At 32.3% G+C, this 58,415-nt stretch overlaps 7 protein-coding genes across 15 annotated transcripts; 6 read left to right on the top strand and 1 right to left on the bottom strand.

Annotated features, from left to right (window-relative positions):
- Window positions 1-721: 721 nt before the first annotated feature.
- Window positions 722-4,703, bottom strand: BIP4 (ER-binding immunoglobulin protein BiP4). Its single transcript, NM_001251807.2, is given in 8 exon segments — window positions 722-1,405; window positions 1,500-1,582; window positions 1,708-1,862; window positions 1,981-2,460; window positions 2,586-2,828; window positions 2,939-3,153; window positions 3,230-3,497; window positions 4,515-4,703. Coding segments are annotated over 8 exon segments (2,007 nt in total). The 5' UTR covers window positions 4,570-4,703; the 3' UTR covers window positions 722-897.
- A 4,993-nt stretch (window positions 4,704-9,696) lies between these two features.
- Window positions 9,697-14,062, top strand: LOC100805445 (importin subunit beta-1). The gene is made up of 3 exons (XM_003525282.5): window positions 9,697-9,845; window positions 10,826-13,245; window positions 13,349-14,062. Exons 2-3 carry the CDS (start codon window positions 10,832-10,834, stop codon window positions 13,545-13,547), a joined length of 2,613 nt encoding a protein of 870 aa, XP_003525330.1. The 5' UTR covers window positions 9,697-9,845; window positions 10,826-10,831; the 3' UTR covers window positions 13,548-14,062.
- Window positions 14,063-17,196: 3,134 nt separating this feature from the next.
- On the top strand, window positions 17,197-20,398 carry LOC100805981 (beta-amylase 3, chloroplastic). Its single transcript, XM_003525283.5, has 4 exons — window positions 17,197-17,878; window positions 18,722-18,932; window positions 19,043-19,156; window positions 19,324-20,398. The coding sequence occupies exons 1-4, from the start codon at window positions 17,334-17,336 to the stop codon at window positions 20,125-20,127; spliced, it is 1,674 nt and encodes a 557-aa protein (XP_003525331.1). The 5' UTR covers window positions 17,197-17,333; the 3' UTR covers window positions 20,128-20,398.
- Window positions 20,399-31,661: 11,263 nt separating this feature from the next.
- Window positions 31,662-35,234, top strand: LOC100807384 (protein KINESIN LIGHT CHAIN-RELATED 1). Its single transcript, XM_003525286.5, has 3 exons — window positions 31,662-32,513; window positions 32,984-33,892; window positions 34,749-35,234. The coding sequence occupies exons 1-3, from the start codon at window positions 31,966-31,968 to the stop codon at window positions 34,981-34,983; spliced, it is 1,692 nt and encodes a 563-aa protein (XP_003525334.1). The 5' UTR covers window positions 31,662-31,965; the 3' UTR covers window positions 34,984-35,234.
- A 3,310-nt stretch (window positions 35,235-38,544) lies between these two features.
- LOC102665532 (uncharacterized) lies at window positions 38,545-47,638 on the top strand. Of its 9 annotated transcripts, XM_026128518.2 has the most exons (16): window positions 38,561-38,815; window positions 38,961-39,159; window positions 39,296-39,382; window positions 39,710-39,784; window positions 40,045-40,142; window positions 40,478-40,721; window positions 41,426-41,523; window positions 41,904-42,144; window positions 42,673-42,789; window positions 43,284-43,346; window positions 43,420-43,509; window positions 43,627-43,682; window positions 44,713-44,862; window positions 45,068-45,165; window positions 45,866-46,212; window positions 47,406-47,638. In XM_026128518.2, the coding sequence occupies exons 1-13, from the start codon at window positions 38,711-38,713 to the stop codon at window positions 44,857-44,859; spliced, it is 1,620 nt and encodes a 539-aa protein (XP_025984303.1). In that variant the 5' UTR covers window positions 38,561-38,710; the 3' UTR covers window positions 44,860-44,862; window positions 45,068-45,165; window positions 45,866-46,212; window positions 47,406-47,638. The 9 variants fall into 9 exon arrangements, with proteins under 9 accessions (XP_006580512.1, XP_025984303.1, XP_006580506.1 ...); XM_006580449.4 differs by lacking the exon at window positions 47,406-47,638 and having other exon boundaries at window positions 38,545-38,815; window positions 39,308-39,382; window positions 45,866-46,317; XM_006580443.4 differs by lacking the exon at window positions 45,866-46,212.
- An 806-nt stretch (window positions 47,639-48,444) lies between these two features.
- LOC100500072 (uncharacterized) lies at window positions 48,445-50,185 on the top strand. The gene is made up of 2 exons (NM_001249491.2): window positions 48,445-48,874; window positions 49,798-50,185. The coding sequence occupies exons 1-2, from the start codon at window positions 48,470-48,472 to the stop codon at window positions 50,035-50,037; spliced, it is 645 nt and encodes a 214-aa protein (NP_001236420.1). The 5' UTR covers window positions 48,445-48,469; the 3' UTR covers window positions 50,038-50,185.
- A 5,220-nt stretch (window positions 50,186-55,405) lies between these two features.
- On the top strand, window positions 55,406-57,454 carry LOC100806499 (probable E3 ubiquitin-protein ligase RHA4A). Its single transcript, XM_003524383.5, has 3 exons — window positions 55,406-55,862; window positions 56,059-56,144; window positions 57,015-57,454. The coding sequence occupies exons 1-3, from the start codon at window positions 55,632-55,634 to the stop codon at window positions 57,316-57,318; spliced, it is 621 nt and encodes a 206-aa protein (XP_003524431.1). The 5' UTR covers window positions 55,406-55,631; the 3' UTR covers window positions 57,319-57,454.
- Window positions 57,455-58,415: the final 961 nt, after the last annotated feature.

Genomic DNA, 58,415 nt, shown 5'->3' with positions numbered 1-58,415 from the left:
TAAAACCTCAAACATATAAAAATAGATATAGAAGAAATAGATTTTGACGTATAGATGAACCAAGAATGTCAAAATGTCAGATTCTAACAAAATCCACGATTTTTCTAAACAAACAAAAAAAAAATAACGAATTTCGTTACCATAAATCCTTAACGTCTAGTCATTCGAATCGCATTCTCGACATTGAACAAACAGGGACTAACATAATATGACCAAAGCCATCCATTACCATGTTCTGCATGTGATCAAGGTATTATATATAACAGCTTCTCCATTTCATTTTCTAATCCCATCAAATTTGATAACAGTATCCCTTGTCAGTAACCATTGTTACAGAATAGAAAGGCAAGTGGTGCGGTCACTATGTAAAAGAAGCATGACATGTATAAAAAAGGTTAAAACAATAGAAAACATCATTTCATAAACAAAAATTCTAACTTCCGGACGCTGCATTTGACGAATCCATCTTTAAACTTCATTCACTCGCTATACGTCTACGGTTCTAGTTATGACTGACTCTATTGTAGCCATGTCACAAACTCCAGGTAAAATATCAAAAACAAATAGCAACCGATAGAAATTTGATATCCGTACGTGAGTTTTTATAAAATGGCTCAATAATATTTTACGGAGGTTTCCTGTTTTAAATTACAAAGACTTGATTTAAAAACTTATGGTCGGCAAAACAGGCACGAAGCACGCGAAAAACAGGAGCGTAAGAGAATAGAAGTGAAACAAGGCTCATTCATACAGCTGAAGAAGTTTCGTCGTAAAACTAAGCAAAAAAGTAAAGTACAAGTAATTTCACAAAGTATCTTATCATCGCCACCAAAAAAGCAAGCGCAGGGGACTTCTTAATTCCCAGCTATCATAAAAATTTAACAGACTCCGACTAATCTAGAGCTCATCGTGAGAATCGTCCTCGTCTTCTTCGCCTGATGCACCACCACCGCCTGGGGCTCCTCCAGATCTCTGATACACAGCACTAATGATTGGGTTGCAAACGGCTTCAACCTCCTTCAGCTTCTCTTCATAATCTTCTTTCTCCATACTCTGGTTGTCATCCAGCCATTCCAGTGCTTCTTTCACAGCAGTCTCAATTTTCTCCTTTTCATCAGACTCCAACTTGTCAGCGAGCTTGTCCTTGTCACTGATCTGGTTCTTCATGTTGTATACATAGGTTTCAAGACTGTTGCGAGCATCGATCCTCTCCTTCACCTTCTTGTCTTCCTCTGCAAACTCCTCTGCTTCGCGAACCATTCTCTCAATTTCTTCCTGGCTAAGACGTCCCTTTTCGTTTGTAATGGTGATCTTTTCTGATTTACCAGTGCCCTTGTCTTCTGCCTTCACATTTAGAATGCCGTTGGCATCAACTTCGAAGGTCACTTCAATTTGAGGCGTACCCCTGTTCAATTACCAAATAAAATACCAATGAATTACAAACATTAAATTGAGCAATATTGAGAGAGGACACTGCATCATCAAAGCAGGTAACAAACCTTGGGGCTGGAGGAATTCCAGACAGATCAAATTTCCCAAGAAGGCGGCAATCCTTTGTGAGACTCCTCTCGCCTTCGAAAACCTGTATTAAGAAAAAGCAGTGAATTCGAGTCAACCCCGTCATAGTTCACTACAGTCATGCATTTTAGATTTAGAAGAAAAACACGCATCATGCCCTTTAATGCAAATTGAATAATGGCACCATACCTGAATGGAGACTGTAGTCTGCTGGTCCTGATAGGTGGTGAACACCTGAGATTTCTTGGTTGGGATAACAGTGTTTCTGGGAATCAACTTTGTCATGACTCCACCAACAGTTTCAATTCCGAGAGTGAGGGGAGCCACATCCAGGAGAAGGATGTCTGGATAGATATTGCCACACAACGATTAGAAAGTGTTATGCTTAGCAATCTAATTGCGTAAATAATATTTATGACTTCGGGACAAGTAATTTAAAAGCTACATTACAGACTACGGTACCTTTGGTTTCTTCACCACCCTCTCCACTCAAAATGCTTCCTTGCACTGCAGCACCATAGGCAACTGCTTCATCAGGGTTGACACCCTTGTTTGGCTCCTTTCCATCAAAGTAGTCCTTCAAAAGCTGTTGTACCTTTGGAATCCTTGTGCTTCCACCAACAAGAACAATCTCATCAATCTGACTCTTCTGTAATCCTGCATCTTCCATAGCCTTCTTCACTGGCCCCATGGTCTTCCGGAACAAATCATTGTTCAACTCCTCAAAACGAGCTCGGGTGAGTGGCTCAGAAAAATCAACACCATCAAAAAGTGATTCAATTTCCACGCGGACCTGGTGCTGGCTGCTGAGAGCCCTCTTTGCACGCTCAGCCTCTCTCCTCAGCTTGCCAAGTGCTCTGTTGTCCTTGCTAATATCCTTTCCATGCTTTTTCTTGATCAATTTAATGAAGTACTCCATTATTCTCTGATCAAAGTCCTCACCTGGAAAGGGGAAACAGAATAGCAGACATTAGCAACAAAAGGAAAAATTTAAGGAAAGATTATATAATTTCATTTCCATAGAATAACAGACATTAGCTTGTGTGTATGTGTATAAAAGTACTCACCTCCAAGATGAGTATCTCCATTTGTGGCAAGAACTTCAAAAACACCATTATCAATTGTCAAGATACTGACATCAAAGGTCCCACCACCAAGATCAAAGACTAGAATGTTCTTCTCGCCACCTTTCTTGTCCAATCCATAGGCAATGGCAGCAGCAGTGGGTTCATTGATAATTCTAGCAACATTGAGACCAGCAATGACACCAGCATCCTTGGTGGCCTGCCTCTGAGCATCATTGAAGTAAGCTGTGCATTTTAAAGGAAAATGTGAGATATTGAAATAAAGGCAAAAGCAGGAGGAAAACAATCAAATTGCAGTTGAAATAAGTCGTGAATTGTTCCAGACTTCCAGTTACCTGGGACAGTGACCACGGCATCATTAATTTTCTTTCCAAGGAATGCTTCCGCAGTTTCCTTCATCTTAGTCAGAATCATGGCACTGATTTCCTCAGGGCTGAACACCTTGGTCTCACCATCCTTAATTTTCACTTGTATGTAAGGTTTTCCATCCTTGTTGACAATCTTATAAGGAACAAGCTTCATATCTCTTTGAACTTCCTTATCTTCGAACCTGCAAAAAGATAAATGTCAGTCACCATTGATCCCATCAAATCAAATTGTCAAAAATCAACTTGAGTAAGTCTTACTTTCTTCCAATAAGTCTCTTGACATCAAAGATGGTCCTTTCTGGGTTGACAGCTGCCAGATTCTTGGCAGCCTCTCCAATTAGTCTCTCACTGTCGGTGAAAGCAACCCACGATGGGGTGATACGGTTACCTTGATCATTGGCTATGATTTCAACATGGCCGTTCTTGTAAACACCAACACATGAATAGGTCGTTCCAAGATCAATCCCGATGACCGTCCCCAATTTTGTGGCTTCCTCCTTAGCAATGGAAATTGCAAATAAACATCCTATGGAAAAATATCTCAATGTTAGTTACATAATTGCAGTTTTACAACACTGAAACTCATCAAAATGGAATTAATTTCTGCATTTGCACATAATAGTGCTTGACAAATGACAAGCCCGATAAACTAAAATTTATTTAGCATAATAAACGATAAAATACAATAATGATATGAATCCGTTAACAAATTACCATAAAGACATTTCTACTTTATACTTTTTACTAATGTATTCAATTATCAGCCGGAGGAAACTTCACGATGTCATATTCAAATCGCAAATACGCAAACGTCAATCCTTTGAAAAACCATGCAATGAAAGCAATAATCTTAAGCAACAAACGGAACAAAACTTCTTTCCATGGCTAATACTAATCACTCCGCTTAATAGTGAAAATCTTTATCGACAACTTAAAAAACAAAAAACAAACGAGCATTGCTAGTTAGTTAGAAACATATTTGCACGAAACATTAACGTCGACCAATGATAATTTTGAAAACAAATGTTGATTAAAAAAACTTTAAAATATATAAAATCTGATTTAAAAGAAATCAAAGGTACGTGTGTTAGTTACGAAATATAAAATCTGATTGAACAGAAATCAGAGATAAATGTGTTGGTTACCAAAAGTATTTTGCAACAATTAGCATTTTCAAAAACAAAACGCTCCCTCGGAAATCGGAATAACAACTCCAACTGATCACTGTTGACGAAATTCTCAGATGCAGAGAAACGCATATTACTCAAACTCAAACGTGAAAGATCCTGGAACTAACGAGTTCGCAAAGAACGTCACCAAAAAGCAGAACATGGCACGATTTACGAAATCCTCCTAAGCAACTACGTCTAAGATCTCAGTCACTGATCTACCGCTACGTAACACAACGAATCAAACAAAACAGATCCAAAAAAAAGTTCAAAGAAAGAGAGATCTGGTTACATTTTTCCACTTGCGCATTTAAACAAAAACAGCAAAGAGCTAAAAGAAAACATGATCAGATCTATTATGTGGTGAAAGTTACCGAAGGAAATGATAGCCAGAACAATCAGAGAACGGCGTGCCCACGAGCCAGCCATTGCTCTCTCTCTCACACACACACTTTTTCTCTTTCTTTATCTTCTTCTAGCAAGTTGTTAAGATTATGAGTAGAAAAGGTTAAGTTGAAGGTGCGAGGGCAAAGAGTGTAATTTGTAATTGGTTTCTGGGTTTTGAAATGGCACGAGGGAGCGAGGCTTTTATGTAGTGTGGTGAGGGACTCTACCGAAACCTGGTCATTTCGTGAACTTGAAGCTTGACGCTCGAACATGTCATTGATGATGACGTGGACCAATAGAAATTTGGCTTTTTGTTTTTTCAACCAATCCCATTCCTTCTAGTGTTGGGAACACCTGTGCCGTCCATCTTTATGACCTCAACTTACAAGACTCAATCATCTAGGTTCTTCTTCTTCTTATTGCTAATATTATTGTTATTATTATTAAATTTTAGTTAAAGGTAAATATTTTTATATATAATAGTCATTTAATCATATCATATAAACTAAAATTTTTTATTGTATTATTTTAGTAAATCAAATAATATGAAAAATAACATTTAAATATAACAATATAAAACAATAATATTTTACATATAATAGGATTTTTCAATTTTTGAAATAAAATATGATTTAATATTAATTTCAAAATAATAGCATACTAATGATAGATTTAGAAGTGTTCACGCGTGGTTTAGTTTGATTTTTTTTTACAAAAATCATACAAATCAAGCATATAAATAATATATGGTTTGATGTTGTCTGACTTGAATGTAATATTAAATTTTAATTAAATCAAATTAAATTTTTTTATTATTCAATTTGGATTGTTTTGACAAGTTTTCATATTTTTAAATTTATTTTTCTATGATTTCAATTTTAAAAATAGATTAAAAAAATCTTATCATACATCGTTATCTCTCCTTTAATGATTTTTTTTCCATCCATAATATTTAAATTTAATGTCTTATTTAAGAGATTTAAGTTTAATTTTATTCTGACCAACGTAATGTTGGAGATTTTATTTGGTAACTAATAAAAAAAATCAACACTATAAAATATAATAACTAATTGAGTCATTATCTACCCAAAAAAGCAATATTTACATAACTAAAAATACTAAAGCAACTAATAAAACACAAAGGAAATGAAAAGGCTTACTTTCTCTACGTTGACTGTGTCTGAGGAGCAACCTTAGAAGCCAATTAAGTGGAAAGAATAACATGCCTTACTCTTCTTCATCAGTGTTTTTTTTTTTTTTTTGGAGACAAGGTCTTTGATAATAAGCAACAATTACGAGATAGAGAAAATTTATATCTTTTGCTTAAAATTTATCTTTAGATGAGAATCTTACTTCTTTTTGTCTTAATCCTTCCATTTGCCTTAAAGATACTGCCACCCTCTCTTAAGAGTTATTTGGTTGAAAATAAAAAAAAAAATGAAAGAAAATAAATATTTGAATTAAAGAAAAAAATAAAGGTGTAGGATTCACATCAAAGTTAATTTTTTTTTCTGTTCTTTCTATTTAGGGTGAGTTTATTTAAACTTATTTATTGAAATAAATATTTATTTTAATCAAATAAGTAACTTTTTATATTTTTAGTATGTTTATCTAAACTATTTTCACTTAAAAAAATATAATTTTTTTTACTTATTTTAAGAAGTAAATTCTTTCTATTTCTTAAAAAAATACTTATTTAAAAGAAATTAAAAATTTAAACAACTCTTAATATCATTGCATAAAATATAATATAAACTCATAGATCCTTTGAAGAATTTGAGATATACTTGAGAACCAAACAATTTAGTCTTGTGATTCTATGAATTACTCAGTTGTGTTTGTTATATTTATTTAGATGCATTGAAGTATTGTCGTTATTTAAATATTTTGTATTCAAAATTTTCATGAATTGTGTTTGTTTAATATGATTTTTATTGATGTGTAAATATATACATATGTAATCTTATTTTAAATTCATTTTAGATACCATGGTTTTTCATATTAGCACAATGGTTGAGAACAACATTGTTTGCGAACTAACTTTTGTTAGTTGTTTTATTCACTAAAATTATCATCTCAGTGTAAGTGTTGTTTTCAAAGCATAAATTTGTCGAGTATGAACATACTTAAAGATATAATTTACTTAGTTACATTTATTTTAGTTTGGTTACTACTTCAGAATTAAACATAAAATGCATCACTTTCGTTATATTGTTAATATTCATTTAATTTAGATGTTCATATTTTGAGGATAATATTTTTACTTTTATAAAAAATTATTTATTTGACTTTATTTATTAAGTAATTTAAGACTATTATAATTTTGAGATTTTATATTTTTTTAGTACGAATTGTTATTTTAGTGAAAGGCATTACAAGAAATATGTATACCAAACCATGTTTAAGGTAAGTTAGTTTAAACTAAAAAAATATATTTTTTATATAGTTTTTTAATAAATAAATAGAATTTGCTTATTAAAATAAGTGAAAAAATTGTTCTTTCAAGCAAAATAATTTAGACAAACACACTAAAAAAATATAGAACTGTTCATTCTAACAAATAAATTTAAACAAACTAATGTTTAATGATGACAATATAAGAGGGTGTGTAATTGAGTTTTAATCTTGTTGGTCTTTTATTTTTAATATTGATCAAAGAGTATTAGTATAAGAGTGAATACGATGACCATCGTTAAAAAAAATATAGGATTGTTTAAAATTTAATTTCAAGCTAGAATAATTAAATGCAATTTTATAACTTTTTTTAGAAATTACTTAAAAATATTTCTGTAAAATAATCAAAATACTCTCGGTTGACGGCATAAATCTATCCAGGACTTTTTTTTTCCCAAAAAAAAAATATTTTTAATATGTCTATAATTTGAAAATTTTCATTTAAAGGGAAAAAAAATCAAGTATTTTTTAAATTGGAAAAAGTTTGGAACAAAACTGATTTATTGGGTAATTATTTATCATTTTTACATGAAAATAGTTATATAAAATTATTTAATAAATGAGAAATTTCAAGGAGAACAAATTTATTTTGGGCTTGATTTAGGCTAAAGATAAGTAGAGTGGTGTATCAACAAGGAGTGAATGTGCATTTAATACACCAATAAATACCTTATTCAAACTCAATATTAAAAGCAAAACAAATACCTTTTAGATATAATAGCTACTTGTTGATGAACTCTATAAATCTAAAAGCTTTGAATAGTTGAAGTTAGAACAACTTACTCAAATTTAAATTTTTATTCTCTTTTACCTTTAAGCTTGATCCAGTAAAAAAATTTAAGTTGTAAAAAATTCTCAAAATACTTTTATATCTTTTGAGAAAAAAACACAATTGTATTTAAGTTAGATGTGCATTTGTAAGACAACAATCTTGTTTGTAAGCACCCTCAACTTAAACAAATATGTTTATTTGTTTTAGCGCTAAAAATATTTTGGTAGGTAATAATATTTGTGTTGTGGAAGCTTGCAGATGAGTTTATTGTAAGATTCAAAAGTGGTGGTAAAAAAATACTTGTATCTTTTGTTAAAGATAGTGAAAATTTTGTGAAGTGTCAAAAACTAGACACAATCTCGAAAAGAAACAATATAAATTATTGTATTTTCTTGTTGGCTTTTCTTATTATTTTTGTTTATTTGAAAAAACATGATTTTAAGTCATTAATTATTGTTTGTGCCTTAACATTTTTTAAAATATCATTGTCTTACACTACAAACACGACAAACAATAGTGATTTTTATATCACAATTTAACTCTTAAATCAATTACGTTTTTTTATTTATAAGGTTCAAACATAAAATTTTACTTAAGAATTGAGTCTAATGTGGATGTTTTTATAAGTACATATGTTATAATAATGTAATTTTTTCCCCTTAAATCTAATTGCAAACTTAAAAAAAAAAAACTATTACAGTGATAAAATTTTAACTTCGGTACAACTTAAAATAATTTATTTCAACTATTTTTTAAAAGGTTTTTAGATATATAAATGATAATTTTTTATTGATAGTCATGATTTTCATGTTAATTACGTATATCTACTGACATTACAAATTATAGTTAAATTTAACTTAAATGTATGTATACTTTTAAAGTTAATAAATAATTGAAATATTAATATATTATTAATACAAATTCCTCACTACAACGATAAAAAATAAAAAAAATTGATTATACATTAACATTAGAAAATAATTTTATATCATTATTCAATTATAATCTATCATATATGATAAATTTATTAATTTTAGGATAATTATTTTAAAAATCATATCAACGATAATTTATTTAAGATTAAATGACAACATAAAATTATGGGTTAATTAAGATTTTAATTCTCAAAATTTCTAACTTCCAATTTTAAGTCCCTCAAAATTTTATGACAATTTTTAATTCTTGATTAATTTGTTATCATCACTTTTAGTTTTTTTTAATTTTTTTGTCCATTTTTAGCCTACAGTTTATTTTTATTATTCAAACATAGTTCATACTTTATGTATTTTTAGCCCCTCGTTTATTTATATTTAGGATTAATTTTGAGTAATAAAAATAAATAAAAAACTAAAAATGGACAAAAAAATTTAAAAGGATTAAACGTTATGACAAAAAATTAATAAAAGAATACAAGTTATGAGAAAAAATTAATAAAGAATTAAAAGTTATCATAAAAAAATTAAAAAACTAAAAATCTTAAAAGAATAAAAACTGAATTAACCCAAATATTATTTAAGCTGTACATAACCATTAAAATCGTAAAACAATTCAATAATAACAAAAGAGCAGTGGCAGTGAGTATAGCTATGGCTATACCATATGATATGGTATTTTTGATTTGATAAAATAAAGAGCAATCATAGCTGTTATAATACCCCCATAATCCAGTGACTGCAAAGCCCACACCATTGACACGGCGCGTAGAAAAGAATCGACCGATACCTCACATCATATGGCATTGATTTGAACCTGGAGCTCGTAACACGCGCGGGAAATGTCGCGTGGCCCCAAATGACACCGCTCGCACACGAAAAATGAAAATCGATATCGAGCAAGCATTTCAAAATAGAGCCGTTGATGGGAGGATCGTAGCGTGGAGATTAACCCTATTTGAATCAACGGCGGATATTGTCCGGGTGTGTTGTACAGCGAATATAAAAAAGCAAGTATTGAAGAACCGAAAAAACTTGAAACATTGGCGTCTCTGCTTTTTCCCACACTCTGCTAGGGTTTCAGAGTCGCCGCGCTCCCTCACTTGGCTTCGACTCGCTCTCTCAATCGCTGATTCCACTCGTTATCTCGTCGTCACTAAGTGAGTTCTCCCTTCCATTGATTTTCTTATACTCGCTATAATCCCTTATTAGAACCCTTGCTTTGTTCTTCTTATTATTTCCACTGCTTCCGCCGCTGATCCGAGTCAGTGGTTTTACTTCATTCCACTGGTTTAGGTTTTTTTTTTTTTTTGATCAGAATCACTTCGTAAACCTTCTTTTTTAGTACTGTTTGATTTTGTGTTTTATTTGAATCGGGAGTGTTCGGGATTGTTGATGCACTGTGTTGTTTGGCTGTTTGAGGAAATGTAGAACATCGATATGTAGTTCTTCTTGCATTTTCGATCTGTTGGGACATCTGCAAACAGTGTTTGAATGTGCTGAAGCGTATTTTCTGAGCAATGGGGTGCTTCCATTTTGATTATTTGGGATGTAGTTTGTTGCATTTCTGGGGTTACTTCTTAATGTTATTATACACTTGTTATTACCATGTTCTCTTTATGTGGTGACATAGGGTTTATGAGAGGTTTAGGTCAATTTCTCATGAGTAGAAAACACTAGTTTTATCTATACTGTCTGTGCTATGGTTATATATCAATATCTCTTTGTTTATTTTTTTCCTGTTGAGATAATGAGAACACACTTCAGGAGTCTAGTTTTGTATGCTTTATGGTGTCACAGGCCCATAGCCGTACGCATACATGACACTTTGTCTATCATTTACGATTTATTTGTCTTTCTTAATCTCACCACTTTTAAATTTGTTGCACGCTGAATCAGCTGGTCTTTTGTTGTTAACACTTTACTTCTGCAATTATTTTGCATTTTTTCATTGCCAGCTATATCCATTTTTTGTTAGTATTGTACATTCATTATTTTTTTTTGAATTTTTTCCTTTTTTGCTTGTCTGGTTTGTATTTTGTAATTTGGTTAAGTTATATTTTCATACTAATGTTTGTGATAAGTCATGGTTGCTAGTTTGTTTTGGTGGATAATTTTTCATGCCTTTAATGTGTTTCAGGTTCAGATGGCCATGGAGGTTACTCAAATCCTTTTAAACGCGCAAGCAGTCGATGGCACATTAAGGAAACAAGCCGAGGAAAGCTTGAAACAATTTCAGGAACAGAATCTTCCAAGTTTCTTGTTTTCTCTTGCTGGGGAACTGGCAAATGACGACAAGCCTGCAGAGAGTCGCAAGCTAGCAGGTTTAATTCTGAAGAATGCTCTGGATGCTAAAGAGCAGCACAGAAAAATAGAATTTGTTCAAAGATGGTTGTCATTGGACCCAACTTTGAAATCCCAGATTAAGGCATTCTTGTTAAGGACACTTTCTTCTCCTTCTCTTGATGCCCGGTCAACTGCATCACAGGTTATTGCTAAAGTTGCTGGCATTGAGTTGCCTCATAAACAGTGGCCTGAATTGATAGGATCCCTCTTGTCTAATGCTCATCAGCTTCCTGCCCCTACAAGACAGGCAACACTTGAGACCCTTGGTTACATCTGTGAAGAAGTTTCCCCTGATGTAGTAGACCAGGATCATGTAAATAAGATACTCACTGCTGTTGTTCAAGGGATGAATTCAACAGAAGAAAACAATGATGTCAGGCTTGCTGCCATAAAAGCATTGTACAATGCATTGGGTTTTGCTCAGGCGAATTTTTCTAATGACATGGAGCGGGATTATATCATGAGAATTGTGTGTGAGACAACACAATCTCCTGAATTGAAGATTCGACGAGCAGCTTTTGAGTGCTTGGTAGCTATTTCTTCGACATACTATGAAAAGTTAGCTCCTTATATCCAAGATATCTTCAACATCACTGCCAAGGCTGTGAGGGAAGATGAGGAGCCGGTTGCACTTCAGGCAATTGAGTTTTGGAGTTCAATATGTGACGAAGAAATTGATATACTAGAAGAATATGGTGGTGATTTTAGTGGGGATTCAGAGGTTCCCTGCTTTTATTTTATTAAACAGGCACTTTCATTTCTTGTCCCCATGTTATTGGAGACACTGCTGAAGCAAGAAGAAGATCAAGACCAGGATGAAGGAGCATGGAACATTGCTATGGCTGGAGGTACCTGCTTGGGATTAGTTGCACGGACAGTTGGTGATGACATTGTACCTTTGGTTATGCCGTTTATTGAAGAGAATATAACCAAACCAGATTGGAGGCAAAGGGAAGCTGCAACTTATGCCTTTGGCTCTATTTTAGAAGGTCCCTCCCCTGATAAACTTGTGCCACTGGTGAATATGGCTTTGAATTTCATGCTCACTGCATTGATGAAAGATCCAAATAATCACGTGAAGGACACAACTGCATGGACTCTAGGGCGAATGTTCGAATTTTTGCATGGATCAGCTCTGGATACTCCGATTATTACTCCAGCAAACTGCCAACAGATTATTACTGTGCTGCTTCAGAGCATGAAGGATGTTCCAAATGTTGCTGAGAAGGCTTGTGGTGCTCTTTATTTTCTTGCCCAAGGCTATGAGGATGCTGCATCTGCGTCCTCTCCATTGACCCCCTTCTTTCAAGATATTGTTCATGCTCTTCTCACTGTAACTCACAGAGAGGATGCTGGAGAATCCCGCCTTAGAACAGCAGCCTATGAAGCCTTAAATGAAGTAGTGAGGTGTTCTAATGATGAAACAGCTCCTATGGTGGTACAACTTGTTCCTCTCATCATGATGGAGCTCCATCAGACTCTTGAGAATCAGAAGGTTTCATCTGACGAGAGGCAGAATGAGTTACAAGGCCTTCTATGTGGTTGCTTGCAGGTTATCATACAGAAGTTAGGATCATCTGAACCAACAAAGTATCATTTCATGCAGTATGCTGACCAAATAATGGGTTTATTTTTGAGAGTGTTTGCTTCTCGAAGTGCAACAGCTCATGAGGAGGCTATGCTTGCCATTGGAGCTTTGGCCTATGCAACTGGTGCTGATTTTGCGAAATACATGACAGAATTTTACAAGTACTTGGAGATGGGTCTCCAAAATTTTGAGGACTACCAGGTATGTGCTATCACAGTGGGTGTGGTTGGTGATGTATGCAGAGCCTTGGAGGAGAAAGTACTGCCTTATTGTGATGGGATAATGACCCAACTTCTTAAGGATTTGTCCAGCAATCAGCTGCATAGGTCTGTTAAGCCTCCTATTTTTTCATGTTTTGGAGACATAGCCTTGGCAATTGGAGAAAACTTTGAGAAGTACTTGTTATATGCAATGCCTATGCTTCAGAGTGCTGCAGAACTCTCTGCTCATACATCTGGTGCTGATGATGATATGACAGAATACACAAATTCTTTGAGAAATGGAATTCTAGAGGCATACTCAGGGATCTTCCAAGGATTTAAAGGTTCCCCAAAGACCCAGCTTCTGATGTCTTATGCTCCTCATGTGCTGCAATTCTTGGATAGTTTGTATATGGAGAAGGACATGTAAGTAATTTTCTGTAATTCTAATTCTGCCTGTTTGTGAATTTTGCATCTTCAAATTTTTTAATTTGTTATTTTAATTTATTGGTGCCTCTTGTCCTTCCAGGGATGATGTTGTGACTAAGACAGCAATTGGCGTGCTTGGAGATTTAGCTGATACTTTGGGCAGTAGTGCTGGCCCCTTGATTCAGCAATCTGTGTCTAGCAAAGACTTCCTCAAAGAGTGTTTATCATCTGATGACCATTTGATTAAGGAATCTGCCGAATGGGCCAAGTTGGCAATCAGTCGAGCAATTTCATTTTGAGGCTATTGCTATTTCATGGCTTCTAGTTCTTGCATACATCTGCATTTGTTGCGTGGGGGTCTCAACTGCATACATGAGTCGGGTCATCACCATTTTTGGGAACAGGTGTTCGGTCATTTGGGTCTGCATTTCATGTCAGCAACAACATAACATGGTCATGGAGTCTGCTTTTTCATTTTTATTTTTAAAAATTTATTGTTCTGCATTGCTATGGAGGAAGTCGGTGGGTGATGACCAATCTTTCTTCTGCTAACTTGGCAGAAAAGATGTGGTTTTTACGTACAGGAGGAGAAACAGGGTGAAATGGGGGAAGGAGCAAGAAAGGAGATAGATGATATCCCATGATATCTGCTGATACCGTAACTATAGGAGTCTATGGTGGTCCAGATATTATGTCCTTTACTTTTTTTTTTCTTTTCCTATTACTATTGGCTGTAGAGTGAAACAATCATCTTAGTCCATCCATCCATGTGTTTGGGATAGGTAATGCAACATATTTTAGCCGTTCCTTGAAATTATTCAAATAATTTTTTGTCTCCCGCATCAAAGTTTTTTTTTAATTCTTTGATCACCTATGTTTAAAGTCGCATACTCGCATGTATGAGGAATGTGTCATGGGGCGTGTTTCTTATTCGCTGCCTTTTAGTTTTGAAGTTCGTATGTCGTGTAATATAATATATCGTACATGGTTTTTAGATGCCCTTACTATCAAGGCCTTACCTTTTAGTGGTACACATAGGTGGCCGTTACATGATTAAAATGTCGTAGCCAAGCCAATTGTTGGTAGCGTGTTTATATGGCATTCAATTTGAGTTGAGTGTTTGGTTATACCAAGTTGGTTCGGACGCCAGCATGCAGTTTAAAGCGGGTTCTGATTCGTTAATGTAGTTTTTTACAAGAAGGCAAATGTCATATTTACACTCAAGCTGATTGTTCAAAATTAATGTCTACTCGAATTATTGCTAACTTTAGCTGCTTGTGTTTTTTTACTGAATTTAATTAGAATCGTTTAATGTCTGATTTCTGTTACTCTTTTGATAAAAAAAGAAACTATTTTTTTTGGGTAAAGACCTGATATTCTGACGTGTTTATATACTATGGCTATTTGTTCCGATTATCTTTTCTATCAAGTAATTTTGCGTGTACTCCAATCTTGACAATGCACACCAACCTTTCAATAATTAAGGATGACTATTTGAATCTTTTTTTTTTTTTTTTTAAATATTTTGCTAGAATGAATTTTCAAAAGGAAATTCTAATAGGATTTAATTGAACTGCGTAGGCCAAGGGTACATTATCCTTTAGCCAAAATTTGGGTGTTTGGAATGATAGTTATTTTAAGGTTTAAATGTAATTTTGATATTTCATTTTATTGGATAGGTAATTAGTTTCTTCATTTTAAAACAGAGATATTTGATTCTTCCATTTAGTAAAAAAAAAATAATCACAATTATAGTAATTTATTTTAAATAATGTGAGAAATAATATAAATAAAATTGAAAATTGAACTAAATTTTTTTATTTGTTAAAATACGGGATCAAATAAAATGACCAAATAACATTTTGAAATATGAGATTTAAAATTATGAATTTTTTAAAATAAAAAGATCAAATATCTCTATTTTAAAATGAAAGACAAAATCATAGATTAAACAAAATAAAAGAAAGATTTAAAATTATGAATTTTTTAAAATAAAAGATCAAATATCTCTATTTTAGAATGAAAGACAAAATCATAGATGGAACAAAATAAAAGAAATAAAATTACATTTAAGTCTTATTTTAATAGTTATGTATATCAAATTTTAGATAAATTAATTTCTGCAATTATATAATCTTATAGCTAATTTTTATTTGTGTTTTAAAAAATGCGTTACACATTAAATTTTTAATTAACAAAATATTAGATATTTAAAAATGTTATAAAAATTCGCAAACAAACAACATAGAAGCATAAAAGCAAGCCTCTACACGTAACTTATACAAGGGATTGATTGTTTTGTTTAGTATGATTAAACTTTAGGATGTCCTTTTCTCTGACGCAAACCCTTATCTCAAGGAAAAAATTAGTGGTGTATTAATTTTGTAGTACATTGTTTTCTAAAATAAAGTTAATGATTGAGTCTTGGTTCAATTTTACTCCTTATAACTTGCATATGACCTATGTATTTTTTGCGTTAACTGACTGAGCTTAAAACTTTTCCTCAACAATTTTAAGGATAAATTTCTTGCTTTGGTTGTACAAGACGTAATATATAATGTAAAATATCTATATTTATATATAATGTAAAAGTTTTTACCTTATAATTGCAGCATTATTTGTAATTTGTTATTCTTTTAATTTTTATTTTACTCACTTTTAATCTCTACCATTTTTGTTTACATATACTTATCTCCATAGAAAATGTATATTAATATAATAACCACAAAGTGTTATTTCTATTTATTAACAGAACCTATTTAAACCATTGATTTTGGCACGTATTTAATTGCCCTGAGGTAACATATTATCACTTAAAAAATGTGAAAAATGAATTTAATTGCTTTTATTGCACTATAACTCACACACTTAAATATTTTAGTCATAAAAATCTAAAAGTAACCACTGATGTGATGTTACTTAAAGAGAGGATGAATGTTTGTAATATATTATTTAATGATGTTATTAATGATAGTTACAATTTTTTTTGTGTGTAAAAAATACTTATTTTTTGGGGTACAATTCAATATAAATTATTTAAACATTATATATGCATTAATTGGTAATAAGCTGTTCACTAAAAAAAATTGGTTATAAATTTGTTTTTATTGTTTAATTTTTGTTCATATGCAAATTCTCTTTTTAACCTTCTCATCACGCGCAAAATACGAACTTAATAAATCAACGGTCAACACAACAAATTTCTTTTTTAACACAATATTTTCTAGATATTAGTATTGCTTACCTTTTTATACTATTAATATTTAATTTTAATTAGCTTCTACGTTGTGCTCTCACGTGGGTTTGCCAACATTATTTTTTAAAATTAACACTGTAGGAGTAAGACAAAATTAACATTTGAAATAAACCTTGTGATAAATTTATAACATGTAAAATTAATTTAAACAAGTTAATTAAAAAATTAAAATGCATTAGAGGAAAAAGGTATGTTTTTTTAATCAAAATATTTTTTATTTAATTCTTTAAAAGAGAATACATCATATCATATATTAATTCAGAAAAAAACATCATATCATATAATATGAATAGATTATGAATATAATAATAATATATTGTTTGCATTAATATTTAATCATAACATTATGTATACTCCTCAGTTTTGTAATAATTTCTTTAAAATTCAATGTTAATTTCTTATTAGATGATAGATTTAAATATTTTTTAGCATTTTATTTAGTATTTTTTTATTTTTTATTTTCATAGTATTTTAGGTAATTTTTTGTCATTGATCAAAGTGTTATTTAAAGTATTTTAAAAATAAAATAAAAACAAACATAATTTATAAACAGTAAAAGAAAAAAAAATTACAAGAAAAAAAATAAAAAATAAAAAATTACAATAACTAAAAGTTATTTAAAACTAAATGATAGAATTTAAAGTTATAGAAGAAGAAGTGGAGAAAGGCATTTTATTTGAAAATGAAAAAGTGAAAAATGGCATATAATCTCTCTCCTCCACAGGGCGAGAAGTAGAGTGTAGAGTCAGAGACACTGTGCTCCCTCTCTTCTCTATTCTATTTCTATGTGACACTCTCTCTCAAACCCTATCCCTCCAATCCCCAATCAATGGCGATCCTCTCTCAATCCACCGCCAGCTTCTCCTTCTCCTTCTCCTTCGTCTCCACTCGGACCGATTCCACTCGCCTAACTCGCTTCCCCTCCCGCGTCACCTTCCGAGCCCGCTCGCCCCCTCGCCGCCACGCCCTCGTCTCTTCGCGCCTCAACTCCTCCAGGTCCCCCGACGCCGGCGGCTCCCTGTCGCCGGACAACGGCAGCGGTGACGTCGCCTACCAGCTCCACCACGACTTCTCTCCGCGGCGCCGGCGCCGCGGCTCGCCGGTGTTCGTCACGCTGCCGGTGAATTCCGTCGGCCGGGAGGGCCGTGTCGCGCGGCCCAAGGCGATGATGTTCTCACTCAAGGCTCTCGCCACGGCCGGTGTGGAAGGCGTGGTTATTGAAATTTGGTGGGGATTGGTCGAGAAGAACAAACCTAGGGTTTACGATTGGAGAGGGTATGAGGAACTCGTCGCGATGGCGTGCAAGTGTGGCCTTAAGGTTCGAGCGGTTCTCGCCTTTCATCAGCATGGCACGGGACCTGATGATCCCAATTGGTATGTGCTAATTATCGAAAATCACACCTTCACCCCAATTGGTATGTGGTAATAGTTCAAGATTCCTTAACCATACGATCAAAATAATGTATATAAGTGGTGGACGACTCTCACCTTGCAAGATAGGAAGTTTTTGGGTCGAGTTAGGTCTAAACTCAAATTTCAAATTCTAACATGATACCAGAACCTATCCTAGTAGTGGTTGTTGGTCGTGTCAGGCTATCTGTTATCGAAGTTTCCTTAGATGTCAAATTTTGCAGATTTCGTGCTTGAGATGTCCAGTGCTCGATGTCTAAAATAGTGTATATAAGTAAAAGATTACCTCACCAGTTAACTTTTGGTATACAAGAGATAATTATAAATTTTAAAATGTTATCAAAGCCTATTCTTTCTAAATTGGTATCGTTCTAGTAGTTTTCTTGGGACACCTGTTATCCGAGCATGTTGTCGGAGCACCCGGAGATGTCAATTTTTGCAAATTTCACATTTTCATGTTTGAGACGTCCAGTCCTTAACTTGAGGGGTGTGTAGTGATATGACCAAAGATAGTGTATATAAGGAACGGATATCTGTAATCTCACGAGTCAACTTTTGTGATTGAGTTAGACCCAAATTCAAATCCTAAGAGTAATTTTTTTTCTTATAATATGTTTTAGTGTGTGAAAATGATAATTCAAGTGTTTAACTGTTTTATTCAATGCTTTATGGACGTTTGACCTGGGTTGTGTTGATGATCTAAGCAGAGTTGATTTGGTTTATTTTGAATTATTATTATTATTTTTGTAGGTAGGTATTTTCCTAGTCATGAGCCTCATACTGTGGAAGTTTGTCCCCCTTGTGTAGGATACCTCTTCCTCTATGGGTGCTTGATGAGATACAGAAAGATATAGAGTTAGCGTATTGTGACAGGTTTGGAAGAAGAAATATTGAATACATTTCCCTTGGATGTGATATTCTTCCTGTGCTACATGGGCGTTCACCTATTCAAGCGTATGCAGATTTTATGAGGAATTTTAGGGACACTTTCGGGTCTTTGCTTGGTGTTATCATCACAGTAAGGTTCTATGATGATTTTTGGATGTTATAATACAATTAGGATTTGAATTCCCAGCTATTACTATTAGATGTTTGTTGTAATTTGTGTAACACTGTTTTGTTTTGCAGGGTGTACAGATTGGCATGGGTCCTGGTGGTGAACTAAGATATCCTTCATTCTCTTCACAGGAGCCAAATTTGGCTTGGCCTCATGAACTTGGAGAGTTTCAGTGCTATGATAAGGTAGGCTGAAGATTCAGATTTAGGCATGACTTTGTAGTTTGTGGAGTTTTAGACTTGTTGCTTTGTGTAGGTTGTGGGAGACTGGCGATTACCCATTTGCATACTCTATGATGTTCAGTGAATAGTATCGTATTTAACTTTGTTTTTTCTTGTTTGCCATCTGCCAGTATATGCTTGCTTCTCTGAATGCCTCTGCAAGAAATATTGGAAAGCGTGAATGGGGAAATGGTGGTCCATTTGGTAGTGGAAGTTTGATGCAAAATCCGGAGCATACTGATTTTTTCAAAAATGACGGTGGCTCTTGGGACACACCATATGGTAAATTTTTCCTTGAATGGTACTCAGATATGTTGCTGCTGCATGGGGAGAGGATTTGTAGGGAAGCTGAAACTATATTTAGGGGTTCGGAAGTCCATATATCAGCAAAATTGGCTGCCATTCACTGGCACTATGTCACGCAATCCCATCCATCAGAGTTAACAGCTGGTTATTATAATACTTCTAACAGGGATGGATACTTACCCATTGCTCGCATGTTTAGCAAGTATGGATTTTCAATGTGCTGCTCTTGTTTTGAAATGCAAGATGCTGTAATGCAGAAGATCAATCCAGATGGTAGTCCTGAAGGTTTTCTTAGACAGCTTTTGCTGGCTGCTAGGCTCTGTGATATATCACTCGAAGGTCAAAATTTTTCAACTAATTTGGATGATGGTGCATTCACCCAGGTGCTTAAGATGTCAAAATTTTACTCAGATGGGATTGAGAAGCGATCTTTCTCATTCAACTTTGTAAGAATGGACAAAAGATTGTTTGAATCCCGAAATTGGGATCGGTTTACTCGTTTTGTGAGACAAATGTCTAATGGAAACATTTTTCGAGCCAGATTAAATTCTGTTCGTGACGTACGGTTGAAGACCACACCAGTGGTAGCAGCAGTGGGACTATTGTATCACCTATATCAGCACTCTTGAAACTAGTGTTGGCCTTTTTTCTTTAGGCATATGTAGTATTTATGCGATCGATGCAAGAAAGTATGATGACCTCCGGTCGAATGTTGTTAAATGTGTAGTAACTGCTGATTCTTCAAATGATTCTTTTATTGCTTTTTGGCAAGAAGTTACTTCCCCAAGGTAACACATTACATTGCCTTCCAGTTTTTTTTTTTGATATGGGTGGCATGTTATCCACTTGTACCTGTATTTCCAGTAGACAGAGATATAGTTTAAAACCAGTTACTGTTGAGATCTTGGTTCTTCACAGCCTTCTCTTTTTAATATTTTTTTTTTCCTGTTGAGATGGACTCTTGATATGCTGGTTTTATATAGCTGTGGTAGATATCTTAAAGAGTAGATTGTCTATTGTCATTTCAAACTGCTGTGCATTATTGTTACATTCCGTGTTTGTAGCTTATATTTTCTCTGAAAAATGTGATGCACATTAATGGGCAACATAAATAGAAAAATATAGTGTAACATATCTTTTTTGTTTTGTTTGATGTTTGGATTTGGCACAACATCGGCAATTTTGGATTTGATGACTGCTGGAGGTTGCGCTGGGTAGGAGGCCATGAGACTTATTGGTTTTCCATTGGCGTTAATAAGGGATTTGTCCAATTTGATGAATACTATTTTCTTTTGAATGATGTTGTGTACGAGACAAGTTGTTTCTAGGTTTGTTGAGTACCAAATAATCTGACTTTTGGCTTGTATTTTATTATTGTGTATGGTTTTGTTTTATATAATTATAAAATCATACTGTACAACAAGAATTTATATGCCGTCGAATCTTTCAATTTTGAAGGAAATAAATTGCATAATGTCACAAATTTGTCAAAAGCTTTAACCCCACAGATTTAGCACATCGTAATCCGCAAGTGACTCTTTGTTATTTATTTCCGCCGAGTTGTGGTCTTCAACTCAGTTTAGGATAAATATGTTAAAAATTGAAACATAAAGAGTTCGGAACGTGAAATTTAAAAATAAGAGGATGTTATTTTAAATTAGTGCTCGATTGTTGTAGCCAATGGCTAATATTAGTATAGCACTAAAAATGAAATGTGAAAAAAGAAAAATATATTACTCGATGCATGAGTATGTGAAACATACAACATCTTATCTCATGACGGCGAAGTTCACTATATGAATTACATATTGACAGTTAATCTAATTAAAAACTAAGTTTTCAGAGATACTATGTATGGTACTTTAAATAAGAAATATACGAGTGCATCTTTTCAATTATAAAAATATAAATTCATATTTAAATGTATTAGTTATTAATTGTTAATTTTTATATCTTTAATTTATTGTGAAATTTATTAATGAAACACTTATTTATTCTTTATGTAAGTGGATAGAGTTATTGGTCTATTAACAATTTAAGCCGTACTCATTATTGGAAAAAAAATCTTGAATTATGAGCAATGTACATTAAGCATCTTTTTGTGGTTGACACACCAGTCATCCTTTAATCAAACTTAGAACTGGATATGATATGATACCATAATAGAGTTAGGCTTAAACTAAACCTAGATTGATGTTTTCAATTATACTCTATCCTGTGGTTGACACCTAGTGCATATTTTATGAAATAAATTAGATTTAATGAATAATGTACTTTTAAAAAAAAATATAAGTAAATATTAATAATAAAATTAGATAATTATAAGTGTCTTGTTCACCTAAAATTTGGTGCATGGTCGTTGAGTCAACATAAAAATATTTAACAATTGAATTAATAAAATTAATTTATACAATAAGTTATTTAAACCCTAAATCAATAATTATTCTCGAAGTAAAATAATACTTGATTTTAACTTGTTTAATTTATTTATAATCTTAATATTTATTTGTAATAATTTTCTTGAAATATTTATCTGTAATGACTTAGATAGTTTTGTGAATGTTAGAAGTCAAGATAAAAGCAATGAAAAAAGCAAAAAAAAAATGAATATTAACTGTATGTAATGATAATTTTAAGATAAAATTATAACTTATTAAAGTACATTTTTTTTTCATATAACATTATCATTTTTTTTTTATCTATAATGTACTAATGTACCAATGAGAGTTGGTCTCACGGGTGGGGTTAGTTTTTTTTTGAATGAATTCGGATGAGATTAGTTTGTCACAGTGAGATGAATAAAGATTTGAATTCTTGTTGGAAGAAAAATGCAACAATGTACATATACAAAATTGTGCTTATTTATTTAATTAAAATAGACGAATTCAATCAAACATTTAAAAATTTGAACTCAAATAATTTATGAGTAACTAATCTTGTTTACATGTGTTATCCTAGGTTTGGCACAACTTTTTATTTTTGCTTAAAAACTATGAAAGACCAAAATAAAAGTTTTAAAAATATAATAGAAGTTTTTAATTTTTTTTATCTTAAAAGAGATCATCCATCACTCAAGAAAGAAATGAAAAAATTGCAAGAAAGATGAGAGACAGAGAGGGAAGAAAGAGAGAAAAAGTGGAGATAAAGAGAGCCAGGGTAGAAAGGAGAGAGAGGACAAAGAAGTGAGGAAGAACAAAAGCATGTTTTTTCCAATTTTGTTTATAAAAAATTTGCTGATTAATTGCTTTACTTTTGTTTTTTTTAAAAAAAAAAAACGTGTTAAATCTAACATCTCCATTAAAGCTCTTTAAGAGAAAAATTCTCCATTAAAAGAAAAATCTTAACCCTGTACTTCATTAGAGGAATGAATTCTAACTAATTAGAATTTGATCAAAATGTAAATAAAACTTAATAAAAAATTATTTCTTTTTCTTTTAATGAAGTGCACAGATAGGCTTGTTTCTCAAGGGTTGTCTATAGTTAATTTTTGTTGGTGGGATTTTGTTCCTACCATTATTACTATTTTTTATTTTTATTTTGTAAATGGTAGGCAAGTTATTCCATATTAGAGATTACGGCATAGTTTCTTTTTTCTTTGCCATGAGTTCGGTTATTGTCCTCCCATGTTGTTTTGCTTTTCTTTCTTTTTTTATTATTAATATATTCTGGCTTTGTTGTTATGGATCTTTGATTATGGTGGTGTGAACTTAGTTGTGATGATCACTGCCATTGAGCCTTGACTTAGCCTTTTTTGGCGATAAAAAAAATATAAGTTCTTAAATTCATTATTATCATGGTATATATACTATGAAAAAAAATTCTCAGCATGATATAACTTATTTTTTAAGTTTCACATTTAAAGAAGCGACCATAGTTTGTGATTTAAGGTTTAAAATGCAAGGATGCATTTTAACCGCGAACTTGACTTGGCCATTGGCTTAGCAAATTTTCTTTAGCTTAATGAATAAAATGACGTTTTCTATACGAATTTTAGTAAGCCGAAAAATACCAAAATTAAAAAGGAAAACGAAATTTCAGCGATCCGTAAAAGAGATCGAGTGCATTGCATGCGTTCTCAAAATCCCATCGATATTGTTGATCCATCAATATTGATTTGGATTTTTATCTAACCTAATTCAACGCCGCAATTATGCTCCCTTTGAAACAAAAAACATCCTCGTTATCTTATGATATTGCATACCTCTGCATGAAAAAACAAAGCATTATTATTTCTGGTAAGTTTCAGCCACAGAGGGAATTGTCACTTACATAGTCAACTTTCTTTTTTTCTTGGACGTGTCTATTTAGATATATCTCATATCTCCAATTCCAATATTGGCCGTTGTGGTATAGTGTCTGTGGGTACTATTTGGTGCGTGACACCTCATTTGGACCATGAAATGATTCATCATATTGACTCCAGTAGTGCTAGCTACAAGACGCGTTTTTCTTGACGTATATATATATCAAGTAGATTTTCTACGAATAAGTTTATTTATCATTCATATCTTTTTTTCTCGTGTATCATGATTAATATGTACAATTGATGGTTTCAATTGCTTGCACCCACTGTATGATTGAGCGAGAAATTTCAGAAAAAATATTCTTTGTTGCTACGAGACAATATGCTGTCCAATATTGGGAAATTAATTATCAGGTTCAACTAGGAAAACATGTTTATTCAAAATAGGTCTTAACCTTAAGTCTCTTGTAGACAACCATGCCAACGTCTTATCAAAGCTTCAACTCAAGTTAGATATTAACATATCCTGTACTACTGATTCTCTGTTTTTTCTGTTCTATTTTCCAAATGATTATTGTACGTACAAAATATCTGATACAGTTAGAAATTTAATTAAAATAAAAGTTACGTAAAATTAAGGAATAAAATTAGTGAGTGACTGACACTTGTAATTTAATTTTGGAACTAAAGTGAAGGTTTATTTTTATTTTTTTTCCTTGAAAGCTCTCGATCTGCTGAGTGCTTAGAAGCCAACTTTGTCCGTAGCCAGAAAATGTGGCACTTCTAAAACTAACATTAAAAATCATGTGTACGTCGAATGAACTTATAATGCCACTAAGCTAGCATGAAAATTACACATCATAATAGTCCATGAGCACGTACGGAGACGTTGTTGACCATCTTTGAATGAGATTACTTATCAGTACTAAATTTAGATCGGATAAGACAGTTTAATTTATTCTGATTGTGTACACAATACAATATTTTGGTCAATATATGAACCAAACAGATCTAGCTAGTGCAACACAGACGTCAAGTTTTATTAGGTCCCAATGCAACTAAAATTTCAATTCCACATTTCCACTCCCGGGTGATTAGTATAATTTATTATTCTTAATGTTGTGCATATGAGGGGCTAAACAATGGGTGAATTATATAAATGAGTTATGAATAATGATATAAATGAAGTGATATTATACCTTAACTCAATTTTAATGTTCAGATTTATGAATTATTTTTTCAATTATATGATATTTAAATTTTTTTATTTTTATTTCATATAAGATTTTACCGTATATTTATACTCCAACACCTAATTACATTTAACAATTTAAAATGAATTTTGTCAAAACCATTTCTATCAAACTTTAAACTACATACAGACAATAAAGTTGACTTTATCCACATGTAGCCTGCGATAACTTTTATTCACTTTAGTTAAGTTACAACTTACAAGGGCAATTTTCCCATTCTAACCTTGAACAGAAAAAGGCTTCATGCATTATTTCTCATTGGCATACCTATACTATACGTACTATAAAAAGGTTGATATTCCCCCAGCCTCTTAAATTTCGGTCATCGTTCAAACTCTATACCCAACTTTATGGATCCCAAGCTCAGATTCTTTATTATCATCTTCCTTTTGCTGTTTGTTGAACTGTATCCAGGTAAGCATGTTCTCCAGGTATATTTTTAAAAGTGTATATATATATATATATATATATATTCTACCAGAATAAATGATAACTAGTTAAACTAAATTCATTTTGTGGATCTCTTGCTGGTGTAGATAGAGTCAACAGCTTGAGTATGAGAGTGGATGTAGAAAAATCACCAACCAAGGTAAAGTATTTGCATATATACGCACAAGTTTAGAAATATTTAAATTCACCACATACTATGCACACCTTTCAAACTATCCTTTGTTCACCACTCAATGCGTAGTGAGTGATTCTTCTAACTTAATCATAAGATTTAAGATTAAATTTTAAGTATACAGTTGTGTAAAATATTTAAAGGTATAATTTAATCATGCATATATATAGTGATCTTACTTGTTGAAGTAATTTGAGTAGATGATACATGTGGATTTATATATATATATATATATAGTTATCCTGTATTCAATTTCTAGTTTCTAGCTGGTACTAATTAATTTTCTTTAAAAGTATGCGAGGTAAAAATCAAAATTATTTTCCTTTCTCTATCAGATTAATATTCATTTTACTCCTTACAAACTAAAAAGTACTACTTGTGTCTTAATTAATATGGCTTAATTAATTAAACAATAATGACAAGTTTCAGGATTTTTTAGTACAGAAGTTAAACAAAGGACCACTGATTTCCGAGACCAAAATGGAGAGAGAGAAAAAAAAGATAGGACTATATATATGAGTTATAAATGGCGATAGATAATTAGATATATGTCTTCGTCGTAACTGCATTTGGGAATATGTGAGTGTAACATTAATCTAATTATTAATTAAACACCCTTTTTTGTTGAAGGTTTCTTTTCAGATGAAGGGAAGAAAGCTTTTGAACCTTGACACTGACGACTACAAAGAATCTGGTGCTAATCCACGGAATGATCAAGGGAAAACGAAGCCTCACGGTTGAAGTTAACCTGTTGTGCTCTGTTGCTTCTAATATTATATTATATATATTTTAATGGAATAAATTATTCAAGCCACCTCACACTGCTTGTAGCTGTAAAACAGCAGAAATATATGAAAAATATGTACAAAATAAATATATAAGAAAAGCTGACAGCAGAAGATCTCCTTCCACTATGAGTTTTATATTTCTGTAGTATGTTATGTTAAAATCAAGTGCTGATTAAGATATCTAGATTCTGATCGATCTCTATGAATACCAACGACTGTTTAAATTTGTATCTAGAGCATTTTATGAAATTATAAATTGCTTTAATTTTCTGCAGCTTTCTTTATTTATTGTATAATCTTTGTTGATCAATAGCTTTGTTTGGTTTCACATCGTCATATGCTGTATCACTACTATTAGCAGACACAATCAGTTTTCTGGTGAGGCTCTAACTGGTAAGTAGCAGTGTATTTTGAATGACATGTTTAAGAGTATTTTGGTTAAATTATTTACTTACTACTAATTATTTACACTCATTTATAAACTAATTCTTATATGAAAAAATCTTAATTTTTAGTCTCTAGATAAAATTAACATTATATTACCGTCTTAGTTGTTTAGATCCATTATGCTCATACATATCTACTTAAGAGATACCGATGCGTGTAATGATAAAAATTTGACATAATACATTAGTCTTTTTTGGTTACATACTTACATTAATACATGAGTCTAACGTTTTAATCCTATATGAAATAGCATTATATAATGTGGGAAATAAGGAAATTAATTGATTCTAAGGAAAATAAAAATAATATGTATTTAAAGCAGTGTATACTCGAAATATTATTTGATTTTCTTGATTGTTGATCATGTTCTTTATATATATATATATATATATATTGTAGATGTAATCTTTCAAATACTATGACAATGTTTTAACAAAAAATATATTCACTTGATCAAATATATACAAGCAAATTTTGAAATGTCGCCGTTACTATTTCTTATAATGTTATGAATGAAAGCATTTTAACTTATTTCATATGAGATTTTTTTTGTCTCTCCCCCAACTATTGTTTTCTATAAGTTAATGAGGAAAATAATATAAAGACTTTATTTAAAGGCTTCGGAAGAAAGAAGTAAGTGAAGAGTTAATTAGTGTATTGACACTCTTTTTTTTTTGACAGAGTATTGACACTCTTATTACTACGTATGTGTTTAGTTCGTTCAAAGGTGATTCTATAACACAAACTAGGTAAAGCTAGGTTTGTCAAACAAATGTCATGATAGTAAACCTAGAATGTATCTTATGTGAAATTTTGCTAATCATTAGGTGGATATTGCCTAAATGCCTATGTTCTATTTGTTTGGAGGTTCCAAAATGTCTTCTTTGCGGGGAATTACATGCAAATGAGTACTAAATATAGAGACTAAAAGATTAGTTTATGCAAGTATTTTTTAAGTGTATTATTAAATCAATTTTATATGTGTTTAATAGCGAATAGATTGGTAGATAGATAATACTTACCTAATAATTTACCATGTAAGGGTACTTCATTTATAGTTGCATTCTCTTGATAAATGAAATGATGATGGGTATATAATTGGCGCAAAGATAGGAAGTCAACTTCATAGCTAGTGCAGTGGTTTCAATGATGTGACCCTCAACGTTCCCTACATCTCAATTCTGTTTTGATCATTATATATATACGTTTTTCACCAAAAATTGGTATTATTATATTTGATGAGAAAGTAAACTTGACTATATATATGTATTCGGGAGTTTGATATGTATCTTCATATATATTATATTATCTTTTGGGTACAGAACTACAGATTGTGTATTATTTTATTTTCCTCAAAACAATAAATATTGCATGCCTCAATGACCACAAGCTTATTCTGAATTTGTTGATTAAATACTTTAATGGGTTAGTTAATTTTTCGTGCGGCAGAGCCTTGTATCCGATATTAACGAATGGTAGAAATTAACAAGTTATTATGTGACATACCAATAATGTACTATTTCAATTTAACAAGTAATATAAAGTTTAAATTAAGACATTATTCTGATATAGATTTCCTTTATATAGAGGCGATTTAGTTTATAACATTCAAGTAAAATATAATATTTAATTTGTTTATCTTAGGTCAAAGTGAAGCGATCTAGTTCATAGCATTCAAGTGAAGTATAATATCTAACTTGTTTATCTTAGGTCAAAATGAAGATCATTTATTCTATTAGTTGTTCGTATCCCTCCTCTGATATTCATGGATTGAGACATTATGGTGTATCAAAATATTACTTTATATATCCTGAGGATTTTTACACATGATTATATCCATGTTAGCTTTATGACACGCTTGGTACACATCATGGGAGGTGATTGAATTGGACTAAAACCTTAGAGGGTACACAACTCTCGAGTCTCAAGCACAATTTACAAAAAGATTAAGTATGTCTTGAATCGGATTTAACCGAATCTTGAAGAATACACAACTCTCGAGCTTCAAACACAAAGTGTAAAGAGACTAAGTATGTGTTGGATTGAATTAGGACCCAACCCGAAAGATACACAACCCTCAAGTTTCAAACACAGTACAAAGAGGTTAAGTATGTGTTGGATCAGATTAGGATCCAACCCAAAGAATACAAATATACAACTGTATTAAATATTTTAAAGGAAAACTTTATTGCTCGTATAAAAAACTTATGTGACTCAAGCATAATTACTTCTCATAAAAAGATATATATGAGCCTTTTAAAAAAAGATATTGATAATATTTATAACCAAAAAAAGCATATGTAATACTACTATGTTTTAATTGAAAGCATTGTCATGTGGTATGAACATCCACATAACATAATAAGAGCGTACCCTAAATATTTGGAATAAAAGAGTAAAAATCCTTAGAGATCTTTTACTTTTTTTGGTGAACTGATTCCAAGTTTAAATTGTTTTAAAGCATCTTTCAGTATACAAAACAAAAAAGGTGGGTAATGGATACGAACTAATCCACTACTTTGATTTCATTGTAAATGCGACTGAACTTTTAATGTTACTTCTCTATCTATATGTATCACCCAATATGATCCGGCAGATCCGCAACTTTGCAATAAATAGCATTTATGCACCGCTATGATCCAAATGGAAGCTCAAAATGTTAGTGCTTTCTCTGAAATTATTGTTAATGAGAATACGAGATCAGTATGCAGGTATTAGAATGGGTACTATAGGTGACTTTTGTAGCTAATAGAAATTATGGTTTTACATGCTTCTCACCAATTTTCTATACATATACTACGGTATATAATAGATATTATTCTTAATTGACATTTGACAGTCCAACCTAAAGAGTTCATCTGCAATGATATGATTTGTTGAACGACAATAATTGATGTGTCTTTGCCTTTTAATCTACTGTTGATCACTGTGTATAAGGATCAGACTCACTAACTAAAACAGGATATATGTTAACTATAAAGTCAAGGGTAGATGCCTAACATGTCTTTTTTTGGGAAAAATAAATTATATTAAACCCAAAATGATACAATAATAAACCGAGTATATCCCACAGCTAGAGAAAATCAAAAGTCTTCCTAATACAAGAAGGCCTATATCAAGATGCTAAAACAAATGTAACAGGTGCGCTTGTCTATACATAAGAAACTTAATCTTACTAATAACATTTATTACAGAAAATTGATAATCTTCAAAAATCAGCTTGTTCCTAGACAACCAGATGCAGTAGACTGTAATTGCTATAGCCAGACAACGTAATTTTCCTTGAACACCTGATTTGGATCTGTCCCTAATTAAAGAGTCAGTAATATGCTGTAAAGAAGTGAAACGTCTGCGGAAAGGAGCCAAATCACGAATGTGAGCCCAAACTTGGAGAGATTTTCTGCAAGAAAAGAACAAATGAACATTTGACTCAGCATCATTTGAACATAAAGGGTAAATGAAACCCTTGTTCAAAAAAACAACTTTATCAAAAGTAAGTAGCCGGTTCCTTTTAGCAAGTTACAAATGCCTAACATGTCTTAATTGACCCTTCTGAAGGGAGCAAAAAGAGGAAAATTAAAAGATAAATATATTAATGAGATGGTACACAAAATCTAATCGCTAACTACCACCAAATAATGTGCCTATAATTAACCAACCTATTTTTATTTAGCAGGTATAGGGAGGGACACAGTGGCGGCACCTATGATCTATGATAGAAACTAAAATCAAGCTAACTAATCATATAATCTAGTCCTGTTGACTTTGGGATAAATACATAGAGAAAAAAATGATCAGCAATTCAAATATCCTACTCAATTTTTCCAAATGGCTCTTATGGTTCTCCTACACTGAAGGTGCTTGGCACAAAATTCAGAACAAGATATACACTATTAACCTATGATTATAGCAATGCCTCCTCAACTGAAGACTTTCACTAGCTATCATTCTCTATATGTGCAGAAGGTAAATGCATGTTCTTCTCCTGCTTTGTCAGAGTTGAAGCTTTCTAATGAAGGTTCTGAGCAACTTTTAAGATAGGAGGAAGCATGAAATGAGCATGAATCATGATCCATCATCACAATTCACAGGGCATAAAGCAGAGCAAGGAATAAATAGGTCAAGTAATAGTTTCACCTACTTCATGTAAATTGTCAGACTATATATGGCTGATTGCAAATTCTATTATTGTAGTGCTAGAAACTACAAATTGTTGAGTGAAATTTACTATTTTATCATGTACATTCATTCATATACCAGTGCAAACTGAGAAATAAAGTAAAGAAATTTGTTTTTTTTAAAAGAATAAAAATAAAAATAAATAGTGAACGAGTTAAAAATTAAAAATCCTTTCCGAATATAAAAATTTCATATTTAGAAGTTTTCTTTCCGAACAATAACTTAAAAATCCTTAAATGTTCTATGTCTAGTGAAAGTGTTAAAACAAGGGTTTCGGTTGTTTCAAATTGCAAGCAAACTTGATTCCACTCCTAATGAAACTGAGTAGAAAATTACTAATAATCAGTTAAGAATCCATTCCATTCGTATTAAGAAAAAATATCTATTTCAATCGATTTTTTTTTTTCATATGGGAGAAATTGGAGAAAGAAATATTGCAAAACGTTTTAAGTAATTACAATTTCAATCTCAATAACTAAAGTATCAAGCTAAATAGTACTCCTAGTCCTACAGTATTTCAAAAGCAATGTAAACCGGAAAGAGCAAACATTTGAATGTAGGAATTTAAATTTATAAAAAAAAGTTGTACAATAAATATATTATATTGACTATTTTCCTTAACATCCATCTCTAATTCTCTACCCTTTCTCTGAGTCATATTGATAATCCATGACCCAAAGCTGCAAAACCTATATAATCCATGCATACGACGAGTGGTTACTTGTTAGCTGTAAGTTAACTGAAGATTAAAGTGAGTGAAAATATAGAAGATGAGTTTTACGTATTAATAAAAAAAGAAAGGTGTCATCATCATTGAAATAGCAGAGAAGAGACATCTCCCCAATTTTAGTTGAGAGTGGTGGGCAGTTGTTATCCTTGCGCTCCCTAATCAATAAAAATTTGAGCATCCCAACACTCCTGAGCAGCTCAGCACAATGCCGGGTCTGGTCTCCGTAGCGGACACCCCCCAAAGATCCCCTTCCCCAGTTCCCAAGAAAGCAGCCTCCCCATCCCCTTCTGGCTCCTCCAAAAAGAAAGCCCCGCTTCTCTCCGATGCCTCTCTCGACAACCCTGATCTCGGCCCATTCCTCCTCAAGCTGGCCCGCGACACCATTGCCTCTGGCGATGGCCCCGCCAAGGCCCTCGACTTCGCCATCCGGGCCTCCACTTCCTTTGAGCGCTGCGCCATCCAGGGCGAGCCCAGCCTCGACCTCGCCATGAGCCTCCACGTCCTCGCCGCCATCTACTGCAGCCTCGGACGCTTCGAAGAAGCCGTCCCCGTCCTCGAACGCGCCATCCTGGTCCCCGACGTCGACCGCGGCCCCGATCACGCCCTCGCCTCGTTCTCCGGCTACATGCAGCTCGGCGACACCTTCTCCATGCTCGGTCAGGTTGACCGATCCATCTCCTGCTACGACCAAGGCCTCCAGATCCAGATCCAAGCCCTCGGTGACACCGATCCCCGCGTCGGTGAAACTTGCCGGTACTTAATGGATCTATCTTGTTCATTTTGTCCATTCGTAATTGTTTTGACAAAGTTAGATGCAGTCAAATTAGAATTGGATCAGTAATCTACATAATATTATATGTTGACTCGGACTACCTAGGTGAAACTTCGATTCTGATTGGTGAACAACACTAGAAGCACTTATAGCACTGTATCTAAGTTTGGTTCAAATTATAATTGGATAATTCAATTGTGTTGTTGAATTGATAATTGGTTGGACAAAACCTAGATGTAGGTCGAATAGAATTGGAGTTTTATCTTGGTAATCTGCATAATAAAGGATTTCATTTAATATCAATACGTTTAACGTCAACACATATTACCGATTGAAATTATAATTCTTATTGGAGAGCAAGACCAAAAGTACCTATGGAATTCCATATAAATTTTGTCCTAATTCTGATATGAGGATAATTGCATTTTTGAATTGGTGTTTTGTGTGGTAGATACTTGGCGGAGGCGAATGTGCAAGCAATGCAGTTTGATAAAGCAGAGGAGCTGTGTAAGAAGACACTGGAGATTCATCGGGCACATAGTGAACCGGCTTCGCTTGAGGAAGCTGCAGATAGGAGGCTCATGGCGCTGATTTGCGAGGCGAAGGGAGATTACGAATCAGCGTTGGAGCATCTTGTGCTTGCTAGCATGGCTATGATTGCAAATGGTCAAGATAATGAGGTTGCGTCAATTGATGTTAGCATTGGGAACATTTACATGTCACTTTGTCGATTTGATGAGGCGATTTTCTCTTACCAGAAGGCACTAACTGTGTTTAAGTCTGCCAAGGGTGAGAACCACCCTTCTGTTGCATCTGTTTTTGTGCGGCTGGCTGATTTGTACCACAGGACTGGGAAGCTTCGTGAGTCAAAGTCTTACTGCGAGAATGCTCTTAGGATTTACTCAAAGCCTGTTCCGGGGACCACTGCGGAGGAGATTGCCGGTGGATTGACGGAGATTTCAGCAGTTTTTGAATCTGTGGATGAGCCGGAGGAGGCACTGAAGCTGTTGAACAGGGCGATGAAGTTGTTGGAGGATAAGCCAGGGCAGCAGAGCACGATTGCAGGGATTGAGGCACGAATGGGAGTGATGTATTACATGATTGGGAGGTATGAGGACTCAAGGAACTCGTTTGAGAGTGCTGTGGCGAAACTCAGGGCTAGTGGGGAGAGGAAGAGTGCCTTCTTTGGAGTTGTTTTGAACCAGATGGGATTGGCGTGTGTTCAACTGTTCAAGATTGACGAGGCTGCTGAGTTGTTTGAAGAAGCTAGGGGAATTCTTGAACAGGAGTGTGGCCCTTGTCATCAGGATACTCTTGGGGTGTACAGCAATCTTGCAGCTACATATGATGCTATGGGAAGGTAAAATTCATTTCTCACCACCCTTGTTTTCTTTTAACTCATAGTTACACATATATTGCTTTGTTCCCTGATTCAATTCATGCTGTTAAAGTATTCCCTTTTGAAGCAGCCTAAAAAGGTAAAAGATAGTTATAGATTAGGAGTGACTGACTGGAAGCTTAGTGTAGTTATTAGTATAGTTATATGCTTGCATGGTTGCTGCTGATAGTTTTAAAAAATTATTCTTACCAAACAAGCTTTTGATAAGATAGTTTTGTGTTTAAAAGCATAAAATAGTTTTTAAAAATAGGAAAAAACATGCACTAAATCTTTGTCTTTCTACTTAATGGAACCCTAATGAAAATTTAGTTAGGGACTCAATTAAAAATAATATATAAATTGAGGGACCTAATTACAAACTTTAAAACATAGAGACTTTTTAAAAATCCCTAAATAATTTTGGGATCTACTAATTAATTTAATCGAACATTAATATTATTATTTTGTCATTCTTTTGGACTTCCATTGATCTTATAATTTGGCTACCCCAATAAATATTTTCTAGCTCTGCCCCTTTGCTGGGGTACTCTGTGTTTCTTTGCACCATTATATATAGCCTTTCTGTTTCGATTGGGAGCTGAAAATTCTTTGCAGGGGACTCCTCAATTTTTCTCATATTTAATACCTATCTTCTAGTCTCTTCAAGAGGATGGATTCCTAGTTATTTATTTTGTTCAAATAGAAAAACTGTACGTCTATTTTATGTTGTGCTATGCCAGAATACTTGTATGTTCAAACTTTAAAGTGATTCTATATTTTTTGATGTTGAACTTCTTGACATAATTAACTCAAAACCTGATATGATGGCATGCTTCAGAGTGGGAGATGCGATTGAAATCTTAGAATATGTGCTCAAGTTGAGGGAGGAAAAGCTTGGAATAGCAAATCCTGATTTTGAAGATGAGAAGCGTCGTCTGGCCGAGCTTCTGAAAGAAGCAGGCAAGACACGGGACAGAAAAGCAAAATCTCTGGAAAACCTTATTGATCCTGGCTCAAAGAGGACAAAGAAGGAGGGGGCAAAGAGGTGGCCTGGTTTGGGGTTTAGAATTTAACCATATTTTTGTTCATTAATATATATATTGAATGCACATTCTGTAACATAGGATATCTTGTATAGGGTTGAATTTGGGAGGGAGCTTCCCTGTTTCTTGATATTTGTTCATGCATTTGTTTCTCTTGGTTAATTGCTTTATCAATTGTGTTGTGATCTTTTTAGCTGTACCACAAAATTCTATACCTGTGTCCTCCGTTTCCGGAAAATGTTGAAAGCAAATTTTTATTATGAGTGAATAAGTTTTGATGAGATTGTGTTTTACTTATCTATCTTGTGTGTAGAGCGAGCTAGCAAAATTGTTTTCTCTTTGGCCTGCGAATTATGCGAATGCTTGGTGCTTTATCCGAAATAGCAAAAGGCATCCCGAAATTCTCGTGACCTATTTATGATAATTATGAACTACATCAACATGTGAAAGACCAAAAAAATGAACCGTGATTCTTGTCTAGTTTCTTTAGATTCTTGTTGCATATAAAGGAGGGGGGATGGAAGGAAAAGGATTTTATTGAGTGTGTTTGGATAGAGAATTTTAATTGAGGAAAGTAATTTATCAGAGGATTTGAATTTCTGTAATTTAGAATTCATTGTTTGGATGCTTTTTATGAAGAATTTAAAATTTTGGAATTTTAAAACAGAATTTTAAACAACTAAAAATTTGGAATTTCAATTTTCTTCTAAAAGGTGAGAAATTGAAATTCTCTTCTTGCAGTCTTCTTTGAGAAACACCGTCTTAGCTCCTAATATATCGATCGGGTGTGAATATAGAGAAACACGTATAATTAGCACACCAACCATATCTTCTTTTTTTTCATTCATTTTTTTCATCCTCATAATTTTAATTTTTTTTATCCAAATACAAAATTTTGAAAATAAAAGAATTTCAATTAAAGTATTTGAAATTCTTAGAATTTAAAATTTCTCAGAATTTTAAATTTCTCCATCCAAACACAGTCTGAAGGAAAAGAAAGATAGAATGGGCATCGTGCTCCGTTCACAAATGTAGAGAAGATAAAATGATTTTTTTTATAATACCAATCATGTTTTTTTGTTGTCAGAAATCAAAATATTACCTTTAACCATAGAAGAAATTAGAATATTACCTTTTGATAAAAGTACCAGGTTCCTTTTGCAAACTATTTATCAAAAGGGGATTGTTTTCAAACTATTTACCAGGGAGTTTGTTTTTATTTGTATTGCGCCAGAGGCAGGAGCGCAATTCAACGGGGATGACATGTGACATTGAGTTGTTGTGGCAACAGATATGCGTAATGAATTACTATAGTTGCAGTGACGGAATCACTTTTGGACAGACTTTTGACAGCGTGTGTAGTGTTAACTAACTTTGGACAGCGTGTGGAATGTTGACCAGCTGGAAAAGGTACTGTGTCATGTCAGTTGGAGTAACCCTTTGCTCAAATGTCCTACGTACAACGTATTGCGCCATTACTATCGACACAATACATGCCTATATAAACCCTCGTTCCCCTTCCATCCACACACTTTCTGGTACATTATTTTCGCATCTCTCCAAAATTCTTTACTCTATATTACAACTTTGTTAATATTTTTTCTATGGAGTGAAAATCAGTAATATATTAATTAATTTATTTTTATTAATTTGTATTTTTTTTATGTTATTATTATTAATGAAAATTGTTGATGACATTATTGATTTATTTTGTAGGTTTTATTATAAAAATGAATTCTTCGATTGTTGTTCTGGTTTATTTGAATGGAAGAATATTTCAAAGTGACAACGATATTAGATTTGAAGGCCCTAAAAAGGCTATTCAAATTAAACGTGGTATAACTTTTGATGGGTTAAAAAAAAGAAAGGTAAAATTATATAAAAATGAAAGTATATTTACCATGACTTGCCGATTTTTAGTTGTAAGTAAATATATTGCATTACAAATTTGTGACAATGAAGATGTTGAAACAATGATTGAAAGTTTTCAACAACAACAAGAAATGGGTGTCATTGAATTGTGCGTTGAAGTAGATGTTGTCGGTGCTTCTGCATTGAATGTGACAAATTCGGTATTATCATGTGGGAATAATATAACTGCCAATGAATCAAAAGTTTAAAGATTTGCAACAAATTTAGATAAAGATTTTGACGATGATGATTATATGATATCTAATTCATATGTTGAGGACTCGTTGGATGAGGAGGAAGATATCGATGATATATGTGACACAGATGAAGAAGGTATATTTAATTAAATAATATTGTAATCTTATAATATTTTTTTCATTAATAATATATAGAAGAGACCCGTATTAGTATATAGATTTAAACCATTAATGGACATTAAATAACACTAAAAGATGCCTGTTTTCATAAATATTTTTGAGAAAAAACCTTATATTAAGATTTATTTGTAGGTGGAAGTGAGACTGCATTTTGGAAATATGCTTCTAATTATAGTAACATTAATTGGAGTCATCCGGATGAAGAAGACAACATAGTTAAATTTATTTAAAACCATATTAATTAAAACATATATCACAAACATTTTAAAAATTCAATTTACAATCTTACATATAATAATTAAGTTACATGACAGGTTAAAAAAAAATCTCAATATCATATATTACAAAAAATTGTAAAAAGCTAAGGGGTGTTTGATTTGATTGTTTTCTGTTTTCATTTTCACTAGAAATAGAAAATGGTAATGGAAATGTGTTTGGTTGGATTTCTGTTTTCATTTTGAGTGAAAATATTTTTTCAAACGAATCAAAAACTGGAAATAATAAAATCTCATTTTCAGTTGAAATCAGGAATCTCATTTTGGGTAAAATGAAAACGCGGTGGCTAATTTTAAGCAAATATAAAAATACATTTCTTTTTTAAAACACATTTTCAGTATTTTTATTTCTTGAAAACAGAAAAAATAAGTCAAACCAAATATGCTTTTAGAATTTTAATATTTTGAAAATGAAAACAGAAAATGAAAATGCAAATCAAACAAACCCTAATATTTCAAATAAATTTCTAAACCAAAATCATAATTATTTTAAAACATGTAAGTATCATTAAATATACTAATTAAATATAAACACAATATCACATATTTTAAAACATGTAAGTGCCATTAACAATAATAAAGAACATGAAATAAAAATATTATGAGAGAGAGAGCAAACTAGAAGAGAGGGAGACAGCAAGTTGAGATTTAAATGTACTCATTTTAAATGTCATTAGCAATAATAAAGAACATGAAATAAAAATATTATATATTATGAATATCATTAGCAATAACAAAGAACATGAAATAAAAATATCACATATTTTAAATGTACTCATTTTTTTTTTGTCAAAATATAATTACGGATGTAAAAATATCCTACAAAATCTATTATTGACTTACTTGAGGTTTGTCTAGCTCTAGAGTCTAGGATATGAAAGACAACTTTCATCCACATTTATAATTATTTATTATTATTATTTTGATTGGTATATGGAAATTAAACCCCTAAATCTGTTTATTATTATTTTTTTTATTCGTAAATTTATTTATATAAATTATTTAGGGTTAAGATATTTTTGAAAAGTAAAACTAGTTGCTTGATCCTCCTCTTCCCGCGCTCTCACTAAGCAAATTTTGGCGATGAAAGATTGAAGAGGTTAGGTAACTAAGACGAGTGAAGAGTGAAGAAGACTCGTCATTTTCCTCTACATGGTTCGCATCTGCACTCAGTTTCCATTGGTGTGATTGTGAATGGGGGACTCGAAACGATGGACAGTGACCTACACAAAACACATCAAGCAGAAACGCAAGGTGTATCAAGATGGATTCCTACAGCTCCACATTTCCACCGGCAAGGTATTCTATCAACTCTTTCACCCTAAATTTTCGAAATCAATAGTTCGATAGGATCGGAAATTGATATTGCTCAGTCACAAATTCTCACGAGGAGCGGACACGGAAGTCGATTTTAAAGGGAATAGCTAACAGCCTCGCTGTGCAGGTTAAGCTGTATGATGAGTGCGAGAAATTGTTGGAGTGTAGGCTCTTGAAGAACGACGTAACTGTTACCTCTGGTGAAACGTTGATTTTCAAAGGTTACCTTGTTGACGTCGGCGATCCCGAGGGAGGCATCAAGCCTGAATCTGATTTAAATGTTGATAGGAAACTCAGGAATCATTCGAGATTCAGGACTCCTTCTGGTTTAAATTCTCTGATAGTCTCTCTTCAAGTTTATATATTATTGAAAACTTGAGATATACATTTTCTCTTTCTTAAAATATAGGCATTTGGAGTTTTTAATCATTATTTGCTGCTTATGTCTTTCTGTTTAATGAGATGGTGTAAAAGATTCCAAAATGAATGAGAAGGAGAATGTTGGACAAGTGCGAAGGCCTCTTAGTCCTTCACAAAAAGTTATCAGAGGTAGATAATAACATCATTTTTATCTCTCCAGGATTTGGCTTCTAAAACGTTGTGAAAGTATGTTTATGCTCTTAGAGTATCCTAATGACCTTTTCAACTAATTAAAAGTTCAAACTGTCACAATTTGGCTTCCACATTGTAAGAGACTGGAGGAGGGTTAGATTCATTATTCCTTTAATTATCAAGTCCCATTGTGTGTGCCATTGCTTATTCAACGTTGTGCTATTGATCTAGAGTGCATCAGATACTGGTGATAGTTTATTAGCTGTAGTTACTTGTATGATTACACTTTAGTGGTATTATATATAATAGTTGCAAAATTTGCAGAATTTAAGAAGAGAGAACTGCTCAAGTATGGATCACCAAAGATCAGTCAGGAAACACCAAAACCTAGTACCGAAGGTTAGTGTGTCATACAAATAAATTTTAATTTACATGCTGAGTTCACACCCTGCTCTGCTTCCTCGTTCAGTTTCTCATCCTAATGCAAAAAAAAGGGAATGCAGCATATATTACGTGTTGTCACTCTCTTATTAGTATTATATTCAGAGTCCAGATACATAATGAAACTGACAGTTAATTGCAGGACGTTATGCTTTTGTGTAATCAACTCCCATTTTTTTAATCTTCTAAACATCTTAATTTTTTCTATTTCAAATTAGAATGGCTTGTTCTATACACCACACAAGTGACTCAAAAGGCAAAGAAGTACCATGATGGTTTTTTACGCCTGGTTCTTCATGGATCCAGCGGGGCGCAGGTGAGTGTCAGACATATTTCATTACAAAAAAGTCAATGTTTGTTCTGATTTCAGGGTATGATTGGTGAGGTCAGATTATTTAATAAATACACTTTCTTACCCATTTTATTTGTTATCCTTCTGATGATGTGATTTATAGCAATTAGTTTTGTTTCCCAAGAGCTCATTCAATAAGATTTTGATTACAAGTTTTTTGAATAAAAATAATCTAATCCAAGTACACATTGAATGTTGCTATGAGTAGTCGCGTATTAGTTGTATTCAGGATTCGATGAATAACACAATGAATAGAGAATTCTTGAATGGGCAATTCTCCCCTTGTGTGTGTATTTCAGGTTATGCTGTTTGACACAAGCAGGAAACTCTTAGATAGTAGATTCCTTAAGAAAGATGATGTAATTAAATCTGGTGAATCAATTGCATTTGATTCATATTTGATTGACATTGGCAAGCAGCAAGGAAGTTGTACCCCAGATTCCAATGTTCTAGCAGACAAGTGTACTGATGTTAAGGCAATGAAGATGGACAGACAGAAGACTTCTCTCAAAACCGATACCCATGTAAATGTTGGAAAAAGTGGTAAGCAGACAATTATTGTGATATGAAAATTTGTTATATATGGCCAGCTGTTTTTTTATGGATAAATTCTTTTTCATGTTTTTTTAAATAGGATGCTTATAGATATCATTTGCCTTTTATATTTCCAATCAATTCTTACATATAATATAGCTGTCTCTCTTATTGCTATATTCTGTCATCATACCTGTTTTAAAATTTAAAATTGAAGGAAGAAAGGGTAAAAGAAAAAGAGGGATAAAATGTAGAGTCTGCACATGCTAGTGGTTCACATGATTTGCTCTATAAATCACAGTGATGAATAAAGATGTTCTATTTAGTTGACCTTGTTAATCTAATATAGTGGATTTAGAATACAAAATTTATGCTTTTTAATTAACAGAACAAGCAGTTGTAAGAAAATTAAATATAAATTGAACAAACAGTTGTAAGATTTCACTAGCTCCAATGTGCAGCATGCCATCCACATGTGTATAACTGTATATATGCTGGGAAAGTATTACTTATATTCACTGAAATCAATTAGTGAATCAGTGGACCTCGGTCTTTTCTTTCTTTTTAATGGATTCCTTCATACTTGAGGTTGAACATCAATTTCATCTGCAGTCCATTATGTCAGAGGTTGCATTTGTTTTCTGGTTTGATTATCTTCATTGTTTTCATCTTCATTTAGTGTTCACTTTTATATCTCTTTCCTTTCAATTCAGAATGGCAGGTCCTATATACTACACAATTAACTAAAAAAGCCAAGAAATATCATGATGGCTTTTTACACATTGAACTTTGTGGATCTTTTGGGAAGCAGGTTAACTTTTGTCTTTCCACACATGCTATAATTTTCTCATTTACCTCTTCAATCTGTCCTTTATGTGTCTCTGAATGTGTCTTTTTTATCTTTCAGCGATTTGTTTTTAATTTCTGTTTACTTTGAAACTGAATCCTTGGATGAGCTTCTACAGAGTTTATTTGGGTTTATGACTCCTATTTGTTCTTATTGGCTTATTTCAATAAGTTTAATGGTTAAATTTATGATGTAAGTTTTCATGTTGATGTAATAAAAGCTTGTCAAATAAGTGCTTAACTAAGTTGTTTACTTAAACACACCCTTTATATGTGTTTGTATGTGTGTGTGTATGACATAGAGTTAGATTATTAATTATGCTTCCTTTAATCTTCTCTTTCCAGGTTGTTTTGTATGATTTGAGCAAAAGACCTATAGAACGCAGGTTTGTAAGGAAAGATGAAGTTATAAGGGAAGGTGAATCAGTATATTTTGATGGACATTTAGTAGAAGTAGGACAACCTGAAGGAAGTCATCACTCTCCAGCGAAGTTAAATGAACGAGGGACTGGCAATAATGTTGAAAGGAGACAACTAGGACATGGACAAAATGGCTTTCACAAGGTCAATCCATCTTTTGCTAAAGGTTAGTCCTTGACTAATTCAAAAATTTATTTTTCAATCCGTATAGTCCGTACTACTATTTAGTTCTGTGCATGTCATTTGAATTTAAATTCATTATTATCCCTTGCATTTTAATTGTAACCCCTTGGCCCTTGATCTCATTATGATAGTTAGAATATCTTGTCCGTTGTATACATATTTTGCTCATTTAGTTTGTTTTTTTTCCTTTTAAGCTATGTCCGGTGTTAACTTTTATGAATTAAAGACTTCCATTTATCTCAGAAATTAATTACAAAAATAAAATATTGAATAATAATGATCTGGAAGCAGAAAAGAAATTATGTTCTCTGTGTATATCTGAGTATGTGTTTGGATAAACAACTTAATTAAGTGCTTATTTAATAATTCTTATCATATGAAGGCTTATGTCATAAAATTTACTATAAACCTTAAAATCAGTAAAATTGCAAGGAAGCAAGAAGTATATTTGGAATGAGCTGGCAACATGTTTCGATTTTTCTTTCTTAATGTTTATGGTTATAACATGCAGGAAAACCGCCAAATGAGCTTTGTCTGGGGAAAGATTCAGGATTGAACTCTCTGATTACCGAGCTAGAAGAGATAAAATCAAACAGGATAACCCCACCAATCAAGCCTTTACGCGATGGTTCGTACTTATTAATTGCCTGCAGTGTTGACACTCATCTTACTGTTTCATTTGCATTACTTTTTCCTCCCGTCTTCAATAGGAAGTTGATTCAGTTTTATTCATTTGCATGCCTTTTGTAGATCAATGATAATGATTTTCTTCATAAATATGAATATGAATATCCACAATAGGATTAAGTTTATTCGTGATTTCTAATTCAAACAATTACGTTCAAATGTACTTAATTGATATTATGATATTATTCCATTATCATGGCATCCCTAACTTTGAATTATGCGAAAAATAGAGGGAACAGACAAGTAGGTAATACTATTATGTCGACTGTAAAATAGATAAATAACGAGGTCCTTTTGACATCTGTAAAATTGCATGGGGCTGATTATTCTGCAACAAGAGACGTCGTCATGACTAGTCTAGGATGTGTCCTGGGTTGCTGATCTTAATAAATTACTTCATTATTTCTACACGCAACTGATTTCTGCTATTCGCAGCCAATCAAATACTGTCCCTTTTACAGAATCCTAACCTGAAGCCTCAGGAGAGCCATGTAACAGGTAAGACATGTGACCTAACTAGATATAGAAGTCCCTTATGGCCTGATGATTTGATTATATGGGATTTCCATAGGAGGCCGATCGTCCAATGGGTCTCGTCAAAATATTGGGGATAGGGAATCAGCCGCAACTTCGAAATGCCTTGATATTACGTCTTCTGAAGGTGAGTCAAGAGTAGATGGAATTATCGGACATTTCTTAGTAGCTGTTCTTTGTTTTGACTGTTGATATTGAGATGTTAGTAACTCTTGGTTGACTCTGCTTGAAATGGGTTCTGCAGCAGCATATAGTGGTGGTAGTTTCCAATTCACCGAGAATGTCAACATGTCCCACCAGGTATAATCTCTCTCTTTGTTTGCATTTTCTGAAAGTGATTCATAAATGAGTCTCCTGATATTACTTGCAGATAGCATGCAGAAGTTTTTTCTTTTAAGCGATGACATGTTATGTTTAAGGTGCTAGTGTTCATCATATAGTTAAGAACTTTTCTCAAACATTGTTTGGCGCCCGGAGAAAAAGTTCTTTGTTCGAAGAATTTTGATTGTTTTGTATGCACTGGTATTGTTGGGAATAGCAATTGAAATTTTCAACAATAAAAATGGAAAAAAGAGAACAAATGGAGAACACGCGTCTTTCCAAAATGTGACTTTGGGTAGATAAAAAAGTTTGAATTGGAAAAATATCTTGACTTTGGGTTAGGAGTTCTAAAAACCTATAAATAGGTACAAGGTTAGGTCCAATCATCCCAGAGAAAAGTGAAGTATATTATATATACAACGTCTAAGTGATCACTTGAGTAGTGTTTGTATCTTGTGTTGCGAATATTTATCATGTCTTGTATAATTCTTAGATGTGATATATGAATATATCATATATGGATATGTAAGATAATACACAATTTGGGGTTGGTTTAATAAGTTTATGCAGAACTTGTAATCATGTTTTGATATAATTAGTAGTATGTTATAGTTTTTCGTGTAGAATGGTGCTGAACCATGTAAATCCTTTGTATCATATTATTTTTTGTGTGATGATGTTTTATGTGTATTTTCATCAACTATTCTTTGTGTATGCAATTTTTCCAATAGGTATTTTGTTTGGAGAATTAGGATTGAAAGAATTGATTTCATTAATCATTGCATTGACATTGAATAATCGTGCAAACTATATACTTCTATTTTAGAAAATAAAATATCTTTCCTTTCTACTCTAGAGATTAGAATCCCTAAATTCATGTTTTTTTTTTCTTCTAACCATTAAAATCTGTGCAAACTAAAACATATTACAGAAAATTTCAAAAAATATCACACGGTTTCCCTCACTATATCTAGCTGTCTCAAATTGTCTTTTTAAAATGTATATGTAGTCCGACTCGCAGAAGGATGCCCAGACAAATATGAGTAGTGAGGCAGATTTTGGTTGTCAACCCTGCCTCATTACCAATGGAGGGAAGAGTGGTGAGGAGTTCTCGTGTGAAAGCGAAACATTCCCAAGCTTTGACCTTGGATTTTAACAGGTAATGCATCTTAAACTCATGCTTAATTTATTTCCTCATTACTTCTGGTAAGTCAACGTCCTAGACATTATACTCTTGCTGCAACCTTCCGCTACCTGGGCATATATATAACTTACATAATAAATTGAGATGAAGAAAGCATTTCCTGCCTAGCTGACATGAACTGATGCGCCATTTTTATTTGTATTTTTTTGGTAAAAAACAGTGGGAAGAAACCCACTGACGTATCACGTAACAATTAACAACCTCTATAGAAAGAGACCGAAGATACATCCGCCAACAGCGGCAAAGAAATAAAATCAGGTACATAAAAAATTCTGCCATAGCTATCTAAAGACGACCCAAACAATGCGGCATTTGTTGTATATTGTTTCGTGTTGGCCATATATATATATCACTTACATAATAATCATTAATAATTCTAGTGTTGTGTACACATGACATGGTTACATTACATGTTTTGGCAGCAGCTCCGTACATCAGCTTTTACTTTTGAAGTGAAATTTGAGGGGTGGTGACAAGTAAGGGGTGTAATAATAAAAGTATATTTAATAATAATCATTGAAAAGAGTAAATTATATTTTCTGATATCTAATCTTTTTTACATCTGATTTTCGTCTTACACTTTTTCCTGATTGATTTTGTTCTTTAAACTTTTATTTCTTCCATGATTTTATTCTTTTTTATTTATTTTAAGTATGAAGAAATGATGTGATATTTATTTTATGATTATTTTATTCTACAGTTAAAATGGTCAGAAATTACATAACTATAATAATTAAATACTTTAGGATGACTTTTAGTCATCACAAATTATTACACGAACAATTAAAAATCCAAATGCTTTCTAACATTTGAACACAACACAACAACAACACAATACAGTAAAACACACAGACCCATTATACAGTGATGACTTTAACCAAACAAACCAAGCACTAGAAATCTGTACTGGATTTTGAAAAGGCTTCTAATATATGCACAAAAATTTTACATGCTCAAGCTCGTCTCAACCTAGATGACCAGAAGGAGCTCCGTCATGTCGTGGTCGAAATTGCGGTGTGCTGTGGTTCCGGCGAAGAAGATGAATGTTCGCAGTGGTGGTGAAGAGACCCACGGAGGAAGATGCAGTCCTTGTCGTCGACAAGCATCATATCTGAAACACGGTGAAGTTGCCGGAGAAGGGAGGGCCGTTGCGGCGTGGCGGTGATGAAGGTGGTGGTGAGCAGATTTATGGAAGATTTGTGGAGTCGCCAATCTTCGATGTGAACTTTCCCCACCGCTGCGAGTTCTGTTTGGTGGTGACGGTGAAGGTTGATGGTGGTGTTTTTGAATTTGGTTTCAATGAAGGTGATGAGGGATTTCGGGTTTAAAGATTCACTGTGGGTTTGACTTTTACCCATTAAAAATTGAATCTATGGCAATGTTCCACTGAAAAATGAAAAATTTCAGTCACGCAATTTTTTTAGCTGTCAAAAAATATAGTAGAATAAAATAAGTGTTAAGTCATTATTAAACATCTAAAATATATGTAAATAACTAAAATCAGGGACAAAATAAAAGTTTAAGCATCAAGACCAGTTACTGGGAACACAAATAGGCTAGATTCCTTGATAGGCCCTGTAACCTAGCTTACATCAAGCCTAGGTTGGGTTTGATTTTCTTTTTTAAAAAAAAGGTTAAATCAAGATTTTTTTTAAAGGCTATTTAGTTAAACAAGTAGCTCTAAGCCACAAAAGGCTTTCTAAGCCTAGTAGGCTGGTCTATTTTAACAATTATAAATAATAATTTATTATTAGTTTTATTATTATATTAATTTTTTATAATACATTAAAATCTTACATTTATTTATCTTTTTTTAAATATAAATCATGTTGATTTACACAATTTTTTTCCTGATTATGTATTAGTACGAAGTTATCATAGTCAAGAGTAATGACAAATGAGTTAAGCTAAAATTTTTAATTAAGTTTATTAAAAAATAAATTTATATCTTATTGTAAAATATATTTTTAAATAAGTTATCATAAATATTATATTAAACCTTAAAAATATGCTTATATTATATAAACAAGTGAAATTTGATTATTATAAAACTTTACATACATATTTTTATCTTTATTTTAGTGTTAAATTATCAAAAATTAAATCAATAAATATGCTTGTAAGTTGTAAGCTATGCTAGACTTTTATGTAGGTGTGATTTAAGTCCTTAAAAAAAATCTTTAATAGATAAAGAAGACAAATTCATGTCATGTTCTTGTAATTCAAACTAGAGACTCAGAACTAGTAAAACTTTGTTCGGCTCAATCTATTTTTAGACCGGTCAATCACAAAAAAGTACAAAGGACGAAAACTTAAAATATGAAAAAGATTAGGGAAAAAATATAATCTGCTCTATAGAAAATATGTTTAACAATTGCCAATTTATGGACTCATCGTAATTAGACCACTTTATATTATAACCAATATAATTGTATCAAAATATGATTCTCAAATATTAAATTGAAATTATAAATTTCTAACAAATGTTACTTTTTCAGGTATGCAGGCTTTGCATTTTTTTAATTGCAGGGTCGGCCTTGAAAAACACTGGTTGGGGCGTATCAAATCCACTTGGATTCTTCCATTAAGAATTAACGAAATGATTGGCATTCTTTTTAAGGCTGAGAGTCGTATTTTGAGGCTTGATTCTGTTTAGTTGCCGAAGCAAAAAGAATATTGATTAAACAAAACAATACAAGAATTGAAAAGAAAATTCTTATTTAATCACTAATTTTACAAATTGTTATTCATTATGCTATTTATTGGAGCAAAATAACGATGGAAATGAAGAGAGAATAACTAAAATCAATTTGTTTTTTTCGAAGTTAGCGATTAAAATTATTAATATTTACAATTTCACGAATTGGAATAGGGATTTATGAAAATGATGGCCAGAATTTCACGAAATTAAAAAATGAGCGACATTTTCAAAATTGTTATCATGTAGTATAGTGTAAATTTGTAATGCATTATACTTGAAAGCTCTCAATTTATATTTTATTTTTAAATTTGTAATACGTTACACCAGAAATTCATAAGATATATTTCTTAACTTAAAGAATAATATTTTATGTAATGTAGTATTGTATTTGTATTGATATTGCTTAATTTAAAATATGTTTCAAAATATATCTTGATTTTATTTTTTATATTTCTTTAATTTCATGATTCATGTATATACAATTGGGTTCACCTAATCCATCTCATATATTATCTTTTCTTCATTGGATTAGATTAAAATCTAAACAAAAACTTTATTAAAAAGTTGGATCGAATAAAAATAAAGATAAGTTCGTTTCAGGTCATGTCATGTTCATAAATGTATGTGTAATATTTTAAAAGTTAATAATTAATTTTAGTTACAAATTTTACATTGAAATAATGAAATATACTACCGTGGAAAGAATTAATTCCATGTATTTGACAAACAATAAATCACTAAAAAATATTGTTTGTTACGCAGAAATTCTAAATTACGCTGGTGTGCCCTCACGCTCAGTTGGCCTTATCCGTATCTCTTTGTTTGGGTGATAGGATACAACACCTTCTTCTTAGCTTAGCAATGGCATCGTCTTCGCTCACTTCAGTTCCTCTCTCATCTTCTTCACTCAACATTCCACATTCTTCCTCCAAAGCTTCCGCTAGCTTTGTATCTTCTCCAATTGGCGCATTCTCTCGCACCCCCAAAACCCTGTTTGCCGAATCAAGGTTCCACTTTCACCCGAAGAGAAACGATTATGGGTTTTCCATCAGAGCCCAGACCCTAGACTTCTCGGATTCATTCTTCGAAGGGGGTTTCGGCTCTGAAGACGTCCCTTCTTCTCCCGGCGGACCCGGCTTCACGGCCGTGGAGGAAAAGGAGGAACCCCAATGCCCACCGGGTCTCAGACAGTACGAGACTATGATGGTTTTGAGGCCCGACATGTCCGAGGATGAACGACTTGCACTCACCCAGAAGTACGAGGAGGTCATTTTCTCTAACACTTTTAACTTTCTTTTTTCATACATAACATAAGATAATCAAATTGAACTTTATATCCCATAGCTAGGTCTGCAATTTGTTTTTTGTTCCGTGATTCTGTATCTCTTTATAATTGGGAAACTACTCTTGTCTTCAGTATGATTGGTTGTGCTGAATGTTTTATCTTTTCATTTGAGAGGGATCATTTTTCAGTGACTCAGTCCTTGAATTCGACCATTGTAAATGCTTTTTTATGGATATATTTATGATCAGATGATTGACGTGATGCGGTTTTCCTACGATTCAATACGTTTTGGCTGCCTATCCATTTGTATCATAACGAGACTATGTACCTTACAATACACAAGTGAACATCATGGATACGGATCACACGATTTAACTAAGCGTTTTTTTTTCTTTTTTAACTAATCTCGTAAGAATAGTGCTAGCAATGCACTCTTTAACACACTCTTTCTTATTGAATAAAATAATTGAAAACTACAAAATCATAAAAAAGAATCATTAAATAAGATGTGAGATTCATTGAATTTTATGATTTTTCAATAAATCTCAACAAATAAAAGAGAGTGCGTCAGAGAGTGTGATCCTAACATTTCTCATATCGTAAAAGAAATTGAAAACTCATATAAGCTTACATTTTGTTTTATGGTTAAGTGATTTTATCTATTTCTAGTTTAAAATTATTTTTCATTGTGTCTAAATCTTACATGATTGGAATCTCAATTTGATGACGTTGCTTTGATTTGATGAAGTTGAAGCCTAATGGATTATGTGTGTTATTAGAGGGGACAGTCTCGTTGCAATTTAAGTAATAATAGTGAGCTTGGACTTAAACTGCAATGTGTGCTGATGAATTTGGTGTGCTATTATTGAATAATGGGAGATTCGTTTGGTTTTACTTCTTGCAGGTGCTTGTTGCTGGAGGTGGCATGTATGTGGAGGTTTTTAACAGAGGAGTTATTCCACTAGCATATAGCATCAAGAAAAAAAACAAAGCAGGGGAAACCAACACTTATTTGGATGGCATCTACCTCCTGTTCACCTACTTCACCAAGCCTGAATCAATAACCCCTCTTGAGGAGACAATGCTAACGGATGATAATGTTATCCGATCAATGAGTTCCAAAATTAGGAAGAGGAAATATTAGTTTTTCTTTTTAAGTCTCGAGTAACTCCTTGAAGGAGATGCTTATAGAGTATCATTTGTTATTATGTATTTTTTCCCCGTTTCATTTGGATTCAAGGATTTTTGTAGCATGATTGAATTTAATTAAAAGAGAGATGTAGGTGCTATCACTTGCAGTCTGCAGAGTTGCCATGCCCTGTGCAGTGTTGGCAATCAAGTTGTAAATTTTTCATACCACTTTTTTTTTGGTGAATTAATTTTTTCATACCACTAGTCCACAAAATTTATATGCAACTATTAAATTATTTAACGTTATATATTTTAGACGTATGAGTTCATTTAATTGATTGTCTAAAAGTCAAACAGGTGTAAGTGTTAAAAGAAATATGAGATAAATATGTATTACATGAACTAAATATGATTATTTTTTCTTGATGAACTAAGCAAATATTAATATTTAAGTCAAAACAAAAAAATAATGTGTAATTTTATTTCATATAGATATAAAGGTAAAGAATAGTATATTAATATTTTTTCAACATACTTTTATTACTATTTAAAATTTATTTGGACGCACGAAATTATGTGAATGTTACTCTTTATAATAAATTTACAATAAATAATTAAATAATAAAAAATCCATAAGTAGATCTCATACAAGCATCATTTTTTAGTTTACTAATTTGAAAAAAAAATATTACAATAAAAAATTAGAAAAAATAATAAAAATCTAGTTAAAATCAATTTTCTATCTTGGTTCTTTTGACATATTCTTAACTTGTTCGACCAATTTTTTTGCTCCAATTCTAAAAGTTGATTGGATCAACCCCGTCATCGATTCCCAATTATAACTGGTGGAGTTAGTCATCTAATTCATTTTTCAAAACTATTGCAAGGATCAAACTCACAATTTTTGTCCCATGGCTTCACCATGTTATGTGACTTTAAGGGACCATATCGTGTTAATCAACTTCAATGTATTAACATGCTAGTTTAATATGTAGACAAAAATATTATGTATTCTACAGGATTATACTGAACTTTTGTCTCTAGAATTATAACTTTAAGTCTAATTCAACTTTACAAAATTGATTAATAAGATAAATATTATTTTTCATTTATATATTATTTTAGTCATATAATTAGTTGACGGATAATAAGTAAATAATACAATAGGTCCAATAACAAATGTTAAAATGTTAGACTTTAATACTATCTTAAAATATAAATTATGACTCTAATTGAATCTTATAAAACTAACTTATATCCTATTCTAAGTAAAATGAGAGTTACCTTACATATATCCTATTCTAAGAGTAATTGGGAAATGAAAGAATAGTTTAGCAAAGCTGTGCAGTTTGCTTCAACAAGCCATCAATTAACGCGCACGTTGTTGTTGTATATGGGATTGTCGACCGGAAGTCACACTAGCATAATTTTATTGAAGGACAACCCTGATGACTTACATTTCATTATCTCCTAATGTAAGATTTGCACATTGCATTTTGTATATAATCTTTCTTACTTTCTAACATTTCATATTTCAGGTTCTAAATCTCGTGATTACGTTGTTGAATTACACGCGACCAAACATTTGTTGTATTCAGCAGTGCTGTTGTTAACTAGGAAAATAAATGTCATGTCATGTTAGAAGGTTGTGTTGTGTCAAATGGGTCATGGTTTTCTGCACGTTTTTCATTTGATATCTTGGACACTGAAGTGAGAAGTTCTTATAAAGAGTGATATGAACTGAATCAGCCGCCAACCAGACATTTTTTTCTTTAACTAATGATTTGAATGTCTACTCAAGAATTTATCTTTGTATATGCAAATCTCTAAGATGCTAAGTACTTCCGAGTATTAAATATAACATGAGCAACATAAGTGGTTGCACATTGTTTTGTCATGTGTAGAACAATAAAGCAGCAGGGTTCTTTGCACCCACTGAAACAAGAGAGAATCTGGTATGGTGTTCAGATTGAGATCTGATCCTAAACCCACTCATAGAAAAGAGCTTAATTAATTGGTTCAATTAATCACGTTCCACCAACAACAGTGCACAGTGTCATAGTCCTTGACCCTCCTAATTAGGTTAGCATCAAAGTGCATTATACTTTTACATAGGATGAGGTAGGTCTCTACGAGGGGTAGCCAAAAAACAAGTTCGAAACTGCATCGTAGAATTGATGGACTTATTTATTTAATTTTTTTTTCTATTCTATGTACTAGATATAATGGTTAATTGATTAAAAAAAAGTAGAAATTTCTAAAATAATGAATCATTTTTTGTTATTACCGATAATTCATTTTTCTTAATTTGACAAAAAAAAACTTTATTTTATTTTTGTTTTTAGTCTCTTAAGAATACACAGAAACTGTGTGTAATAGAAAAATCTTAATTAATATACTAACATTTAAATTTTCAAAAGACTATTAAATTTTTTGAAAGACTAATACAGTCACGCGTGTAACTTTTGAGAACCAACTTGAAGCTTTACTCTATCGCCCCCCCCCCCCCCCCAATTGTTTTAACATTAAAATTAAACTCATGTGAATATTTTTACTATTAAATTTCCAAATTAAGCAATAAGATGTGATGTTCATTTTACAATAATAAATTGTCTCTACTAAGAATTACAAAATTTATATATATATAGAAATCAATTTTCACCCATTAACTTTAATGCTTAATTTTTTTATTCTTTCAATTTTTTTAATGCTTTATTTGTGACATAATATCTATTCAACCTTATAACAATTAGCAAGTTGCCAAGTTGGAGAGACAAATGATAAAATGAGAATTTATTTATTTTTATAATAAATCCTCATTAAATAATATTAATAAAAAATATTATTTATGTTATATGATGAGATGCAATAAAAATTAAAATAAGGAAATAAAAGAAATGAACAATATTAATATTATAGTATAAAATTATATTCCTTTTAAATTTATAATTGTTCGTCTATTTAAGAAAAAAGTTTTTTCTTTTCTTTTTACTTTCTATTTAACCAAACAAGTTAAAAAAAAATCTTTTCTTCACTTTCTTTCACATTCTTCTCCTATCAAATAAACTAAAGTTTTACCAATTTTATCACCATTTTGTTTCTATCTATTTGCTTTCTTTAGGCAAAACATAGTGTGTGTATAATGCTCCACTTTCTTAGCCAAATAATACTCCATGTCGAAATTATAACCTTTCATAATGCAACGTAACAACGTTGTACTGATATTTTGACTGAAAAACTATGTAAATATTTTTGGATATCCGAAACCCGGAGACTAATCTCTGAGTACATATGAAGATTAACAGAGATGCAAGGGACAACGATAAGTTCTGTCATTTATCATGTTTAAAGAAAAATTGTTCGACTTTGAATAAGTCATACAGACCACTAAGGCACTAAGTACTAAACCTCGCCTTTGGTTAAATAAAAGTAGAAAGAAAGGAAGAATGTGTTTCCTCATCATATTGGTTTTGACAAAAGGATTTAGAGTATGTCATTTTCGTCCGCATCATGGAAGAATAAAATCTAAACATGCTACCATTATCACTTCAAAGATCATCGTTTAAGAAATACAAATACAAATACAATATTACGTATATTAATATATAGAGTCAAAATAAACTTTGGATGGTAACTAACAAGTATTTTACTTTAATCTCAAAAATAAAAAAACAAGTATTTGACTTCTTCTTATGTGAACAGGATTCATAGAGAAAAGAATCACGTGACGCTAATTTGTAATTCTCCAACGGCAGCTTTGGTATTTTTGAGGTGTAGCGTGGAATTTAAGTCCATCAAATATTAATTTTGATGTTTAACCCATACATATAATTTAGAGAAAAAGAGGTATGCATGGTGAATGTAAACTTGTTGGCTTTTAATAGTTCAATTACAATTTTTCATAAATTTATTAATTTTTAAAATAACTGTTTTAAAATAATTTAAATGATAATTTATGATTGATTTACAATATAAAACTATTTCACATTATCAGTGAATAAATAATAAGTTCTATAATTTAATTTATTTTAGAAAATATTTTTTTATTAAAAATAATAAATAAGAAAAACATGGATGAAGGGAAAATCTCTAAAAGATTATTAGTTAAATTATTCGACACATTAATTATCGATAAAAACTAGTAAACATACTAATAACATGATCATTAAAAAAAGGTTTACAATTTTATTTTATAAAATAAGTGGACCTTCTTCAAAGATGGGTTTATTCTCTTCTTACGACCTAGTAAAAATTTAATCTCACACATAGTAGCAATTCCTAGTTATTATTAAAATAATCATTCCAAATTTTCTTTTCTCTCTTTTAGATAAACGGCTTTACTATATAATATTTAAAAAATGAAACTAATTATTTAAATGAATTAAAATGTTATTTTTTAAGACCAGTAAATGATATTAGAACAAGTTTCTTTTGATTAGTTTCATTAGTTAAGTTATGTATGAGTTTCGTTTCCGTAATTTTAAAGCTTATTACTTAAGCAATTTATTTATTTATTTTGTATTTAAAATGGTTTTTAATTGCTATTTTAATAAAACCCATTAAAGAAGTTATTTCTTATTTTAAAATAGTTACCATTAACTAACAGGTGAGATTGATTGAACTGGTAGAGGCTTTTTTTAAAATAAAGTCTTATTTTTTTTAGTTTTGTAAAGATATAACAAGATTGCCTCCTATGTTAGAATAGATGTGGTTTAAAAAAAAAATACAAAAGAATTTCTCATAAAGATCGATACAAGCCACGGAACAGTCAAGTGAATTGATTTTATGACTTGGTGAGTAAACAACTTGCCTAGTGCCTGTTGGTATTATTCATTTTACAACAATCATAATTAACTTTTGGTTTTCCTCTCTCAAGCGGGACGGTAATGAAATACTATTAATTTTGAAACCAGCCTTTTCTAATTCTTGAGACTTTTGATAACCTTCTCACTCAGTTAATTTAACATGCAATTTTGCACTAGCATGTTGATAATGACACAGAGAATTCTCTTAGTAGTATACATGGCGTTCGCCGTTGGGGTCCACATCTTAGTAGTGGAGGATCATGGGCCTGTTCCACCATTACAAAACACATAATATGTACTAATGCCATTATCATTTTCATAAACGTCACACATAATAATCTCATAAATATAAATATACTGGATATATAAGATTAGTCCAGTAATAAACGAAGAAGGAAAGAAAAAAAGTTCCCAGATTTCAATCCTTCAACTAACAAAATTAATAAAATAGACTATTGACAATTTTAAACATTTGGTAAATATCTTCCTTTCCCTAATCACCAATTCTAACAAACATTTATTTTTTGATGTCTCTCTCTGCCGCCCAAACAAAGAAAAGAACCAAACAAACCCGATTCTCTTAGAGTAGCAAACCACCGTTCCATCAACATATCATCACAAGTAGTGCATGCTCAACTAAAGCTAACATTGCATAACATTTTCAACTCTCTGTCAATTCTTACTATTCAACAATATCTTTCTATTAATATGTTCCATACATTTGCACCTGTACTAAATATAAGGCAGTGGAAGAAGGTTTAATTACTGTGAATGTTAGGGAAGAAGTACTGAAGGTGTGGTGATGGGTGTTCCACAACCTCCACCTCCCTCTCAACATCTCTATCCACAAGAAATTCAGCTTAAACTTTACCAAGCCTTCATATTCTCAATTCCCATACTCTTTTCCATCATTTTGGTTCTTTTGTTTTACTTGTTCTACCTCAAAAGGAGGGCTTCTTCTCTCTCATCACCACCTCTCCACATACTTCCCAGTACTACTAATTCACAAACTACATATCCTTATCCTTCACAAGTGAGTAAGATTTTATTTCTTTGTAATTTGAAGTCATAATTGCACAACACAACAAAGGGATCTAGATTCTATGACTAGCTTAGGTGGCTGGCTTCAACAGCTTTCTGCACTGCACCACCATGCATCCATTATATATCAGTAATTGAATAAAAAACTAATGTTAGCCTCTATGTTGTTGTTGTTGTTAATATCACAGCCTTGCCGTTTAGATCTGGCAGTGCAATTTCTGGACAAACTTCCAAGAATTTTGTTTGATGAGGATTTAAGAACAGGAGATTCAGTGTAAGCCTTTTCTTTTCTATTTTTTTTTCTTTTTATATGTCTATGATTGATCTTTTTGTTTGTATTATCTTTGAAAGATGGCTGCCCTCCACATGTTGAGGCTATCCTCATTAAGAACACCCTCCACATAGGCAAAAGGATTTCCCTCCAATCCCAAAGGACTCCCCGCCTGTGTACCTGTGTAGTTATTGGTTTCTTTTCCATCTCTCTTTTTGGATTTTGCTTATTGTGCTTTAATCTCTATCTATTACATAGGTATCTACAGTAGGTGCCCTGGACTTAAATTGTTAATTTTCCATACTGTAGTTTCATCTCTACTAAATTATACCCAAATGCTTGTTGTTCTTCAAAAGCTGAAATTTTTTAGCAGAATATTCGATTTCCAAAGTTCTTAGAACCTTTCATGACATCCATTATTTTCATAAAAAGTGATATGGAAAAAGGAAGTATAAGGTGTAAAGAATATATGAAGAATGACCTTTTTTTTATGCCAAACTTGCACATTTGAAGGTGACTCACCAGGAATAAAGTCAAAAGAAAAAACAATATATAGAATTCGTGCACGTGTAACCCCAGTGGATAGTAAAAAAACCAAATTTTAAAGATAGATAGATATAGGTTACATTTGCTTGGGAATTTCTAGTAGGCAAGTGCTGGATTGCACTTTGGAAGCTCTTGGATTAATTTCTTATGCTGTTCCCCTGTAATCCTTTTTCCTCCCCACGTATCCAAACTCTTGTCTGCTACTGATTTAATTTAGTAGTGTTGAGCATCAATATTTCAAAACTAAGGATATGATTGTGCTAATATTAGTAACTATAAATTCATGAAATGAAGGCTAAAAGGTTGTTGAAATTTTTCTGTAACCAGATGTTGTGTTTGCCTAGGAGAATTTGAGCTGAAGGAAGAGTTGCTACAGATTCCTTATTGCAAGCATGTGTTTCATATAAGCTGCATAAGTAACTGGCTGCAATCAAACTCCACGTGTCCACTTTGTAGATGCTCCATCATTCCCTCTACCAAGTTCCTTAATCCCGCGCCACCTATTATATCAGACCCAACACGGCAAGGTGGAGTTTCAGGCTCTTCATCACACATCTTGTCATTGCCTCATCAACAAGAAGAAGTTGGTGCTTCCACAAATACTACCATTTTTCAAGGGAATGATGTATAATGTATTAAATAATAAATAGACAATAATACCTTTTGAATTGTAGGGGGAGGAGGCATTCAACTGGTCCTCATGAGTCTAGAGTTCTGTATATTCAAAACCAATATTAATGTATGAAATAAAATGTGGCCTTTCTTTATCTACATTGGAATATTCGGTTAGTTTGTGGCATGCATAACACAATATGTGCAACTAGGGGTGAGAATAAGTCAGACCAGCCTACATGGAACTACGCCTTTGCCTACATAAAGTCCTGGTCTGGATTGACCTATTTAATTAAAAGGTTAGACTCAAACTTTTTTAAAAGCCTATTAAATTAAATAGATCAGACTTAGGCTTATTAAAAAGTCTGGACATATATATATATATATATATTATCTTTTGGGTAGCAATATATATTTATATTATTTTTTGGGTATAATTAATTTTTTTTTAAACTAGCAGACTTTGATCATAGATTACTGCTCCATAATTTCTATTCCTATAATCAAGTAAGACTTTATTTATAATTTAGTTATAATTTAGGTGTGAATCATGTGTCTCTTTATATTCTTCAGCTTTTTCTATTCCCGTTAACGTTTCCTTTTCCTTTAATTTTCTTATTACTTCCTCGGAGCAAAACAATATTAAAGATTTAATGTGAAAAAGGCTTTAAAAAGACGATTAGGCAGACTAGGCTTTTAAACAAGACAAGTTGAACCAAAATAAAAACCTTTAATAGGTTATAGGTCAGGCTCAGCTAAGCTCACGTCTTTTAAAGTCTGGCCTGAACTATTCCTACTCGTATCTGCAACCTTGCATTTGGAAAGGAATTTTGGTACCCCACCATTAATTGAATTTGGATGGAGCCTAGATGATCGTACGTACATTTGCCAATCATGGTAATGCGCATTATTTGGAAGAAAGTGGTGAGAGTATCTCAGTGAATTTACTTGGGTTATGGGCAGAATTGGGGATAGGAGAATAAGCTAATAGCGTGCAAAAAAGAAAAGCATCAAATGATTGCTTAAAAGAAAAGCAGGCCTTTGTTTTGCGACTTTACTGAAACCTGGAAAAAGATACGTGTGTTTGCAGTACGTACCTAAAATAGATTTTTTTTA

The sequence above is a fragment of the Glycine max genome, chromosome 5 (genome assembly GCF_000004515.6).
Source record: "Glycine max cultivar Williams 82 chromosome 5, Glycine_max_v4.0, whole genome shotgun sequence".
In the NCBI taxonomy this organism is placed as follows: Eukaryota; Viridiplantae; Streptophyta; class Magnoliopsida; order Fabales; family Fabaceae; genus Glycine; species Glycine max.
The sequence above is the reverse complement of the archived record's forward strand: the minus strand, read 5'-3'. Positions and strand labels throughout refer to the sequence as shown.

Excerpts from the sequence above, each read along its gene's own strand:
- LOC100805445 (XM_003525282.5), top strand. The coding sequence starts at position 10,832 with ATGGCCATGGAGGTTACTCAAATCCTTTTAAACGCGCAAGCAGTCGAT. Across the intron at positions 13,246-13,348 it reads TTGTATATGGAGAAGGACAT|GGATGATGTTGTGACTAAGA; the intron begins GTAAGTAATTTT and ends TTGTCCTTCCAG.
- LOC100805981 (XM_003525283.5), top strand. The coding sequence starts at position 17,334 with ATGGCGATCCTCTCTCAATCCACCGCCAGCTTCTCCTTCTCCTTCTCC. Across the intron at positions 17,879-18,721 it reads GGACCTGATGATCCCAATTG|GATACCTCTTCCTCTATGGG; the intron begins GTATGTGCTAAT and ends CCCCTTGTGTAG. Across the intron at positions 18,933-19,042 it reads TGCTTGGTGTTATCATCACA|GGTGTACAGATTGGCATGGG; the intron begins GTAAGGTTCTAT and ends TTTGTTTTGCAG.
- LOC100807384 (XM_003525286.5), top strand. The coding sequence starts at position 31,966 with ATGCCGGGTCTGGTCTCCGTAGCGGACACCCCCCAAAGATCCCCTTCC. Across the intron at positions 32,514-32,983 it reads CGCGTCGGTGAAACTTGCCG|ATACTTGGCGGAGGCGAATG; the intron begins GTACTTAATGGA and ends TTTGTGTGGTAG. Across the intron at positions 33,893-34,748 it reads ACATATGATGCTATGGGAAG|AGTGGGAGATGCGATTGAAA; the intron begins GTAAAATTCATT and ends GGCATGCTTCAG.
- LOC102665532 (XM_006580445.4), top strand. The coding sequence starts at position 38,711 with ATGGGGGACTCGAAACGATGGACAGTGACCTACACAAAACACATCAAG. Across the intron at positions 39,160-39,295 it reads GAGATTCAGGACTCCTTCTG|ATGGTGTAAAAGATTCCAAA; the intron begins GTTTAAATTCTC and ends CTGTTTAATGAG. Across the intron at positions 40,722-41,425 it reads TGTAAATGTTGGAAAAAGTG|AATGGCAGGTCCTATATACT; the intron begins GTAAGCAGACAA and ends CTTTCAATTCAG.
- LOC100500072 (NM_001249491.2), top strand. The coding sequence starts at position 48,470 with ATGGCATCGTCTTCGCTCACTTCAGTTCCTCTCTCATCTTCTTCACTC. Across the intron at positions 48,875-49,797 it reads TCACCCAGAAGTACGAGGAG|GTGCTTGTTGCTGGAGGTGG; the intron begins GTCATTTTCTCT and ends TACTTCTTGCAG.
- LOC100806499 (XM_003524383.5), top strand. The coding sequence starts at position 55,632 with ATGGGTGTTCCACAACCTCCACCTCCCTCTCAACATCTCTATCCACAA. Across the intron at positions 55,863-56,058 it reads CATATCCTTATCCTTCACAA|CCTTGCCGTTTAGATCTGGC; the intron begins GTGAGTAAGATT and ends TTAATATCACAG. Across the intron at positions 56,145-57,014 it reads TTAAGAACAGGAGATTCAGT|ATGTTGTGTTTGCCTAGGAG; the intron begins GTAAGCCTTTTC and ends TTCTGTAACCAG.